At 49.8% G+C, this 69703-nt stretch overlaps 2 protein-coding genes across 3 annotated transcripts; both read right to left on the bottom strand.

Moving 5' to 3' along the window:
* Window positions 1-28745: 28745 nt before the first annotated feature.
* Window positions 28746-35876, bottom strand: SLC22A6 (solute carrier family 22 member 6). 2 transcript variants are annotated; one of them, XM_059403470.1, is made up of 10 exons: window positions 35238-35876; window positions 34772-34875; window positions 34360-34514; window positions 33212-33380; window positions 32601-32724; window positions 32334-32449; window positions 31059-31273; window positions 30850-30958; window positions 29297-29500; window positions 28746-29091 (listed from the first exon to the last, which is right to left on the bottom strand). In XM_059403470.1, the coding sequence occupies exons 1-10, from the start codon at window positions 35604-35606 to the stop codon at window positions 28941-28943; spliced, it is 1716 nt and encodes a 571-aa protein (XP_059259453.1). In that variant the 5' UTR covers window positions 35607-35876; the 3' UTR covers window positions 28746-28940. The 2 variants fall into 2 exon arrangements, with proteins under 2 accessions (XP_059259453.1, XP_059259463.1); XM_059403480.1 differs by having other exon boundaries at window positions 28746-29028; window positions 35238-35873.
* Window positions 35877-42702: 6826 nt separating this feature from the next.
* On the bottom strand, window positions 42703-60184 carry SLC22A8 (solute carrier family 22 member 8). Its single transcript, XM_059403457.1, has 11 exons — window positions 60065-60184; window positions 58988-59353; window positions 49509-49612; window positions 48802-48956; window positions 47960-48128; window positions 45854-45977; window positions 45545-45660; window positions 44398-44612; window positions 43584-43692; window positions 43236-43439; window positions 42703-43147 (listed from the first exon to the last, which is right to left on the bottom strand). Exons 2-11 carry the CDS (start codon window positions 59321-59323, stop codon window positions 43048-43050), a joined length of 1632 nt encoding a protein of 543 aa, XP_059259440.1. The 5' UTR covers window positions 59324-59353; window positions 60065-60184; the 3' UTR covers window positions 42703-43047.
* Between the last annotated feature and the right edge of the window lie 9519 nt (window positions 60185-69703).

The following is a 69703-nucleotide window of genomic DNA, read 5'->3' as shown; positions in this document are numbered from 1 at the left end:
GCCTGATGCAGGGCTCGATCCCAGGACCCTGGGATCATGATCTGAGTCAAAGGCAGAGGCTTTGACCCATTGAACCACCCATGCACCCCATTTTCATGTTTTTTAATGCCACTGAAAATGACACTGTTTTTTAAATTTTAATTTCCAGTTGTTAATTGCTAGTGCATAGAAGTGCAATTCTTTTTCTTTTCTTTTTATTTTTTTTAAAAGATTTTATTTATTTATTTGACAGAAAGAGAGAGAAAGTGCGAGAGGGAACACAAGCAGGGGGAGTGGGAGAGGGAGAAGCAGGCTTCCTATAGAGCAGGGAGCCTGATATGGGGCTTGATCCCAGGACCCCGGGATCATGACCTGAGCCGACGAAGGCAGACGCTTAATTGACTGAGCCACCCAGGTACCCCTAGAAGTGCAATTCTTTAAAAATATTGACCTATACCCCACAACCATGCTAAGCTCATGTTTTAGTTGTGGTCGCATTTGTGTAGATTCTATTGGATTTCCCGCATAGATGATCACTGCATGATTGACAGTTGGCTGATGTAGAGTGGCCACTGTGGGTGGGCCGGAGAGGAGCAATGGGAGAAGGTGGACATAGTTGCTTAAAAAAAAAAAAAGAAGTTAAAAAAAAAAAAAGATTTACCTATTTATTTAATCGAGAGAGACCGAGAGAGAGAGTGCGTGTGGGCTTGTGTGTCCATGAGAGCCGGGGGAGAGGCAGGGGGAGAGGGAGAAGGAGAGAAGCAGACTCCTTGTTGAGCGTGGAGCCCATCGCAGGGCTGGATCGAGGACCCTGAGATCATGACCTGAGCTGAAACCAAGAGCGGGCTGCTTAATGGGCAGAGCCACTCAGGTGTCTCTGGGCATAGTTACTTTTTTAATGAATGAAATGGGCTTAGGTGGGTCCAGCTAGGAGCAGGGATCCAGGGGAGGTGTTTCTCTGGAACCACAAGTCCAGAAGAGGTCCCTCCGGTCCTCCCCTGGCTGTCATTTCTCCAGCCCTCCTCTTGTGGTCCATATCCAGGAGATTCAAGGGCTCCTTCTTCTACTTGCTGCCCCTGTGCAGTCCTTGAGAGGCCTGGAGTGAGACCATCTGCTGCTCCTGTGCCTTCTGCCCCAATTCCCATTCCAAGCAGGGTTCAGGAGTAGCCCTGGGGGATTATTTTTAGGTGTCTGTACTCAGCTCTTCCCCTTTATGTCCAAACTGCCTACTGTTTCCAAGAGCCAAGAATCCCAGGAAGGAATCCAGGGGACTCACCCTGTGAGAGCAGGACCCCGGAGGCTCAGCAGGCAAGAGGCCTGGATTCTGACCTTGGCTCCACCAGAGTCCCCTTGAATGACCCAGGTAGCCTCTCCCAGGAGCCTGGATTTTTTTTGGTGAAACAGGGCTGGATCGAGGAGCTATGAGCCGCCTGTGGGTCTGAGGGCAGGGGAGGCTAGGGGAGGGTGCCGCCACCTTCTCCCCTCGTCCTGTGCCGTGTTGGGCAGTGGCTGGCCCAGAGTCTCTGGCAAGAGGACAGTGATGGGTCAGGCAGCCACAGGGTCTGCTCCACAAACAAGGAGAGGCAAGGAGGGGTAGAACTCAGCAGTCAGGCTCCCCAGCGGGCTCGGAATTCTGCCTGTGTCCTGCTGAGACCGCTCTGCCTATGGGGAGCAGGAACACCTTGGTGAGGCCACTGGGGCTTTCGGGTGCCCTAACTCTGCCTGCTAGCCTGCTCCCTCTTTTCGCATTCCCTGCAGGGCCAAATGCCTGCACTGGCCTTGGCTGAAAGGAAGGTGGGAAACAAATGGTTTGGGAACCAGGGAGCCTGGGATCTGGTCCCGATTTGCATCTGCTGTGTGACTGTAAACAACTTCCCAACCCATCTTTCCCCTGAGCACCAGACTGCACGTCCAACTTCCTACTCAAAGTTTTCATTTGGCTGTCTAAAAGGCCCTTCAACTGTTCGATGGTCAAGGGACTCTTGATTTCTATCTCCAATTCTGCTCATCTTCTAGGTCTCTCCATCCTGGCATGTGGTGTTTGGAACAAGCCAGTTGCTCAGGTGCAAGTGTCTCGATGCCTCCCAGTCCCTTCTTTCCCTACATCCAGAATATGAATCGGGATGCTCTTCGAAACACGTTCGGAGTCAGGCTCTCTCTGCATCTCCACAACCACTCTAGGCTCTTTCTACCTTTGCCGGTACCACTGCCGTCGATTCTGGTCTGGTCTTCCCATTTCTGCTCTTGTTCCTGGAACTCTGTACCCCGCCTATTCTCCACGAGGCAACCAAAGTGATTTTTAATTTTTTTTAATTATTCTTTTAAGTTTTTAATTCCGGTCAGTTAGCATACAGTGTTCTGTTAGTTTCGGGTGTAGGATATAGTGACTGAACACTTCCTATATCGCCTGGTGTTCATCACAACAATTACACTCCTTCAGTCCCTCCTAGCTTCCCCATTACCCCGCCCTAAAGTGATCATTTATTTATTTATTTATTTTAAAAAAAAAGATTTCTTTCTTTATTTATTTAAGAGAAAGAGAGAGTGCAAGCGCAAACACCGGGAGAAGGAGAAGCAAGCTCCCCTCTGAGCAGGGAGCCTGATGCAGGGCTTGATCCCAGGACCCTGGGATCATGACCTGAGCTGAAGGCAGATACTTAACCAGGTGAGCCACCCAGGCGCTTCCTCCCCCATCGAAGTGATCTTTTATTTATTTATTTTTTTTTATTTTTTTATTTATTTAAAGATTTTATTTATTTATTTGACAGAGAGAAACCACAAGTACACTGAGAGGCAGGCAGAGAGAGAGAGAAGGAAGCAGGCTCCCTGCTGAGCAGAGAGCCCGATGCGGGACTCGATCCCAGGACCCCGAGATCATGACCTGAGCCAAAGGCAGCGGCTTAACCCACTGAGCCACCCAGGCGCCCTCGAAGTGATCTTTTAAAGCCAAAACTCAGATCGTTTCACATTCTGTTTAAAACCACGCAGTGACATCTCACCATGCTAGAATACTATCTGACCTCCTTGCAAATCCCTACATGATTGGTCTCTGCTGTCCTCCCTGCTTCTCGTATGCCCTGTCCCTCATTCTCATCAGGGCCTTCGGGCTTACTGTTTACCTTTAATCTTTCCTGGGGAGATTTGCCTTATCACCCTGATCTTACCTAAAGCAGCTACCTAGTCATTCTCTTTTTCTCTACATTTTTTTGGGTCTCAAGTGCAAAGACACTTTCATTCACAACTCTATTATCATTTATCCTTGCAACGTTCCCTTATTTCATTATTAGTTGTTCATTATTCCTCTTTATCCCCATAACCCACTCCACCCAATGCCCTCCCTGCCAAAGTCAACTATTCTATTGTGTTTGATGTATATGCTTTCATTTAGATATGTTCTTGTAAAACATGTATATTTTGTCTGCACATAGTTTAATTGACCTCAGCGGTACAGGTAGCAGCTCTCGTTCGATTGCTCATCTCATGCATCGCTCTGTCTTGAAGAGATTTCCATGCTTTAGGTGTTTGCCCGCCGGTATCAGTCTATGGTTTACCTAAAACCTAGCTTGCCGCTACCACCCGTGACCTCATAGGACACTGCACTGAATGTCCTTTCACATGAAGCCTTAGGGACCCTTGTGAGAAGTGCTCAGAGATACAGCCCCAGGAAGGGAATTGCTGGGTCACTGTATGTGTGTGTATGTTGCCCTCCAGAATGGTGGCATAGCCTTCACTCCCACCAGTGTTATGTGTGGGCCATGTGGGGACGTAGGAGTCCTGTATTCCTGCATGGCCACAGCACTTGGCACTTTCCAGCTTTTTAATGTTGCTGGTTTAACTGTGCAAAGTGATGATCCCATTCTTCATGTGGTTAACGTTTTAGACTTTATTGTCTTTAAAATGCCTATTAACTCTTTTTTGCCTGTGTTTCTACTAGGGTTCTCCTTTTTTTCTTGTTGACTTGTAAGAGTTTCATGTATATTCCTTTTTTTTTTTTTACAATTTTAAAAAGATCTTTAAAAGAGATTTTATTTATTTATTCGAGGGAGAGAAAGCATGAGTGAGAGACAGCATGAGCAGTGGGGAGGGACAGAGGGAGAAGCAGACTCCCCACTGAGCAAGGAGCCTGACGTGGGTCTTGATCCTAGGACCCAATCCTAGGTCCCTGGGACCATGATCTGAGCCAAAGGCAGATGCTCAACTGACTGAGCCTCCCAGGCACCCCCTTAATATTTTTAATATTAGAACTTTGTCAGTGTTAAATGTTGCAAATATCTTCTTCCAATCTGTTGTTTATCTTTTAAATTTTTCATGTTCTTCAATAAGCAGAAGCCCATTTCAATATAATCAGATTACTATCATCGCCATATATCTCTGGCCCTGTCTCTGTTTTTCTCCTTCTCTGTCTGTGTCTCTAAGCCCTCTCTTCAATTCTGTTTCTTGCACCGTGAAGGCTGCATACAGACTACGGCTTTATTGTATGTCTTAGTAGGTGGTATAGTGAGTCTCTCCTTGATTTTCTATTTCCAAAATTCACTTAGCAATTATGGTCTTTTTTACTCTATACATTTTAGAGTATGTTTTTGGAGTTCCTAAAAAGTAATTGAACTGAAATTCTGATTAGATTCCATGAATTTCTAGAAATGAACTTGGGGAGGATGGATTTTTTTTTTTTAAGATTTTATTTATTTAACAGAGAGACACAGTGTGAGAGGGAACACAGGAGGGGAAGTGGGAGAGGGAGAATCTGGCTCCAGCAGGGAGCCCTATGTAGGCCTTGATCCCAGGACTCCCGGATCATAACCTGAGCCTAAGGCAGATGCTTAACGACTGAGCCACCCAGGTGCTGGAGGATGGCATCTTTATTACACTGTCATTTATTTTTTATTTTTATTTTTATTTTTATTTTATTTTTTAAAAAAGATTTTATTTATTTATTTGACAGATGGAGATCACAGAGCAGCAGGCAGAGAGAGAAGAGGAAGCAGGATCCCCACCGAGCAGAGAGCCCGATGCGGAGCTCGATCCCAGGACACTGGGATCATGACCTGAGCTGAAGGCAGAGGCTTTAACCCACTGAGCCACCTAGGCGCCCCTTATTTCTATTTTTAAAGATTTATTTATATGAGAGAGAGAGAGAGAGGGAACAGGGGAAGGGCAGAAGGAGAGGGAGAGAAGCAGACTCCATGCTGAACCTGGAGCCTGACATGGGGCTCGATTTTATAACCCAGAGATCCATACCTGAGCTGAAACTAAGACTGGATGCTCAACCAACTGAGCCACTCAGGTGCTCCCGCATTATGTCATTTATTTATCTTTTTTAAAAAAGATTTTTATTTATTTGACAGGCAGAGATCACAAATAGGCAGAGAGGCAGGCAGAGAGAGAGAGGAGGAAGCAGGCTCCCTGCTGAGCAGAGAGCCCGATGTGGGGCTCGATCCCAGGACCCTGAGACCATGACATGAGCTGAAGGCAGAGGCTTAACCCACTGAGCCACCCAGGCACCCCCACATTATGTCATTTAAAGAAGAGTGTGGGATCTCTCTCCTTTTACTAAGATAATCTTCATGATCTTAAAAGAGTTTAAAAAATTCTTGCCATGGAAGCTTTGGGTGTCAATTGCCTAGTGATACTTAGCTTTTGGCATTATTCAGAATGGTATCTTAATTTTCCAAGATTTTCTAGATTATTTCTATAGGTTATTGTTATTGATTTTCTGGTAATTTGATTTTGTATCCCACATCCTTGCTGAACTCTCTTCTCAGTTTTGTTTGTTGCTTTTATTGGTTTATTTGGGTACGTGATCATATTCTTTCTAAATAACGACATTTTAAACACTTCTCTTTTAAATTCCTTATTTCTCTTTCTCTCCTAGTAGATCTTTGTTGGCCAAGACCCCAAGTACTAAGGTACACAGTTGATTCAGAGGTCCAAGAGAATGCACATAACTTTCCCCATCATGTATATGTATAGTATTTGCCTTGATGCTTACCTCTCTGGGTCCCTGATTTCCCTTAGATGGTTGGCCTAGTTTTCTTTTAATCTTATTCCAGATCTCTGGTGCTTTTAAGGACATTTTAAAATACTTTAAACTTTTTTGGGGCTTATTTTCAATGTTATTTTGTTATTTTAATGGAAATAGAAATCCTTTTTCTGATTGATTTCAGAAGTTCGTTATAAATGCTGGATACAAATCCTTGCAAATACCTTCTTTTACTCTTTTCACATTATTTATAGTGAAACAGATGGCCAGAATTGAAAAAAAAAAACCTCAAAGCAGAAAAATTTAATCAATGTTCCTGTTTTGGTTAGTCCTTTTTATGTCTTAAGAAATCCCTTCCTCTTCAGAAGGAATTAATTTTTGTTTAAGATTGAAATATGAGTTGCACTTTATTTATTTTGCATATGGGTGAGTAGATGTCCTGATACTATTTATTGATTGGTCCATGTTTTATCCAGTCATCTGCAATGCTCCTCTACAGCTTTCTCCCGTGCGGGGGTCTGTTTCTAAGCTTGGTCTTCTTTCCCACGGGGCAATTTGTTTTTTCCTGATCCATCATCAACTGTCTTAATTACTACATTTTTATAATAAAAGTTTATGATATGCCTTGATTTCTGGTAGGGCAAATCCTTCTACTTCATTCTTTAAAAAAACCAAACAAACTACTATAGGGGTGCCTGGGTGGCTCAGTCCGTTAAGTGTCCAACTCTTTTTTTTTTTTTTTAAGATTTTATTTATTTATTTGATAGGCAGAGATCTCAAGTAGACAGAGAGAGAAAGGAGGAAGCAGGCTCCCTGCTGAGCAGAGAGCCCCATACGGGGCTCGATCCCAGGACTCTGAGATCATGACCTGAGCTGAAGGCAGAGACTTTAACCCACTGAGCCACCCAGGTGCCCCCAAGTATCCAACTCTTGATCTCAGCTCAGGTCTTGATCTCAGGGTCATGAGTTCAAGCCCTGTGATGGGATCCATACAGGGGGTGCAGCCTATTAAAAAAAAAAAAAAAAAAGGAAGAATTGGAGCACCTGGATGGCTAAGTTGGTTGAGTGCTAAGAGATAATGTTGCTTGTCATTCTTCTTCTCCCTCTCCCTCTGCCTCTCCCCTGGCTTGTGCTCTCTCTCTTTCTCTGAAATAAAGTCTTAAAAAAAAAACCAAAAAAACAGAACTATCTTAGTTATATGTGGCCCATTGCACTTTTTAAAAAAATCTTTTTTTTTCTAAAGATTTTATTTATTTATTTGACACAGAGAGAGAGATCACAAGCAGGCAGAGAGGCAGGCAGAAAGAGAGAGGAGGAATCAGGCTCCCAGCTGAGCAGAGAGCCCAATATGGGGTTGTATCCCAAGACCCTGAGCTGAAGGCAGAGGCCCAACCCACCGAGCCACCCAGGCGCCCCCCGTTGCACTTTTATATACATTTTACAATTTACTTTTTATAGTTTTTGGAAAACATCCATTGGAATTTTTAAGAAGATTTTATTTATTTATTTGAGAGAGAGAGAGATAGCATGAGTTGGGGGGATGGGCAGAGGGAGAGAGAGAAGCAGACTTCCCACTGGGCAGGGAACCCAACAGGGATGGGGTGAGGTGGTTGGGGTTCAATCCCAGGACGCCGAGATCATGACCTGAGTGGAAAGCAGATGCTTAACCAACTGAGCCACCCAGGTGTCCCTAGAATTTTTTTTTAAGATTTTCTTTTCTTTTTTTAAAGATTATTTATTAGACAGAGAGAGAGAGAGCAGACGTAGGCAGAACAGCAGGCAGAGGGAGAAGCAGACTCCCCACTGAGCAGGGTGTCCAATGCGGGGCTTGATGCCAGGACCCTGGCATCATGACCTGAGCCAAAGATAGGCACTTAACTGACTAGCCACCCAGGCACCCCTAAGATTTTGTTTTCTTTAAGTAATCTCCACACCCAATGTGGGCTTGAACTCACAACCCTGAGATCACATCCTGTAGCAGCTGAGCCAGCCAGATTCCCCTCCATTGGGATATTGATCAGAATTGCACTGAATTTATAAATCAGTATTGGAATGACTGACATTTTTGTATTATCTTATGTCAATTATGAGTTGACCTCAGATTTCTTATCCATGTATATAATATATTTATTTAAGTTTTTGAAATATCTTTCAGTATAATTTAAAAATTTTATCAATATAGGAATTAAAAAATTAAAATTTCTAACTACTTTTTACCAGAGCAGAGAATGCAATTGATTTTTTATTTATTGCCCTTGTATCCAGCCATTTTGCCAAACTTTACTATTTCTAATAATTTCAGATTTTTAAAGAGATAATTATATCTTCTGTAAATAGTACCAGTATTGATTTTTCCTTTCCAATCCTAGTTCTGTTATTTGTTATTGTTATCCTGAACACTGACCATACTTTCCAAGATTATACTGATTAGAGGAAGAGACAGCAGGCACACTGGCCTTTTCCCAAGTTTAAAGGAGATGCTTCTAATGTTTCACCACTAAGTATAATGTTTGCTGTGTATTTTTGGCAGATGTTCCACATCAAGTTAAGTTTCTTTCTATTATCTGCTTTATTAAGAATTTTTAATAAACATTAACTTTTATTAAAGATTTTTCTACTTTTATTAGGGTTATAATCTATTAATATGATGGTATTAATATATTTTCTCAGGTTAAACTACCCTTGATTTCCTGAGATTGACTCTTCATGGTCATAATGTATTATTATTATTGTTTTTTTTTTTTTAAAGATTTTATTTATTTACTTGACAGAGATCACAAGTAGGCAGAGAGACAGGCAGAGAGAGAGAGAGGGAAGCAGGATCCCTGCTAAGCAGAAAGCCAATGCGGGGCTCGATCCCAGGACCCTGGGATCATGACCTGAGCCGAAGGCAGAGACTTAACCCACTGAGCCACCCAGGTGCCCCAGTTTTATTTAGGATTTTGTATCTGTTTATAGTGATGTTGTTCATAATCTTTATTTCACAACAATATTCCTTCGGATTCAGTATCAACTGTTTTCAGAGAATGAATCTGAAATAATTTCATCTTTTTCTCTTTTTGGGGGAAGCATTGGTATAGTATTGGAGGAATGGTTTTTTAAAAGTGTGGTGGGGGGCACCTGGGTGGCTCAGTGGGTTAAGCCTCTGCCTTCGGCTCAGGTCATGATCCCAGGGTCTTGGGATCAAGCCCCGCATCGGGCTCTCTGCTCAGCAGGGAGCCTGCTTACCTTCCTCTCTCTCTGCCTGCTTCTCTGCCTACTTGTGATCTCTGTCTGTCAAATAAATAAATAAAATCTTAAAAAAAAAAGTGTGGTGGAACTCACCTGTGTTATTATTTGGGCCTAGTGTCTTCTTTGAGGCAAGATTTTAAGATTTCCTATTTAGACTTTTACACTTTATTCTAGAATTAGTTTTCCTATATTATCTCTTTTAAATTCATCAGCATAGACTTGTTTATGAATATTTTGTGTCTTTGTAAGTACTCTAAAGCTGTAGTTCAGTTTCTTTGTTTAGTCTTAATATTTGTTCATGTCTTCAGTCTGTTTATTTTATTTTTTGATTATTGTTACCAAAGATTTGTTCATTTCATTGAGATTTTCAAAGATGAATTTTTTTGTTTTGTTGACTCTCTTTTATATTTTTGTTTTCTATTTAATTTATTTCTGGTACTATTATTATTATTATTATTATTATTTAAAAGATTTTATTTATTTATTTGACAGAGAGAGATCACAAGTAGGCAGAAAGGCAGGCAGAGAGAGAGAGAGGAGGAAGCAGGCTCCCCGAGGAGCAGAGAGCCCGATGCGGGATTCGATCCCAGGACTCTGAGATTATGACCTGAGCCGAAGGCAGTGGCTTAACCCACAGAGCCACCCAGGTGCCCCTGGTACTATTATTATTATGTGTGTTTTTACAGGTAAGATAACCAAGCATTGGACCAGTTACTTTATATGCTGGAGCTATATTCTTTTTTTTTAAAAGGTTTGTTTATTTATTTAAGTGGGGGAGGGGAAGAGGGAGAGAGCGAATCCTGAAGCAGACTCCACATGAGAGTGGAGCCCAGTGGAGGGCTTGATTGGGGGGCCCTGAGAGCATGGCCTGAGCTGAAATTAAGAGTATGACGCTTAACTGACTGAGTCACCCAGGTGCCCGCAGAGACATATTCTTAACCATTGAACTTTCTTTGGTCTTAAAGTGTATTTTGACTCCTATCAGCATAGCTACCTAACTTCTTCTGTTCAATATTAGCTTGGTTTATATTTTTCCATTTCTTTTTTTTTTTAAAGAGTTAATTTATTTATTTGATAGAAGACACAGCGAGAGAGGGAACACAAGCAGGGGAGTGGGAGAGGGAGAAGCAGGCTTCCCGCTGAGCTGGGACCCTGATGCAGGGCTCCATCCCGGGAATCTGGGATCATGACCTGAGCAGAAGGCAGATGCTTAATGACTGAGTCACCCAGGTGCCCCTATTTTTTCATTTCTTTATATTTAACATTTTCATGTGCTAACATTTTAGATCGGTCCCTAAACTGCATGGAGTGGTAAATAAAATTAACTTGAAATATCTCTGCCTCTTAACCGGTAGGTTTAACCTATTTACATTTATTTTGGTGACTGATATAGTAGGAATCCGTGACACTTCTAACTTTCTGTCTTAAACTTGTCTTAATTTTTTAAAAAAGATTTTATTTTATTTATTTGACAGAGATCACAAATAGGTGGAGAGGCAGGAAGAGAGAGAGAGCCCAATGTGGGGCTTGATCCCAGGACTTTGGGATCATGACCTGAGCCAAAGGCAGAGGCTTTAACCTACTGAGCCACCCAGGCTAAGTGTCCTTTTCCACTTGCTGTGGGGACTCCCTCAGCCTCTCACCTTCTCAGCCTGTCCTGTCTTCTCAGTCTGTATCCATCCACCAGTTTTTCTGTCTCTTACCTGAAAAGGAATGGACCTACCACAGTGGCAGAGGCAGAGATGGTGAACAGCAGGGGAACACAATAGCTGCAAGACTGAGGGCTGGTCTAGGTCCTTGGTTAGATCCTTCCACAGACTCATCTGGGAAAGCTGCCTGGATAGATGAGGCTCAGGACCTGGGGTCCCCTAGGGATCCATATCCCTACTCCTTGCCCTGGAAACCACCAGATGTCTTAGGTTCTAGGGTGATGGTAAGGACAGGCAGAGTCTTGTGGGTTGTCACAGAAAGTCCCAGGTTCTCTCCTCCATACTCAGCTTGGCGTCCTCTTCCATCTTTCCATTGATCTTGGCCACTTTCTGCCCAGGGCCACTAGGGTGAGATTCAGCCTTCCCTAGAAGTAGCAGAGGGTGGACTCAATGAAGAACCTGTGGGTTGGGGCAGGAGGGAGCACCATTTTAGGCTGGGCTGATGAGTTGTTGTTATCCAAGAAGGGCATAGGACAGAGCTGGAAGACAACTTGGAGAGGTGGAAAGAATTCTGACCTGGGAGTTTGGAGCCCTGGGTTCTACTCTAAGGATTGCTACTATCTTCTCTGGAGACCTGACACAAGTCTTGCTCCTCTCTGGGCTGTGATCTTCCCCATCTATCAAACTGGGCATTGATTCTTTTTGATTTCACCTACTTTGGTACTAGGGGGGAAGAGAGGGAGTTCTAGGAAATGCTCTGCTCATCTTATTCACTTATTGTGAAACCTCTACCTTACCCTCAGGCCCCATGCACATGGAGTAGATGAAGACAAAGAAGGACAGAGAAACCAACAGTTGCAAGTGGTGCCAGTGGGGCAGAACTTAAGCTATGCCAGCCAAGAGGAACTGGCCATGGTTGGGTATAAATCCAATTAGGAGGTTCAGACCTGGTCAGGCATGGATGGCGAGCCACTCCAGGCCTGGGGAGAAGAGTGGAACTCAGATCAAAGTCAGGGTTTGTGCAGGTGTGTGTGCGTGTGTGGTGCTGTAGTCTCTTCCAGGTGGATATAAGGATCCTTACATTGGAGCAGAAGGACTACTCTCTTGAGCTCAGTCCTGCTTTGCACCTCTAGACCCCTCAGAGGATAAGGCAAGGGTGGTTTGATCAATGGCAAGGTTCTGTGTATGTGTGAAGCAAGGGATGGGCTGGAAGGGTTTGAATTCCCAGGCATACTCCAATGCAGCTTCTCCATCCCAAATATTCATATTTTCAGGCTTCCTCCAAACATTGTTTTTGCCCACAGCCACTCTTTCTGTACTTGCTTCAACCCAGTTTAATTCAACAAACAGGGCACCTGGGTGGCTCAGTGAGTTAAGCCGCTGCCTTTGGCTCGGGTCATGATCTCAGGGTCCTGGGATCGAGTCCCACATCGGGCTCTCTGCTCAGCAGGGGGCCTGCTTCCCTTCCTCTCTCTCTGCCTGCCTCTCTGCCTACTTGTGATCTCTGTCTGTCAAATGAATAAATAAAATCTTTAAAAAAATCATTCAACAAACATTTAGGGTTGCCACACTATGCCATGCCCTTTGCTTACCCTTGGAAATAGAGATGAATGAACCCTGCCCTCAGGGTATCCTACACAACTTTTATTTCCTCCAATTGATCTTACTTTCTGGCCTCATATATTCAGTTGTATATTCTATTCTTTATGCCTGGAACTCTGTTCCAGAAACTTATTCCCTTTCACTTTCTGCTTCAATTTTTGGTCAATTCTGAGCTTAGATGTCACTTCTTTGGGAGAAATTTTCCCAATTCTGAGGTCCCACATCACCCAAGATGGCTCCCATTACAACTTTAAGCACACTAATTTGTAACTGCTTGGCAGTCTTCCCCAGGAGACTGTTAACTCTTTGTGGTCATTGATAGTGTCCTCTTGTTCATTTTGTATCCCCAGTGCAGGGTATGACACAAACTGCCATCTGAAATTGTGTTCAGTTGGGCACCTGGGTGGCTCAGTTAGTTAAACATCTGCTTTCAGCTTAGGTCATGATCCCAGGTCCTGGGATTGAGTCCCGCATCAGGCTCCCGGCTCACTGGGGAGCCTGCTTCTCACGATGCCTGCTGCTCCCCATGCCTGTGCTCTCTCTCTCTCTCTCTCTGTCAAAGAAATAAATAAAATCTTAAAGAAAAAGAAATTATGTTCAATAAATGAGTGTTGAATTAAAGGCTCACGGTTTGATAGGCCTCTTTAAGGAACACCACTTAATTTCTATAAAGTCTTTACTCAGTTCATCTTTTCAGGGATCCCTAAGTATCTGGGATAGATTCCAGCCCTTAATGATCAGAACCACCAAAGAGGCTGTAATCTTAGTTTCTTTCTGCCCTGGGTGTTGCCTACTCCAAGAGAGGCTCTGATAGACGGGGATGCTGGGAGAGATGGGCTCTTTTAACTCAGAGAAGGAGCTAAGGTCTGAATTTGTCAGGTCTGCTGGTCCATTGAATCCCTGTGACTCAGGAGTCCCCATGAGACTGGCCCTTCCCAGACCCTTCTCATTCAATATCAGAGAGTTGCTCCTGAAGCCAGTCATAGCCATGCCCGAGAGAAAGAGGCAAGCACAAGGGGCTGGGAAGTTGGGTGTAAAGGCAGAAGACACTGGTAACTGCAGATGGGTTCAGATCAACCCTTCAGGCAGCCCAGCATGTGGCTGGGAGAGGAAACATGTATGGAGAGCACATGGCTTCCTCCTCTGGCCCATTTCCCTGGCTGTCGTGCCCTTGGTGCCTTGGGCAATCTAGCAGATGCATGTGAGGCTGCCCAGATGTGACATAGGTGGATGCAGAGATGGAAAGTAGAATACGATAAGGTGAGGGCTGTCATCTTAAGACCTTGAGTACGGGGAAGTGTGTTGTGTTGCTGCTGTCCAGGGTCCTGACACATCCCAGCGCACCTCCGTGGAGGGGCCCACACCCTCTTATCAGAATCATAGCGGTGTATTTATTTAAAAAAATTTTTTTTTAAAAAAGATTTTATTTATTTATTTGACAGAGAGACAGGGAACACAAGCAGGGGGAGTGGGAGAGGGAGAAGAAGCCTTCCCGCTGAGCAAGAGCCGGATGCAAGCTTCTACCCAGGACCCTGGGATTATGACCTGAGCATGAGGCTTAATGACTGAGCCCCCAGGCAACCCAGTGGTGTGTTTAAAACAACTCAGATGATGAGTCCCGGTCTAGTCCTGTAAGGTAAGCTAGAAACCTATTTTTTTAAAAAAAATATTTCATTTATTTATTAAAAAAAAAAAAAAAAAGAGTATGAGAGGGGAGAAGGTCAGAGGGAGAAGCAAATTCCCCATGCTGGGAGCCTGATGTGGGACTCAGTCCCCAGACTCCAGGATCATGACCTGAACCAAAGGCTGTCGCTTAACCAACTGAGCCACCCAGGCGCCCCTAGAAACCTAAGTTTTAACAAGTTTCCAAGGCTTGGAAACTGATGCTCTGAGGTGTGCTTGGTACTGTGGCTGTTGGTCTATAGTGACTCCTATTAGACGATTCCCAAAAGATAGTGATCTTTAATTAAAAAAAATTGCAATGTTTATGGTTTGGAAAATGAATATGGCTATGACTAATATTTTGTGAAGAATAAAGCTCATTTTGAGTACCTTTGATCTGCTATGACTTTTCTAATATTTGAAAATTTTATTTTTTAGGCCAACACCTCCATTTTATAGAAGGAAAAACCAAGTCTAAGAGAGGTTGTGTAACTTCCTCATGGACTCACAGTTAGCTGTAGATCTGAGTCAAGAAACCTAGATTCTTGTCCTTCTTTGTCGCTTTCTAGCTATGTGACTGTACTTTTTTCTTTTAAAAGAGCAAACATTAAATATTTACTTGTTACAGTCAGAAAATAACAAATTGTCACAAAAGCTAAAAAACATATTAATGAAAAGTGAAAACTTCTCTTCTTTCTGATTCCACTCCTTGGAATTCACAACTGACAGCTTTCTTGGGTTCCTTCTAGACAGTTTGGATATGTTATTTAATATCCTCGAACTTCAGTTTTCTCATTGGCAAAATGCAGATAATACTACCACTTGTACTGGCTTCACAAAGGTATTGTGAGAGGTAAATGAAATGAAGTGACACATGGGAAATGCTGATTGACTGTTGTGTGATTCCTACAGACATTCCAGACATGGTTAGACTTGGACGGATCAGTCATGTGTCCCTCCCTAGATCCTCAGGGATGCCAGTCTCCCTTCCATGTCCAGCCTAGAGAGCCCTTTGCTCCAGATCCAGCAAAAGCCTGTCTGCCAAGGTCCCAAACATCAAGCTTGCAATCAGCATTCCTGCCATGAAAATGGATTGCAAGGTCTTGTGTGTGCACACAAGGTCCAACTGTGAGGAAGGAAGAGCTGGGTCAAGGAGAGCTGGAGTGGCCTCAGGGAAGCCCCACTCTTCATCTCCTGGTGGGGATGAGGGTTCTGAATTGGGACCAGCACTTACAGAGTGCTTCCCTCTCCCTGCCACACAATCTTTCCCATCACCTTCTCCTGGCGAGATTGATTCAAATTATTTCAAAATATGTAAAAGTTGCCTTTTGGGATGCCAACTCAGACTGCTCCCCCTTCCCTGGGCTCTAACCCTTCACCCTCCTTTAGGGCTACTGAACCTGACCCTCTCTGGGCATAGCTGAAGAAAACTGACCCAGGAGCTGGATTAAGCTAATCAGAATATGTTTATTACAGATTTGGAAATGTGACTCAGAGAAGCAAAATTTATAAAGATACCTAAAATAGGGTAGGAGGGACAAGTTTGGCACAATGTAGAAATGGAATTGAAATATGAGAGAGTAGGAGAGAGAGCAGGAAGAGGGGAGAATGAAGTACTCTAGTCAGAGAGAAGTCACAGAGAGAGCTCAGTCAGCGCCAGAGAAAAAGGGATGAAGAGCTCCCTTCAGCTACCTGATCCCAGTTTCTCACAAGGCTGGGCTCAAGCTCTTGACCTTGGGTTCTCTGAAATACTTTTTCATCTTTCTATTAACTTTCCATAAGCAAATCGGAGAGGGTTGTGGTTATTTGCAGTCCTGAAATAACAGCAATTGGATACTGTAACTGGTAGTTTAAATTTTGTTGCTCTTTTTAATGACTATGAAGAAAAAATTGCCATTTTGAAAATAGTTCTATTCTAGGTGGAGTAAAACAGTTCTGGAGCCTGCAGAAAAATCATATTGCTGACAGATGTGCCATTAGAATTAAGTCAAAATAATAAATAGATGTGGTATTTCTTTTACAAGTAAGCCCTAATTTTTAGACACTTTTGAATGTATTTTAAAACTGTCGTTTCTTTTGTTAACAGAAATAAGAAAAGGGGGCTGGAATGACCAGGACAATTAGGGAATTCCCTCTAGATGTGTTAATATATATCCAAATGAATTCATCTTTCAAGTGTATTTACTTGATAATTTTGATTTGGTTGGAGAGAAATCCTTATTGGTGAATATAATTATTACTGTAGGACTTTTACCATAGATACACACATTCACATGTTGTAGAATTTGGGATGTCAACATTTGAATTCTTTCTCCTAAGAGCAATGGACTTTATTGCTGTTTTATTAAAATAACTATTATTTCAGGTCATGAAATCCATGATACAGAATACTCAGAAAGAATTTCTCTGCCTCTCGTTCACTCTAAGATGATCGTCACCTACAGAAATAACAGTTGCATGGGGCTTCTACCATCCTAGGGTTAGTACTGGCTTTTGCCATCTGTGTTCTCTTCATGTGTACCTGAAACCCCAGATATCAGACATTGCTGTGTGCTCCTGGGCTTCGTGTATACGTTATCACTAACAGGAAACAATCTCTTGGAAAAAATGATGTTGGGTTTAAGGGTGACTAAGAAAATTGCAGCCTTGGTTAGCTCTGGACTGCTAACTTGAGAGAGATTATGATAAATGACAGCTGCTGTGAGACTGATTCAGGAAAAAGAAAAGGAGAAAAAGAGAAAACAAAAAGGCAGTGGAACCAGGAAGCAGAAAGGTAAAGTGGTGGCTGTTCACATCTGCAGAACCGGACTGAACAAGGAGACTCAGGCTGGGTCATTCATAATAACTTATGCCCTCCCTCCCCTACAGTCACTGGACCAAGGGTAGGCACATGACTCAAGACAGCCAATAAGTCTTTCATAGAAGGTTTTAAAAGCTGGAGCTGAGAAACAGAAACCCTTTTTCTCCCTGGTGAGAAAGTCCTTAAGATTGAGCTCAGATGGGGCGCCTAGGTGGCTCAGTGGGTTAAAGCCTCTGCCTTCAGCTCAGGTCATGATCCCAGGGTCCTGGGATCGAGCCCTGCATCGGCTCTCTGTTCAGCAGGGAGTCTGCTTTCCCCTCTCTCTCTGCCTGCCTCTCTGCCTACTTGTGATCTCTGTCAAATAAATGAATGAAATCTTAAAAAAAAAAAAAAAAAAGATTGAGCCCAGAATCGCCAGTGGCCATCTTGTGAAGGTTTCTGTGCACAGTGGACATGCACAGCATGCAAAGAGAAGCACAGATGAGAGCTAGCAAGGATCCTGATGACATCCGTGGTCGTGGTTACTATTGTCCCTAGAGCCAGCTCCTCCTCTGCATAACTTGTGGTTGGGAGACTATATGGTCTTTTATTGCAAGATTAGCTTGATTTAAATTATAGCCATTAGTAAGAAAGGATTCTGACTAATATAGTTCAGATGGAAGCTGCTAGTTATTGCTCAGGACATTTTAATTGAGAAGACAGCAAGGAAAAGAGCTCAGGCAGGATTTTATTATAACCCATACACCTATAGCCAGGATCATTTTCTTGTTATATTTATTTATCTTCTGCTTTGCATTCAGAGTGCTGAAGCATCCCTTTGGGTTATTGGGTCATTCCAAGGGGCAGCCTGGGCCTTGTTTCTCTCAGGTGACCTGTGCTGTTGTACCTACCAGATACAGCCATGTGGCCTGGGTAGGGTGTCTTCACTAAAATCAGGCTTCTTGCTTAAGCCCTGTTAATTTGTGAGCCATTTCATTTGCTTCACAACTCAGAAGGTCCAACTTCACACTGGGTTATAAGTAAACTTCCTATTGTCCTAATGAAATATTCTCTGGTGCAGGCATAGGCTTTGACATTATTGGCTCAAGGAAGAGGTATCCTGGCTGTGCTAATGAAATAGGACTCATGCTTATGTGTGGTGGTGGATGATGGTTCCATCCACCATGACTGTTGGAAGAGGATTTGATTATCTTTGGCATCTCTATACATCTCAGGGATTGGGAGAACTATGTGCATCTGACTTTGTTGATCATCGACACCAAACATGATACATTACTTCCAAATCTCCATTTTGAAGGAGATCCAAGGTTCTCACCCAGATTCTTTGTCCTACATGGCAAGAAATAGGAAGATTGGATCAAACTGCCTGTTCTTGGGGCACCTGCATGGCTTAGTCGGTTAAGCGTCTGCCTTCAGCTCAGGTCATGATACCACAGTCCTGGGATCCAGCCCTGTGTTGGGCTCCCTGGCATAGGGGGAGAGTCTGCTTCTCCCCGTCCTTCTGCCTCTTACCCCACTTGTGCTCATTCTCTCTCTCTCTCTCACTTTCTCTCGCAAATAAATAAAATCTTAAAAAAAAAAAAAAAAACAACCAACCAACTGCCTGCTCTTTTGAACATATGAGCAAGCGCTAGGTTGATCAATCCTGTAGTATTGTCAACCTTGGAAAGCAGAATGTAGAGTATTTTTTTTTTTAAGATTTTATTTATTTATTTGACACAGAGAGAGAGATCACAAGTAGACAGAGAGGCAGGCAGAGACAGAGAGAGAAGGAGGCAGGCTCCCTGCCGAGGAGAGCGCCTGATGCGGGGCTCGATCCCAGGACCCTGAGATCATGACCTGAGTTGAGGGCAGAGGCTTTAACCCACTGAGCCACCCAGGCGCCCCCAGAATATAGAGTTTTAAGAAGGGAAATGGGGAAGCAGAATTGAAAGGACTGATAACATACAAATTAAGATGGGTGGACAAGGATGTCTTAGAACTTGGGTTGAGGCTGGTAAGTAATGAAGAAAGTCCCCCCAACTATGCATGGAGGGAGATGGCATGTGATGCCAGCTTCCCTCAGAGAGGGGAGGACTAGCCATGCTTAGTTACCTTCTGCTTCTTTGTGCTGGGGCTTCTAGTGGGAGTATGGCTTAACTCTGATCAATGCAGACAGATGCTGCATTAGCAAGTTTGGGGACTAAGCTCTACCATAGCCTTTTCTTAGGACATCTCTGCAAATTCCTGACCAGTAAGCAGTGGGCTACATAATTCCACTACATTGTGCCTTGGCATGATGAGTAGATGAAGGGTGGACTCCTGAGTCAGTTGCAGGGTAAGGGGAGGTGCATCAGTGTGCTTGCACTGAGCCAATCAGAGCCTTTTCTAAGAATTTGAGTTAAGATACACAGAAACATTCTGATTGGTAGTGGGCCCTAAATCCGAGAGAAAATGAAGCAGATCTGGGACTGGTGATCATGTTACAAGATGAACATGCAGACAAAACGGGCTGAGGAGGGACTTAACTGTATAGAGACGCCTCCGGTGCTCCAGTTCCCGGTTCCAGTTTCCACGAGGCCTGGACATACTTTGTTTCCCATCACTGGATTCCCTAAAATCTCTGAATCCTTACAAGAATTCCCCCATTTCTCATGAGCTGATTCAAGAGATCTCTTCCTTGCGACCAAAAGACCATTGCCTGAAACAGTTGTTAAGAGCATGATCATTGTGACAGCTATGAAGTGTGGAAGTGTAGAATTCGGCTGGATGAACCACTTTGCTAGGTTGACTCTGCTGGGTGTGTGTGTGTGTGTGTGTGTGTGTGTGTGTGTGTGTGTGTTTGAGGGGCATTAGATCACTAGAGATGAAAGGACACTCCGTAACTCTATTCTCTTTCCCATCTTAGTTCCTTGGCTGCTCTCCATGTCCTGGTCTCAGCTGCTGAAAGCTCTTTTTAGATGAAGTCAGAAAACTGTTTTTGTCTCTAGGACTCCTAGCCCCGATATTCCCTGCTCAGGAATAGTCCCTTTGCCCTCTACCACCCACACACCTCCTTTCCTGTGAGGGCTTCCATAATCTCCTATATCAGAAAGTTTGCAACTCCAACCACAGTTCTCTTACCACTCATTTTGGGCAAAGGTCCTCATATCTCCAGCACTTTCCCATATTTAGGCAAACTCGGGTTAGGGTAACACAGTCTGTGTCTGTGTGTGGGGATGGTAAGATGGAGATGCAGGGGTTGGAAGGGGATTAGGGGGCCCAGATACCCTCACCTTAGTCACAATGGTGGAAGGGAAGGTGCTGTTGTTGTAGATCTAGTCACTGATGCAGAGCTCTGTGGCCCCCATGCTGTTGGCCTCTGGGCTATTGGGAAAGGGTGGACCCTATTGGAGAATGGTGAAGGGGAGGCAGGACCTGGGCTGTCCCTGCCTGTCTTGCCCTTGTTGAGATTGGCATTGGCAGGTGGGCAACAGAGGTGCATGGGGATGGTGGCAGTGAAATTCTGTATAAAATTGGGCAAATATGTCCTCCCAGGGGGAGGACCACCATTGTGATCTGAATCTTCTGGAGGCAGCTGACACCCCCCATCTGTTGCAGGAGGTCGCTGAAGGCCATGGGCAGGACCTAGCAGAAGCAGCTGGGCTGAGGTATCCTGGTCCTTCTATCTGTTTTCTGTCTCTCCATGCAGAGGGAGGAGGAAGATTGCACTTTGTCTCTTCAGCTCATCAGTTCCTGGGTCTGCTGTAGCCCTAGGCTTCCTGATGACCAGCAGTAGCTTTTATAACTTCTTTAAGACTCCGGAGACAGAGAGAGAGAGAGCGAGCAGGGGGAGGAGCAGAGGGAGAGGGACAAGCAGACTCTGCACTGAGTGTGGATCCTGACACGGGACTTGATCTTATGACCCTGAGCCAAAGTCAAAAGTCAGATACTTAACCAGCTGAGCCACACATGTGCCTCTATAATATTATCAAATTTAATCCAATAATATATAAAAAGGATAATACATCTTGACAAAGTGGGGTTTATCCCAGGAATGCAAAATTGATTTAACTTTATTATTTAAATATTAAATTAAAATTAAATTAGTATTAAACATTAATATTAAATATTAAATAAATATTATTATTTTTTTGTTTCAAGTTTCTATTTAAATTCCAGTTAGTTAGTTAATATATAGTGTAATATTAGTTTCAGGTGTAGAATTTAGTGATTCATCACCTACATACAACACCTAGTGCTCATCACAGTGTCTTCCTTAATATCCATCACCCATTTTGCCCATCCCCCAGCCTACCTCCCCTCCAGCAACCCTCAGTTTGCTCTCTATAGTTAAGAGTCTGTTTTATGGTTTACCTCTCCCCCCCCATGTTTATCTGTTTTGTTTCTTAAATTCCACATACGAGTGAAATCATATGGTGTTTGTCTTTCTCTGACTGACTTATTTCACTCAGCATGATACACTCTAGTTCTATTCAGGTCATTGAAAATGGCAAGATTTCACTTTTTTGATGGCTGAGTAATATTCCATTGATTCTATCTATATATATACATATATGTATATACACATATATACACACATATACATATACATATACACATATACATATACATATATGTATGTGTATATATATATATCACAACTTCTTTATCCATTTATTAGTCAATGGCCATTTGGACTCTTTCCATAATTCGGCTATTGTTGATAATGCTGCTATAAACATGGGGGTGCATGTGCCCCTTCAAATCAGTATTTTTGTATTCTTTGGGTAAATTCCTAGTGGCGCAATTGCTGGATCATAAGATTTAACTTTAACTGTAAAATAATCAATGTAATTCATCATGATAGTAGATAAAAAACACTGTATGATCATTTTGATACATGCAGAATGAGCATTTAACAAAATTCAATAGCCACAGCACCTATGAAAAACATTTCAGCAAACTAGGTGTAACAAGGGACTTCTTCAAACTGATAAGGGACGTCCATGGAGAGACATCATACTTAATAGTGAAAGACAAAATGCTTTCCTTCCAAGTTCACTCTCACCAACATTGTTTTGGAATGTAATAATGTAAGTAAAATAAATGAAGGAATTCCAGAAAGGAAAGAAGATAGACATCTGCCTTTATTTGCAGACAATATGATTGTTTGAACAGAAAATCCTCAGGAATCTGCAAAAGAAGTTACCAGAATTAATGAGTGATTTTAGCAAATTTTCAGGATGCAAGGTATGTATACTAAAATCAAGTGTATTTCTATATAATAGCAATATTCAATTGGCACTTGAAATAAAAATATCATTAATATTTGCATAAAAATATGAAATGTTTAGGGATAAATTTGATAGAATATCTGTGAGACATATAAATTGAAAATTGTAAAACATTGCTGAGAGATATTAAAGAATATCTAAATAAATGGGGAAATATATCATGGATTGGAGCACTTAATATTATTAAGATGTCAGTTATTTTCAATATGCTCTATAGATTTTTTGTAATACAAACTTAAACTGTTCCAGCTATTTTTTAAAGATTTATTTATTTATTTATTTATTTGACAGAGAGAGAGAGATCACAAGTAGGCAGAGAGGCAGGCAGAGAGAGAGGAAGGGAAGCAGGCTCCCTGCTGAGCAGAGAGCCCGATGTGGGACTGGATCCCAAGACCCTGAGATTATGACCTGAGCCGAAGGCAGCGGCTTAACCCACTGAGCCACCCAGGTGCCCCTGTTCCAGTTTTTTTAGGTCAAAATTTACAAGTTCTTTTAAAATGATTTATTTATTTATTTATTTGTGTATTTATTTATGTATGTATTTATTTTTTATAGAGAGAGCAAGCATGAAGGGGGGAAGTAGCAGAGGGAGAGGGAGAGGTAGGATCTCAAGCAGGCTCCACACCCAGTGGGGAGCCCAATGCAGGGCTTATTCTCACGACCCTGAGATCGTGACCTGAGCCGAAATCAAGATTTGGCTTTCTAACCAACTAAGCCACCCAGCTGCCCCTGATTTTAAAATTTACACGAAAATGCAAAGGTTCTAGACTGGCCAAGACAACTTTGGAAAAGCTAAACAGTGTTAAAGAATCTACACTATCTGTGTTCAAGACTAATTATGAAATTACAATAATCAAGACAGTGTGGTGTTCATGCAAAGATAAATAGATCAGTGCTATGGGATGGAAAGCCCAAAAATAGAGCCACACACAGGGACATTTGATCTTTGACCAAGCTGTCTAGCCAATTAATTGATGAAAAAAAGTCTTTGAGCAAATGGTGTCGGTACAGTTGGATATCCATACGCAACCTCTTTCCTCACGTTATTTACAAAGATAACCTCAAAATAGAACACAGACCTAAATATAAGAGTTAAAACTGTAACATTTATATAAGAAAGCTTAAGAGAAAATTTTTGTGTCCTTTGGTTTGGCAAAGATTTTAAAAATAAGACACACAGTGCCTGGGTGTCTCAGTTGGCTGAACATTGGACTCTTAGTTTCTGCTCAGGTTGCAATCTCATGGGTCTTGGGGTGGAGCCCTGTGTCTGGCTCTCCACTCAGCAAGGAGTCTGCTTGAGATTCTTTCTTTCTCTTTCCCTCTGCCTCACCCCCACTCATGCATGCACGTACACTCTATCTTTAAGAAAAAATAAAATAAGACATAAAAAACATGAACTATAAAAGAAAAACCTAGTCAGTTGGTCTTCATCAAAATTTTAAAACTTTCCTATTCAATGGCTTTAAAAAAAAAGATTTTATTTATATATTTGAGGGACAGATCACAAGTAGGCAGAGAGGCAGGCAGAGAAAGAGGGGGAAGCAGGATCTCTGCTGAACAGAGACCCCCAGATGAGGGGCTCGATCCCAGGACCCTGAGATCATGACCTGAGCCAAAGGCAGAGGCTTAACCCACTGAGCCACCCAGGTGCCCCTATTCAATGACTTTTTAAAAAGATTATTTATTTTTATTTTTTATTTGAGAGAGGTAGAGAGAGAGAGTGCGCAAGCAGGGGGCAGGGACAGAGGGAGAAGAAGGAGAAGCAGACTCCATGCTGAGTGGAGAGCCCAATGCAGGCTTCCATCCCAGGACTCAGGATCATGACCTGAGCTGAAGGCAGTCTCTTAACTGCCTGAGTCATCCACGTGCCCCTAAACTTTTGCTATTCAAAAGTCACTGATATAAAAATGCGAAAGCAAGCTATAAACTTGGAGAAAATATTTGCAAAACACATATCTGGCAAAGGATTTGTCTCTAGAATACATTAAAAAAATTTCAACTCAATCATAAGAAATCGAACAATTAAATTAGAAATGTGCAAAAATTTTGACCAGATATTTTACCAAAGAAGAGATCTAAATGGAAATAAGCACATGAAAAGTTGTTTAACATCATTAGTCATTAGGAAAATGCACTTAAAACTATAATAATGTACTGCTACACATTCACTACGTTGGCTAAAATTTAAAGTATGGATCATACCAAGTGTTGGCAAAGATGCAGAGCAACTGGAACTCTCCTATATACTGCTGGTGGGAATGTGAAATGTTATAACCACTTTGGAAAACTGGCTGTTCTTAAAAACTTAAACAAATACCTTACCAAATATACTACCTAACCATTCCATTTCTTGGTATGGAAGCCTATGTCCACAAAGAAGGGGCCTGAGGAAACTTTTGGTGGTGATGGATAAGTTCATTTTCTTGATTGTGCTGATAGTTTCACAGATGCGTGCATCTGTTAAAACTCATTAAATTGTACACTGTAAGTATGAGCAAATAATTGTCTTTCGCATTTCAAGAAAGCTGGAGAAATATAGTAGTTAAGATGTCTTTAACTGCTGATCACAGAAAAATCAACTTACAGTGGCTTAAAGAGGAAGAAGAATTTAAGTTTAAATTCCCATGCTTTACAATTAGAGTAGAGGTTGGTGGCTACAGGATTGGTTAAATCAGAGGCTCAATGATGTCATCAAACCTCAGGTTAGTTCCACCCTTCTACTATGTCACTTTCAGTTGTCGTAATCCTTGCTCTGGTTTCCCTGTTGGGTCGCATGCAAGATGGCTGCCGCAGTTCCAGACATCCATCCAGACTCAGTATTGTTTACCACCTAAATCTAAAACTTGACCAATTCAAGTACTAATAGGCTGTTTGTGTTCTTCTGTGGGTGTGGCTCACGGAACTTGCTTCTGGGTGTAGGCTTCTCTCAGGGGAAAAGTTTAGAAGAAGCTGGAACAGACCTCACTAGAGCTGGTCAGGGAGACTGAGGCTCAATTTCATCTGGCTTACAACTCCAGCTTTTTGCAATAGAGTCAGCCACAGTTCTATGACTACAACATGAGCATGTGGAGACAGTCACATCTCAGAGAACATCATTAGATGGTTTTCTTGAGAGAAAAGGAACAATGGAGGAAGTGGGTTCCATCCAGAGCTTTTCTTTTGCTTCTTATCACACAATTTTTTAAATACATATGAAGGTAAGTTGGGGGTTTAACAGAGAGTAATTTAGGAGTTCCAAACTTTATGGCTGTAAGCACCATAAGATAACATAGATGTGTGAATCTGATCAGGTATAAGACAATATGGAGTGGTGAGGTCTATGGCGATCTAGACAGTAAAACCCTATCCCCACCAAAAAATAGAGCATGGAGAAACAAAACCCCTATGGGCCAGTTTGACACCCCTATAGGAGTTTGAGAATAAGGGATATACATTAGTTCCCGACTGCTGTTGCATCAAATTGTCCCAAACTTAGTGGCTTAACACAGCACAAATCAATTTTCTTATAGTTCTAGAGGTCAGAAGTCTAAAATCAATGTGTTGGTGGGAATTTGTTTCTTCTGGAGGCATCAGAGGTGAAGCCATTTCCTTGCCTTTTTCAGCTTGTGTTTCTTGGCTTTTTGTTCCTTCTTGTACCACTCCAAACTCTGATTTCTGTTGTCACATCTCTGATTACCTACTCTGGTCTCCTGCTTCTCTCCTCTGTTCACAAGAGGCCAACTTAGAATATCCAGGATAATCTTCCCACCTCAAGATCCCTAGCTTAATCTCATCTGCAAAGTCCATTTTACCATGTAAGTTAATATATTCACAGGTTCCAGGTATGAGACTGTGGACTTCTTTGGAGGTACCCATTATTCAGCCTCCATGTGATATGAAAGCTGAACTGATTGGACATCCATTCTCTAAGGGGTCATGAAAACTCTTGGGAAAGGAGGGAAGAGCCTAGTGAAGGGGCTTGGTGCGGACTAAAGCCTGCATTGTGGAGGTGGGTTCTGGGATACAACAGCAGAGCTCAGGAAGGGAGGTGACTTCTGGTGAGCACTCTACCAGGGCCAGGCATTTGAGAAACCTCCTGAGTGTGCCATCCTAGCCAGGATGTGCTCAGAGCCATAGGTAGAGAAACTGAGGGTGGCCACAAATGCCACCTACCAATCCTGGCTGAGGATAGGACTTTGTGGTTAAAACTGGGTAGAGCATCTGAAACCTCTGGAGCAAAGCATGACAGTATCAAAACTCAGGCTCAGGGCACCCAGGTGGCTCAGTGGGTTAAGCCTCTCCCTTCGGCTCAGGTCATGATCTCAGGGTCCTGGGATTGAGCCCCACATCAAGCTCTTTTCTCATCAGGGAGCCTGCTCCCTGCCCCACACCCCCGCCAGCCTCTCTGTCTACTTGTGATCTCTCTCTCTCTCTGTCAAATAAATAAATAAAATCTTAAAAACAAAAAAAACAAAACCAAAAAACCTCAGGCTCAGAGCCAGTGTGAAAGGATGGGATGCGAGCCAGTGTTCTGCAGATGGCTCCTTGGGGGAGATAGTCAGAAGTCACTTGCTGGTGACTTTAAAATGGGAGGAAAGTAGGGTTCCCTTTGGTCAAGGGCATGGGGTGAGCATAGGAAGTTCCTGGCCAGGAGCTGGGGAAATGGGTTCTGTGCAGATGGTGTGAGCTATCTGAGTCAACACCAGTAGTTGGGCCAGTTGGGGGTGTGTGCAGTAGGGGCAGGCCAGGGACTGTCTCTGGTGGAGGCAGGAGCAGATACCAGGTGATCTAAACACAGAAATGAGAGAGCCCCAGGAGTCACAGCATGCCTGTGTTTCTGGCAGGGTTTTGAGGCAGGGACAGGGCAAATCATTGATCCCCAGGCCTCCAGATCTACAGAAGCAGGGCTAGAAGCAGGTGACCTCCCTCCCAGTCGTGGTCCTGTCTCCCTGCTCAAGGCTGGTGAGGATGTCATTCTAGGTGCCCCTTGACAGCCATGAGGTCATGAGGTCAGTGCTTCCAGAGAAACAGCAGCATGGGGAGGGCTGGTGGCCCTTGAGCATCTATTGGATCCTCCAATGGCCTAAAAATTCTTAGGGAACATGGGGAGTATATGCACAAGGGAAACACCGAGTCCCCAGAGGTTCTAGGAGGTGGGATGGGTCATCATAATTTCAGCTCTGCCCACTTTGCCCTGGAAATCCTGCTGTCTGAGCTGCTGTGAGCTGTCCCAGGGCTTTGTGGCTTTTTCAGGGGAGCCATGGTCTCCCGATCCTCTCCAGGTAGCCTTGATTCAGCTAGAGCCCTAGGGTCCCACCTGGAAGACAATGTGTATGCCTCAGAGGTGTGGACTTTCCATGAAGGATGAGGGGCTGGGGAGCTGAGTCAGCTGCAGGGGAAAGAGTAATGAGGAGTGTACCAGGAGACAAGTGTGACCAAGCAAGCACAGCTACAGCAGGGCATGGCCAGTGCCCTGACTCCTCCACTTATGGATGCTAATAAGGCTATCTTTTCCATCCCCCTGGCTTCCTTGCAATGATCTCCCTTGCTAACCCAGTGATCGGAAGGATATGCTTGTCTCTTCCTGACTGTGACCCGTAAACTGCCTTCCATCCCTCCTCTCACATGGTTCCTACCAGGATTCTTTTTCTCTTCCCCCTTCACTCTCTCTCTTTTCAGGCCAGGAGGGAGGAGAAGAAGTCAGGCCTTGGGGGTTCCAGAGGCCGAAGTCTCAGAGCCTTACAACTCGGGGCAGAGGGGTCAGGTCCATGCATTCCGGAGCCAGATTGTCTGCATTCAAACCCCGACTCCCCAATTTACTGAACTTGGTGAATCTGGGCAAGTGACTTAACCACTCTGTGCCTTGATTTTCTGGGCTGCAAGATGGGGCTGACAATGGGACTTATCTCTAGAAGGTTACTGGGAAGATTAAACGAATCAGTGTATGCAAAGTGATTAGGACAGTGCCTGGCACCAAAGTAGCCCTCAGTGCTGGCGCTCTCTGGTTGGGTTCTACCCTCCCCTTTCCCTCCTCCCTTGTCTCCACTAGCCCCGGGGCCCTGGAGGAGGCAGAACAGCAAAGAATATCCACGGAGGCTGGTGGTGGGAAGGATTCGGGGAACGAGTGGGCGGAACATCCAGCAGAGGAGCTGGAATAGCAAACTGGTTTTGAGTTTGGACTCTGCAGGAGTCTAGGGGAGCTGGGGCCAGCCTCCTGACGTCATATCCTCTGTGGTGCTTGTTCTCCCGCTTTGCCGCTGGAGTTTCTCATTGGCCCTCGTGAGGGGGGAGGAGCCTGAGACAAAGCCTCTGATTGGCTGCTTTTATTCAGACACTTCTCAGTTTCCAGTCTGATAGGGAGGGGTGGAGCGTAAGATATTTAAAACTCACAGAAATATTTGAATGGGGTAGAGAAGAAAGGAGGGAGGGAAGAGGGTGGGAAGTAGGGGCGGGGGAGCGGTTCCAGGTAAAAGATTCTTGTCCAGTTCTCTGGGATGGTTTATAAAGTCCTGGGGGTTGAGGGCAGGGGACTGGACTGTATGAATTTTGGGCCGCTGGCTGATGTGGAGTGGCTATTATATTTGAGACGAGAGAGATAAAAAGAGATGTTGCACACAAACCTTTTAATGACGCGGTCTTGGTGGAGTCTGTTCAGGGCGGGGACCCCTGGGAGGTGCTTTCCTGAACCACAGTCTTGACCCGCCTTGGGCCGCCATTTCCCTCTTTCCCTTCCCGGAGTGGGTGGCTCAGGACCTGCAGGACCCTCACTCCCTTTCGGGCTCTGTGAGGCCCCGTGTCAGTGCTCAGAGTACATTCTCGCGTGCTGAAGCCTGGAGCGGGACCATCTGCTTCTGCTGCTCTTGTTCCTGCCGCCTTGGCTTTCCTCTTCTCCTGGAGGGCAGGAGAGCGGCGTCCTGGGTATGCAGCGTCCAGGCCAGGGCTAGGAGCTGGGGGCTACCAAGGGGCTCTCTACTCAGCCGCGCCCAACTGCCATTCTCTCTGCCCCATCTATTGCTCCCTGGGGCCAGGACCCCCAGGAAGGACTCAAGGAGACCCCAGCCAACTGGGGAAGTGGACAAAGAGCTCTGGCCTGAATGGGTTTGAGTCTCGGTGCCACCCCCGCCTGGGCGCCTGAACCGGGGTAAGTCCCTGCTCCCACCTGCTCTCCATGTCCTGCACCGTGTCTGGCAGTGGCTGGCCCAGGGTCTCTGGCAGGAGGGCAGTGACAGCGCTGGCAGCCACGGGGACCGCGCCGTAGATGAAGAGGGGCACGGAGGGGTAGAGCTCAGCAGTCATGCTCACCAGTGGGCTCACGATGCTGCCCACACGGGCCATGGTGCTGCCCATTCCCATGCCCGTCTGCCTGTGGGGCCCAAGGTGTGGTGGTGTCAGTCACTGCCCTAGCGTGAATGCTGAGGTCCCAGCTGAATTCAGGGTCAGGGCAGCTCAGGCTGAAGCCTCCCCCACCCCCCGCCCTTCTCCCCCACCCCTTTGATAGCAAGTGAGTTTGGCATTTGTTCCGGAGATTAAAAACAGACAAACAACAAAAACAGGCTGGGAAGGGCTGTGGCCAGAGAATCAGGAGACTGAATTTTGCCTCTGGCCTTAACTGGCCATGCGACCAGAGGAAGAGTCCCTTTTCCTCTCCAGCCCTCAGTTTCCTGAGCTGTCAAATGAGACAGTTAAGTCAGGCCAGTGGTTCTCAGATCTCCTAGGGGATTTTGAGTTAGAATTGTCCCAGCCCACACAGTCCTATTGGATTAGAATCCTCAGGGGACAGGACCCGGAAGCTGCATGTTGAGAGTATGTTAAGAACATTCTCTGAGGGAACCGAGGTTAAAAACCTTGACTCAGGAGACAGACGGTTTGGGTTCAAATCCAAGCTTCCTCCCTTACAAGCTGTGTGACATGGGGCAAGTCACTTGATCTTTCTGTGGCTCAGTTTTCTCAATGGTAAAATGGAAATAGTCACGGTACCTACCTTAAAGGTTTATCATGAGGATTCAATGACTTGATACTTATAAAAAGTTTAAGACGATGCCTGGTGTGTAGTGTTTTATACTGTTGTTCTTTCCCATTAAATCCTCTAAGGGCACAGGACAGCAGCCATGACCCTGCTGCGTCCCTAGGGAAGCCGGGCCATTCTTTGACATCTCATGGGAATTTTGCGACCCATTTTTTAACGTAGACACGTGTTTCTTGTTTCTCAATGCAAAAATGCTCCCCCCGCCTTTTGGCACTCCAAAAGCAATGCTGGGTTTATCTGTACAACCACCAAGCACAAGCAGTATTAAATGTGGCTTTTGTGAAAAGAAATTACTCTCCCTTTTGGTCTTTGGTTTCAGACATACTTTGGTTATAGACACACTTAGCTTATAGATGAAATTTAGGTTTGGTGGCTGCTTCTAACTTGTGGTTTAGATCAAGGTGGATGCGGGGTGGGGGACCTCAATGAATTGCCTCTGAGATGTGTCTTCTTGGCTCTCTACCCTGCCCCAGCTGGTGACTCCTTTTGAGATCTTTTCCTTGGATCAGGTAAGGGCTTAGCGGGCAGGTGTATCTGTGTTAGCCACGAAGTGTGTACTGAGCTTGCACAGTTGGGGGCTGAGAGGGGGCCTTGGGCTACGCATGCTGGGCGGTGTGCTCTGGGGTCTGACCTATGTGTGTGGGGATGTCTTGTCTGAAGTCTTCTCCCACAAGGCTCCTACTCACCGGATCACTGTGGGGTAGAGCTCCCCAGTATAGAGGAAGATGCAGTTGAAGGAGGCAGCCAGGCAGCCTTTTCCCAGCACAGCAAGGGAGGTTCGGACAATGGACTGATCTGCAGAGAAAGGAAGGGGTCAGTGGGAGTTTGGGAGTGGGGCACGAGAATCTGGGGATAGGGTTAAGGATGAAGGACCAAGATACTCGTGGGTGCTCACCCTGGGGTACCACCCCATTGACCAGGATGCAGATGCCTGCCAGCAGCAGTGAGGCCATCTGGGCAGGCCGGCGGCCCAGAGAGTTGATGACAAGGAAGCCCACCAGCTTGGCAGGCAGGTCCACAGCACCAAAAATCACCTGGATTAGGTAGATGTTCACGCCAAAGCCCTGCAGGTCCATGACCAGCCCGTAGTAGGCAAAACTAGTGGCAAACCTAGTGGGGGAGGGACGAGGGGTATGGAGTTGGTTAGGAAGGGTTAAAAGTGGGGGTGCTCATTCAACATAGGGGTGAGCTACACTGCGACCCTGCTTCAGAAGCTAGAATTTGCCTTGGCTAATCTGTCTTCAAGCATTTAGTCTAAGTGCAGGGTAGTCCTCCAAGACCCCAAATTTCTCACTCTTCTGATAACTAGTATCCCCCAATATATTAGGGGATTTTTCACTTAGTTGAATGTAAAATTCATCTAGTTTTGGTCTTTATCTTATCTATTGATGCCGGGCTGAGGGCAGGTGGATTTTCAAGGCACATCTTTAGAGTCAAGGTGTTAGGAAATGCCAAAGCTTTGCAGACCTAGGCCTGGTTCTGGGATGGTTGTGCTTCTTACGTTGTCCAGAGCCCACAGAATGAAGCTCAGGTTATTGGATAGGACCCAGAACCTGGAGTAAATCCCAAATTGGAACCAAAACACTCACTGGTAGAATTGTTGAATGTGCTTTTCCTAACTGTTGTGGCGTTATTCTGGTGATGGGCTCAGGAGGGAAGCACATCAGAAGGATTATGGGGAATGTTGCAACCAGAAAGGAACATTTTTGGCTGATACCAGCCTTGGTCAACGTGTCCTTTTGGAGATGAGTTCTAGGCATCTTATTGCCCGTGCTTGTGTTTCTGGCAGGCCCTGATCAGGTAAGATCAGGAAAGTCTCCAAATGTTTTGCAAGCCAGACTAGTCTCTGCCTTCAAGATGTAATTCTATTGACTTTGGGGCTGATCCCAATCCTGAGGAGGTGTTTCCATATTGCCACAGAGTGGATAAAAGGAGAAGGTGGAGAGACCGAAGCCCAGTGTGGCGATCGGAAGTGAACTGAGGGGAGGTCGTCTGGTTCTTCACGATCGTCCCTGGTGGAGGATTACAACCCCTCATGGCAGGTCCGCTGACTTTTCCTCCCTTCTGTCTGGCCTCTTCCACCCACTGCGTCCACTCTCTCCCCAACCAGCCTCCTGTCTCTTGGTCTGTCTCTGTCTATCTCTCTATGGCTCGGTCTCTCTGGGCCTACCACAGCATGGAGAGGCAGAGGAAGAGGTGGCGAAGGGCGGGGCAGCGCAGCAACTCCAAGGCGGAAGCCTGGCCTTTGCCCATGGTCAGCTCCTTTTGCAGACTGGCCCGGAGCACCTGCCAGGATGGGCAGGGCTCAGGGCCTGGACTCCTCCAGAAACTCCTCCCAGCCTAACCCCTTACTCAGGGAAGCCCTCTGAGACCTGGGTTCGGGGTTTGAGAGTAGAATCCTCATGGGGTGTCATGGGAGGCCTTGGGGGGGTCTCACCTCCATACTTAGCTTGGTGCCCTCTTCTCGCTTCCCATTGATCCAGGCCACTCTCTGCAGGGCCCTGAGGGTGAGGTCTAGCCTCCCGGAGGAGGAGTACCAGCGGGCTGACTCGATGAAGAACCTGGGAGCGGGAGGGTGGGGTAGGTATCTACATGGCTTCCGTTCCCTTTGGCTGGGCTGGGGGCAAAGGGTGGGCTTCCCAGGGGTCTGCAGTGGGATTGCATTTCAGGCTGGGAACGCAGGGGTTTTGCCAAATCCCCCTCTCTAGGACCATAAGACAGCGACCAGCTTGGTGATGACCCATTCCCAAATTCAGAAGCTCAGCTTTGGGGTCTTGGGTAAAGGCAGCAACACAAGCAGGTTGGAGAGCCAGGGGGGAGCTGAAGAACAATATCCCTGGGGTGGGGAGGGAGGGGGTAAATCCTTCCTCCCACAGCCTCAGTTCTCCCATCTGTCACACGGAGGCACTGGGCTGGGTTTGACCTTCTGGCCTTGACCTTCTCTGATTTTGTGTGTTGGAGTGTGCTGTGGGATCTGGGGGATGTCTTGTCCCTTGAAGCCCTCTGGGCAGCCCTTGGGCACTCCTGCCCACCCTGGGCCCCACACACCAGGAGTAGATGAAGAAGGCGAAAAAGGGCACGGAGACCAGGAGCTGCAGGTGGCGCCAGTGGGGCACGGCCAAGGCCACACCGGCCAGGAGAAACTGGCCCAGGCTGTAGACATAGCCAGTCAGGGTGCCCACACAAGCCCGCGTGTGGATGGGCATCCACTCCACATCTGGAAAGAAGGTGAGAACAGAGTGGTGCCGCTGACCGGGTTACCCAGCAGGTCGACACCCCTGGGTTGGGCAAAGACCCCTCTCTCCACCCAAACTTTGATCTGTCCGAGGGCTCAGTGGAAGACACGTCGAATGAGGATGCATGCCATGACGGGGGAAGTGGGGGACTTTCGGTGGAGGAAGGAAGGGGGAGATGGGTTTGGAATCTCTAAGAATTGTCCCCGCCACTCCCCCACTCTGTCTTGCTGCTCCCCAACCTACTGTCCTGGCGAGCGTCCCTTTACCCTTCGGAGCCTCTCTGACCACTCAGTGCTGGCTTTCCTCAGCATGGGCCGATTCGGTGGCCAGAGCAGCTGATGAACCATCCTGGTTCATCCCTGACCCCCAATCCATAGATTCCCTCCTGGACTTGAGGGACGACGTTGGGTAAATCCTTGCCCTTCTCCCCAGTCTCAGGTTCCTCCTCGAACAATGCACATTGATGGCTCCTGGACAGACCATGCTCAGGCCATAAGTGTCTTTGGTCTACATGATGCTGGCTTGCCCCATGTTAAAAACATGGAATTAATTTCCAACATTACAAAATTGGGCTATTTGACATTAATAAAGAGAAGAGGGTAAGATCGGACAGCCCTGACCCTTCTGGCTTGAGCAGCTGAGTGGTTGTGGCCCCTCTGGATGGGGCTGTGACCCTCCTTTGTCTAAAGTCCTCAGCGTTCCCTAATGCCTCCTGTACCCAGTCAGTTTCAGTCCTTTATGGGAACGGCCTGGCCCTAAAAATGGAGTTTGCAAGCATGCCTAAATGACAGGTCAGGATGGTATGAGTCAGGGGAAGAAGGCTGTTAGGTTGGCTGCCCAGACCAGGGCAGGCGGGACTCAGGTGGGGTTGGCTGGGAGAGGGAGCCGGAAAGAGGCTGCTGGGTTGGGGGTCAGAGAGGAGTGGGTAGGGGCCCGCCCTGCCCTCCCGGCCTCCCTCACTCAGTGTCATGCAGTTGAGAGCGATGCCAGCCAGCGACATGCCGGAGAGGAGCCGGAAGGCACAGTAGACTGGGAAGTTGGGAGCGAAGGCTGCGCAGGTTCCTGACACGGCCGTCTGCAGGTAGTTCAAGATCAGCAACTTGCGGCGGCCCAGCCTGGGGTGGGGGAGGGGGGAACAGCAGCAGGGATCCTGAGGGCTGACCGTGCCAGGACGGGTGGGGGAGAGGGGTGCCTGCCCTGGGGGAGGCTCTGGGCTGGGGGGTTCTTTTGAGGACCTGCGCTGTATCCTGAGGCTGGCCCTGTAGGTCCTCAGACCAGCCCCAGGGGTTCAAGGCCAACTTCCCACCTGGTTCCCATGAACCCAGCTGAGGCCCAGGCCCAGCCCGGCCCCGTGGCTCTGCCCAGGACTGACCTGTCTGCCAGGTAGCCGAACACCATGGCTCCGAGAAGCACCCCTACCATGTACAAGGACTGGGCCAGCTGGCGTAAGGCCCTGTTAGAGCACACGAGGTCCCACTGCGGGGAGAGGGGGCAAGGGTCAGGCAGAGATGAGCCTGGGCCGCGGGGCTCCCCTCCCCCTCCCTTGGGCTGGCCCTCTGAGACCTATGCCACCCTCTTCCCCTGACATTTCTCTTTGCTGTTTGCTTCCCCGGTCCCGGTAGCCGAGAGACTTTTCTTGACTCTAACATCCCCCTTTTCTGTAAAGGCCCCCATCTTGAGTCCCTTTCTTCATCTTTCCATCTTGGCCTCTGGAGAATCTAGGACAGTCTGTGTGTGTGTGTGTGTGTGTGTGTGTGTATGTGTGCATCTGTCTGCCTGTCTCAGAGGGGAAAGCAAGTCTGGCTGGCCTCTGGAGCTGGGGGCCCAGGTGTCCTCACCTCGGTCACGATGGTGGACGGGAAGGTGCTGTTGTCATAGATCCAGCCATTGGTGCACGGCTCTGTGGCCCCCGTGCCGTTGGTCTCTGTGTCGTTGGGAAAAGGCGGTCCCTGTCGGGGGACGGTGAGGAGGAGGCAGGACTCGAGCTGCCCCTGCCCGTCCCGGGGCAGCCAGGCCTCCAGGTCCCCGTCCTGGCTGAGGTTGGCGTCGGCAGGCGGGCGGCAGTGGTGGGTAGGGATGGCCGCGGTGAAGTTCTGCAGGGTGTTGTGGGAGGCCATCAGGAGCAGGGGGAGGACCACCAGCGTGACCTGGATCTGCTGGAAGCGGCCGACACCCCCCACCTGCTGCAGGAGGTCGTTGAAGGCCATGGGGCCGGGCCGGCCAAGCGGCTGGGGGCTGAGGACTTCTGTCTGGGTGTCCCTGAGCCTGCCGTCCTTAGCTGGAGCACAGAAGCAGCTGTTGCCTCCGCAGCTGAGTTGTTCCTAGAGCCGAATCGGAGCTGGCTCTGTGGGGGGACAGGAGCCTGGCTGGCTGCCCCTCCTTCCTTCTCTCTCTCCGTCTTCTGTCCCTCCCTTTCCCTTGAGCCCCCCCTCACTTGGGGGTGGGGTGCTCAGCTTTCAGGGTCTGCCGTAGCCCTGACCCCTGCATGGGCAGGATTTAATCCTTGGCCTGGAGGGAATGAGTTAAAGTGTGACTTGGTATCAGAAGGATTAACCCTCTGAGTGTCCTTGTGTCAGTGGAAATTCTCCAAGTGGGTATAAAGGGCAGGAGAGTGGACCGGAGTGGGGGTCCTGAGAGGGGATGTACTGAGAGGGCATGTCCGGACATCCGGGGGCAGGGGGAGCCAGGTGGGACCTTACTGTCTTCCTTTTACTGAGAAGACTGGGCTCTGGGAAGTGTGGTGGCCTCTTGAAGGGATTCTGTCCTTTTTAGTGGACAGGATCCAAGCAGTCTGTCTTTGAGAAGGGTTGCCAGAGAAAATACAGAACTCTCAGTGTCGGATCAACAAATACATTTTATTGTAGTGTAAGTATATCCCTAATATTACGCGGGACACGCTTATACTAAAAGAAAATCATTCACTGGTCTGAAATTCAGATTTAACTGGGCATCCTGTATTCTTATGTGCTAAAATTGGCAACCCCCGTCTCTGGTCTCCTGGGGGCAGCTCATATCTCATAGGACTACAGCTTTGTTCAGATGGAAGTAACTAAAGAGGTCGGAGGCTACTTTTGAAGGAGCAGGACCTAAGACCAACATTTGTACATGATATAGATCGATCCTTTCAGGGTCTCAGCTTTTTACCTTCTGGCTTTTTCTGTTTCCAAAATTTTCCCTGTGTCTTATCTCTGTCCATAATTTTTGTTTTAACTTTTTTCAGTTGAGCATGAACTTATTTTATTTGCAGCCACAACTCAAAGACAATCACTTATTTTCCTCCATTGATTTGGCTGCTGAGGCCCGATCACCCAAGATCAGGGCAGTGCCGAGTTCTGGTTGGGTGGGCTTCTGTGAGTTCTGATTGGCTGGATCATGGGTTGGGAATGCCAATAGAGCCAGTGGCTACTTCTTGCTTTTATTGAATTTAATTTTTTTTTTTTTTTCTAAAGTAGGTCCCATACCCAGTGCAGAGCCCAGTGAGGGGCTTGAACTTACAACCCTGAGATCAAGACCTGAGCTGAAATCAAGGTGCTTAATTGACTGAGCCACACAGACACCTCAACAACTTCTTGCTTTTAATTTGCATAGTGCATGGTATAGGAAACGTGGACTCTGAGTCAGTTTACGTGGGTCTAAATCCAACCAAAAAATGTCTCCAGACATTACCTTAAGAGACGTCTCAGACTTATTTTGAATGATGATCAATCCCATACCTGCTTGGCCAAGGATATTCCAGACATACAGATGACTTCTACCAAAATACTTCCAAGAGTGCACATGCTCTTATTGGAGTAGGGGAAAGGTTTGCAAGGTGAGGAGGAGAACTCCTCTTCCTCCACATTCTGCTGGACTACAGCAGAGTAGCTTGGACCCTGAAGCATGGCAACCCTTGCCCTTCCCAGGCGTACCTAGCCAGTTTTGCCATTGGAGGAGCCAAATCAGGACCCTGACCTTCCTGGGTCCAGGCCAACACTCTTCTACCATATTCTAACTCAATTGTTGATTTGAGGTTTCATGCCAGACTCTTCATTTTTTTTTTTTAAAGATGTATTTACTTATTTGACCGAGAGAGATCACAAGTAGACAGAGAGGCAGGCAGAGAGAGAGAGAGAGAGAGAGAGAGGGAGAGAGAAAGAGAGAGAAGCAGGCTCCCTACTGAGCAGAGAGCCCGATGCGGGACTCCATCCCAGGACCCTGAGATCATGACCTGAGCCGAAGGTAGCGGCTTAACCCACTGAGCCATCCAGGCGCCCCTCATGCCAGACTCTTCTTTGTGGGGTATTTCCATTTGGGGTCTCTGGTTGTCCCTCCCTCTTTCCTGCCTTCTATGGGCTGTCTGTTCATCCCACCTCACCAGGTTCTTTGGCATATGTCTGAACAGCATAGATGGTTAGAGTTCTGGAGTTTTGTGGGACATATCCAAGCCCCATACGAATTAGCTGATGCAAAGGGCCATGAAGAGAGCGGGTATTTCTCAGTTCTCCCAGGCATAAATCTCCAAGTCTTATTGTTGAGGGGAAGCAGTTTTATTTCTGACTTCTCCTGTAAGGACTCAGGATACCCTGCTATTGTTGTACAGTTTACGCAAGCTACAATCTCGTGGATGAAGTTGGGAGGGTGTTTACTATGCGCTGAGATACGTGAAGTCTTAGACTGCTTCAGACCTATTTTGTCTAACTTCAAAGACAGGTTATTTCCTGCAGGTTTAGAGGTGAGCAATGCCCGGCTAAAGACGTCTTAGAGCTCATCCAGTCTCATGTACAGAAAAGAATAGGGAGGCCCAGAGAGGGATGTAACTCAGCCCAGCCTCCCTCCCCCCACCCAGTGTTGGTTCTGGGCTGGGACCCAGTGGGTGTCCAGATGCCTGACAATGTTCTCCAGGCCAAGGTATATAAGAGCCTTGTGGCCTGGGGATGTGAAGACAGCTGGACAAACAGCTTGGGGGCTCTGGGGCCAATCTCCTGCCAGGACTTAGTGCCCTCGTGGGGGCGTGGGAGGAGTGTTGAGGGCAGTGGGGGAGATGGCGGTCCTACAAGCACCTTCCCTTTTTGAGCATGCGCCCAACCCTGCTTTGGAGAAGAACTCCCTCCCTAGGGCCTGACCAGCTCCAAGCCAAGCCGAGCCTGGAAAAGGCTCTGGAGACTCCAGGGACTCCATTGTGGTTGGCTCCTGGGATCATCTGTCTAGCAAGGAGACTTCCCACCAGCCCCCCAGCTCCTGGAGGGTTTCTGGAGGGAAGTGCTCCTGTGGCGAATGATTGGCAGAATGCGAAATATCCTTTAGGGACATTCTGAGTCATTAATCACTCAGAGTTGGACTCCCTGGACTGACTGGAATGTGGACTTCAGTTCTGGCCATGCTCACCCAGAAGGGGTCAAATCTGGGACTTCTGATTGGCCAAGCGCCACAGAACCACATACCATCAGAGACAAATGCTGTCGCTCACATGAAAACGTCTCATTGTACAGATAAGGAGACCAGGGCCCAGAGAAGGCGAGGGATTTGTCCTTGATCACACAGCAGACCCATCTAGATCTCAGCCCTCTTGATTCCATTGCTCTTTCTATCATGTTAACAGCCATCACATATCTCAGATTTTCTGAGACATCCAGTTTTTTTTTAAATAATTTTATTCTGTTAAATGAGATTTAAAGTGTGTCACTACATGCGATTTTGATTTTGGTTGTTTTGTGAGGTTTTTCAGATAAATGATTTGCAGGTCAGAGGAAATGCTCTTGCTCAAATCACAAGTCCTAAGTGTGGGTTTGAAATGAATGGCTTGGGGAGAAGTCAGGCAACTCCAAGTGCCTACACCAGGCACATGGCAACACTCTGAACAAGGAGCCGAACTGTGAATTGTATGTCTCATGGCCTGGTTACCCTGGCCAATGAATGGTGCAGAAATTAGAAATTCATCCCAAACTGCCACGGAAAGCCTGGACAGGAGGCGAGTAACCAATGCAGTGGCTCAGTGTGACGATTCTGCCCAAGAGAGGGGCTCCATATTGCATGACAAGTCCCTGAGCCAGTTGGAGGGTGAGTTCAGGGACTGAGAGCAGGGAGTAGGGAAAGCAGGAGGAGCCAGAGCTCTAGAGGAGCAGCAGAGATGGGAAAGGTGGAATCCAAGCTGGGGACTTGGGAACGGCCAGAAGAATGGGCCATGTGCATCCTGACCGGCATCCTGGTTCACCAGGTGTCCTGACCACGTGACTGCGAAGCACTTTCCCGGGCATCTTCTTTTCACCTTCCTGCGTGTCTTTGCAATAAATACCCTGAAACAGCTCAGAAATGGTTACGGCCAGGACATCCTGGGAGCCACCCTGAATTCTGGACGGCTGGAAGTTGGGGGGGTGCGGCGGCGGGGCTAGTGTTCCTACCTGAGCCCAGTTTTCCTCCCTTCAGGCTGAGCCCCAGCCAAGCCACCCCGGGGCCCACTGAGCCCCAGCCAAGTGCAGTGGGGGCTGGGTGGGAGCCTTCAAGGGCTGGGCGGGTACTAAAGGCAGGGGGTAGGGGGAGGCTGGTGCAGTCTGGGAACTGACAGGAGTGGAATGAGGCTGCATGGCAGGTGCGAGGGGGAAGGTATTGAAACTGAAGCCAGTCGAGGCAGGTTGGGGCCTGAGCCGGTTGGGCTCTGAGTGGGACCGGCCTTGTCACAAGAATGTAGACTTCATCCCACTGGGAAGTCACTGAAATGTTGAAGCAGGGGGGTGTAACACGCTCTCTCTCCTGTTTAGTAAGCTCTCTTCCAAACATCTAAATACAGATTTGAGAATAGTGGACTCTGCGGCTGGCGGTCGCGGCCCTGGAGTGTGTCTGAGTTGTCTGATTGGTGGCCGTGACCTGCTGCTGAGGGCTAGAGCTCAGCCAGTCCCAACGGAGATGTGCTAATAGGGTAAAACGCACCCCAGACTCTGAAGACTTACTATGAACTGAAAGCTGTAAAATACCTTTATCGATAACTTTTATATTGATTACATGTTGAAATGGTAATAGGTGGATATCTGGGGCTAAATAAAATATATTATTATTATCATATATATACACACTTAAAATTAATTTTACCTCTTTTTAAGAATGAGCTACTAGGAACTTCAAATCACATAAGTGGCCTGCATTCCATTTCCACCGGACCTCCCTGGCAAGGGATGACGGAGGAAGGGGTCTTAGGAAAGAATTCTGGGGAACGTCAGTGTTTAGGAGATGATAGAAGGAGAGGAGCTGCTTTTGGAATTGTTTGGTTTGGAAACATTTGAGTTTAGCTTAAACAAAACAAAAGCTATTCAGAGAATTCAGGATATTTTCTCGCGCTCAGTATATCCAGGGCCGAGGAGGACCTGGGGCCTGGACTCCGTTAGGAATCACTGTGAGGGGCGTCTGGGTGGCTCAGATGGTTAAGCGTCTGCCTTAGGCTCAGGTCATGATCTCCAGGTCCTGGGATTGAGCCCCACGTCCGGCTCCCAGCTCAGTGGGGAGCCTGTTTCTCTGTCTCCCACTCCCCCTTCCTGTGATTACATGTTGAAATGTAATCTTTCTCTCTCTCATATGAATAAATAAATAAAATCTTAAAAAAAAAATCAATGTGAATAGTCTCACCGAGTCTTTTTATCTGGGCCCTCGTGTCTGTGGTTCTCCTTTTCTCAGTGCCTTTCGCTTTGTTCTTTCTCAGCAGCCGGCTTTCTCTGACCCACCGGCGTCTGGGTCAGCCCACCCTCCTTCCCAGGACAACGACCACGGCAGGGACTAGAACCTCTGTGACTCAGACTCCCAGCCCAGGAGGGAACACGTGATGAATGAGACCTGGTTCAGGAGGGCCGCCTGGTCCAGACAGTCATGACCAAAGGTGGAGGTCATGGAACAGCTCAGTTGGCAGGTTCTGGGGGTGTTGACCTTTGAGGAAGGGGTAGGGGCAGGATGGGCGAAACTACATTTTGTAGCATTTGCAGGAGACCCTCCAGGAGAGTCTGAAGGAGCAGCCACAGTATGGGAGGGAGCTGCACACGCCACCCCCTCTGCTGCCGGCCCTTCTCCCCCGCCCCCTGCTCCCCACCCCACCGCATCTCAGAAACCAGGGGACCCAAGTCTGTTGAGAGGCCAAGTAACAGGCAGGATGAAGATGCCCTTTGGGTTCAGCTCAGCCCTGGGGGCACAGCTGTTTCGCTGAAGGGAGGAGGCTGGAGAGCAGTTTGAAGATGTACAAGGTTAGAAGGTACAAGCCTGAGAGGCATCCAACTTCTTTATAAAGTTTAGTTATGAAGGAGAGAAATTTTGAGACGGTGTGGCCCCTGCGGAGAGATACGGTTCCAGGGGGGGCTGGTTGGTTTGGTTCGTTTTTGTTAAGACAGGAGATGCGGGAGCTCATTTGACATATGCTGAGAAATGAGCCAGGAGAGAGTGAATGGGTGGAGGAGACCTGAGGGGCAAAACATCCAAAGGCGCTTTCCTTTGGACTGGGTGCACAGCCCCAGTGGGAGGATTGACTTCCTGCTGGGATTGGAGGGAACTCAGGGAACAGAGTGACAATGGTGGCCCTTGGTTATGGCTACGCTTTTCGCATGTACACACGACACAGAGCTGTCCAGGGGCCTGGGTCTGGGCCATGGATCAGAGACCTGGGGCAAGCAGATGGATTGGATGGGGACTGGAGCAGTGCTGGCTTCTGCCTGCAGCGGCTCTGGGCTTGTCTTGTCCTCTGCTCACACGCATGCTGGGACACGTACTTGCCCACAGGGTACTTCCAAGCACAGGACTTGCTATGGACAATATTGGGTCCTTGCTCAAATTTGCATGTTGATGCTCCAGCCTCCAGTGTGATGGTAATTGGAGGTGGGGGCTTCGGAAGGTAACTGGGGATAGATGAGGTCATGGGGGAGGGCATCATGGTGGGACTAGTGTTCTCAGAAGAAGAGACAGCAGAAACCTTGCTTCTCTCTCACTGTCCCCGCCAAGTGAGGACACAATAAGAAGGTGGACGTCTGCACGGCAGGAGGAGGGCTCCCACCGGAGACTGAGTCTGCTAGCGCCTTGATCTTGAACTTCCCAGTGTCTAGAACTGGAAGAAAGAAATGTTTGTTGTTTATGTGGTCTGCCTGTGGCGTATTGTTGCAACCTGAGCAGACCTGGTGTATATGCAGCTCTGTGCACTTGTACACGTGCACACGGGTTCCCATCAGCCCAGCCTCTCTGTACCCGTGTGCCCAACCCTGCATGTGACACATAAGTCCCAGTGGATGGTTATGTATTGCATGTGTCTGCGTGGCGGCCAGCTCCCTTCTCCCTGCTTCCCCCACTCCTGAGCATGGTGGCCTGAGTTCATTGCCATTTATTGAACGTTTCCAGCGAAGGAAGGGGTGGGGAGCAAGAAAGGGAAGCTGTCTTTGTTTAAGATTGAGCCAGGGAGCTGGAGGGGACTTCAGGGAAGGGGGCTGGGTCAGTGGGGGAAGGTGGCCTGTGGGGAAGGGCTGGACAGAAGAATGACATGGCCTCGGCTGAGGGAGGATGAGGACAAGGGTAGGGAATGGGAAGGGTTCCCTTTGGGCTGGAGCATGGACCTACTCAGGGCCTCCCAAGGTGCCCCCAGAGCCCAGAGGCAGGCGAAGACCTGGCTAGGATTCGTTTCGGAAGGGCAGGGAAAGGAGGGCTCTGCTGTCTTCAGCTGGGGTCCCGGCCCCGTCCACAAGGCTGCAGAGGGATCTTCTGGGATGCTTTCTCTGCTTCTGGTTCCTGCTTTGGTTTCTTTGCCTGCCAGGACCTAGGGAAAGAGAGCTCAGGAAAAGCTGCCGGTCGGGACCTGCTTCCCCAATGAGGAGTTCCAGTGGGACCAGAGGCAAGGGACTGACCAGTTTTCCACGTCTTCGATAGTCTCTGGCAAGGGCCGATTGAGGGTCTCAGGCAGGAAGTAGGCGGCACTGCCTCCAAGGAGGGTGACGGTCCCAAATATAACACTGGGGATGAAGGGCTGTAACTCCCCCGTGATTTTCACCAGTGGGGCCGACATGCTTCCCACACGGGTCCACATGTTGCTTACGCCCATACCTGTTTGCCTTGGGAGAATCCAGGGCACGGATTGGCAGCCTGTGTGGGTCTTAAAGGACAGCTGTGGGACCCCTGGGCAGGGGCGGGAGGATGCCACAATCCCACCTGACCCCATATCCTTTGGCTGGGTCAGCCCCAAGCCCAGCACCTACCGGATGACCGTGGGGTATAGCTCGGTCGTGTAGAGGAAGAGGCAGCTGAACGAGCTGGACAGGCAGCCCTTCCCAAACACAGCCAGGACTGTCCTCAGCGTTGGCAAGTCTACAGAGGGAAGAAAAGGTGACGGGTCTTTGCCTCAGAAGCACCCGAGTGCTTTCCCTCCTCGGCAGACTTTGTCTCCCTTTTTGCTTTGACTGTTGGAAAGCTCAGATCTAATTCAAATTTGAGTAAGAGCCCCTCTGCTGTTTCTAGTGCTTTGCGGGCTGTCCTGCTGCATCCATGTTTTCCCCGGCTCTGATTTCCTTCTCCCATATTTTGTTGTATATATGCTGGTCCTAAAATAGCTCACGTTCCTTTGGGAGGATATGGGTGTATCAACACACAAACGTCTATATAAACATGGCTTTTCCAAGGTCGTGGTGGGAGTAGTTTGTGGGGTCTCCCCTGAGCGCTGAGCTCCGTGGTTTTCACATGCCAGCTCGCCTTCCGCTTAGCGATGTCAGGCAGACCATGCTCCATCCCAGAGCGATCCCTCACACTGGCCAGACACCACCATACTTTGCCCAGGCTGGGTCAGATCTGGAAAGGAGCTTTGGTATCATCTAGCCCAAATGAGTCATTTTCTAGATGAGAAACGTGAGCCCCAGAGAGTTTCAGGGACCTGCTCAAGGTAACACAGAGAATTAGGGGCAGAGCCAGCAGAATTGGGATCCCAGGCAGCCCACTTTCCAGTCGGTGGCAGCCTGTGTTGCCCACAAACACGTTGGGCTGCTTTCAGAGGGCTCTGGCTTAGTCCTGGCTTCTCACCTGAGGGCACAAAGATGATAGCCAGGATGGCCCCTCCTGCCAGGAGTAGAGCACCCGCCTGGGTGATGTGTCGGCCCAGATGGTTCATGGAGAGGACGGTGATGAACTTGGCCGGGATGTCGACCCCACCAAAGATGAGCTGGAGGATGTAGAGATTGACTCCAAAATCTTCCACACTCATAGCCAGACTGTAGTAGCCAAAACCAGTGGAAAACCTGAGGGGAAGAGAGTGATTGGTTGGTGCCTGCCACTAGACTGGGGTCTCTCCCTACACTGGTCACGGGGTCATCGGGAAGATGAATAGTTTCATTTCTTATCCCAACCGCAGCTGATCGGTACAGGCTGCTCAGAGAGCTCTCTGAGATTGTGCAGGGCTCAGTGCTGGGATGGATTCGTTATGTCTGACAAGAGCACGGTCTAGGGTGTGGTGGCAAAGATTCATATAATTGACTCTAGAGAATATCAGGACTGGTGAGACTCTGGGAGACCAAAGGAGGTAGGAAATGGTCCCTCTTGGTTGTGTAATAGTTGAACATCTAGAATGGGAGAAGTGAGAGTCAAGCTGTGTGCCTGGGTCAGACGCTTCCTCTTTCCCTCTCACAATCGTGGGATCTCTTTTGAAGTCCTTGGACATATGGACCCTATTCATGTGGAGATAAAGGAGGGTCTCTGAACCAGGTCACGGAGAGGGCTTTGCAGGAGCTGTAGAATGTCAGATAGAAGAGATGACTCGGAGAAGCGTAATTTCTGTCTTCAGGCTGTGAGGGCCAGCCTTGCTTCGTGTGGTCCCAGAGGGCAGAGCTGGGCCAGTGGGGGCGGTGGTGGAAAGGCAGAGAATGGGGCAATGGACATAGCAGGGATGGGAGCTGTGAGTGGGGAAGGGGTTTGGAGTATTTGCCTTGTGGGTGGGGTGGGCATGACCTGACGGGGAAGCAGACACTGATGGCCGGGACTAGGTGTGTGGCTGGGACACAGGAGATTTATTTCCAGGGTTGGGGCTGGGCTGTGGCAGCCCAGGGAGGGGATCTCTTGACTCCTCTTGCAAGTACCCTAGGCCTTCCCCTTTGGAGAACCTGCTGGAAGCCTTGTTCATCGCTCCTGTTTGGCAGAGATGCGCGGGTGTGAGCAACGAGGTGTGGTACGTTACCAGGCCAGAGAAAGACAGAAGGTCACACGGCGCAGGTTGGGCGTCCGGAAGAGGTCAGCCATGCTGTACTTGGCCTTGGCCAAGGAGATCTCCTTCTGCATGCTGAATTTGAGATCCTTGGGGCAGAGGAAAGAGAGGGGTGCCATTAGTGATTGGCTGCTGGGCCAGAGGAAGGAGGGAGGGAGGTGCAGGCCTGGTGTCTCTAGAAGACTTTTCCTGGGGCATTGGATGTGATGTTGGCTTGGAATCAGGGAAACAGAGGCAAGAGGAGGGTTCCTGGTCCAGACTGTAATCCCTCTTGGCTCCTACCTCCACGCTGAGTTTTTCTCCTTCTTCCTTCTTGCCATTGAGGGCAGCCATCCACCGGAGTATTTTCAGGGCCTTTGAGAATTTTCCAGACAGGACCACCCAGCGTACAGACTCTGGTATCCACCTGGGTGCCAGAACCAAGTCACAGTGACTCCCCACCACGCCAGAGCCTTTTTGGTGGGGCCAGAAGAACACCAGCATCAACAGGGCCCAGGACAGGAGGTCCAGAAACCCAAGCTGTTGTACTGCAGATTTCATGGAATTTAAACTTGGCCAAGCTTTGCACCTGGGCTGCCTGCTGCCAGCACAAATTCTAGCATTCTCTTCTTCCCTTTCCAGAAGAGCCTTTCCTCTGCCCCCTACCTGGCTACTTGTTATCGTTGGGTATCTTCCTTAGCTAGGAGCCTTGGTCCTGGGCCAAGGCAGGTGGATCCTGGGGAATGGACGGCATGTTCAAAGCTAGACAGCTGGACGTTCCTGTATATCCTCCTCCCCAGCCCTTCTTGGGCCACCTCCCAGGGCGAAGAAGGGGCAGGGCTTCGGTCCTGGGGCAGCTTGAGAAGGTGGCTCAGGTTAGGGTTATGGCCTAGAGGACGGGTTTGAGGCAGAGGACCAATTCTGCTGGAGTAGGAGCACAGCATGAGGTCCTGGGATCGGCGAGTGGGAAGCCGACCTCACATTCCTCACCTCTAGGCTGTACTTTTGGGCTTGGTTCACCCTGAGCAGACCCTGAGTGTCACTAGGCAAAGAGAAATAGAGGAGAAGGAGGCGTGGGGAAGAAGGAATGATATTTTTAAAAAGCCCTGTCTGAGGGGTGTCAGCTGTGGCTGTGGCCACCATAGGCACCAAGGACCAGACTCCGTCCTCCTCTCCCCAACAAGAGGAACAGTGGCTCCCCATCAGTGAGCCTTCCTGTGGACCAGGCCCCCATGACCCTGGATGACAGGCGTTACTATCTTCATTTTGCCTAGGAAGATCTTGGAGCTCAGAGTGGGTGAGGCTTGTCCCAAGTCCCAGGGAGAAGGGGCCTGAGCTCTCGACTGTTCCCTGCTGACACTCTGCTGCTCTTTGGTCCCTGTCTTCTCTCATCCCAGGCTGTGAACATTCCCGGGCTCTACCCTGGACCCTTGGAGCACCTGTCCATCCCCTTCTATAAGAATCTACTCTCATTTTCAAATGGAGGTCTGTCCCTCTTCTATGTCTTTTTGTGTAACCCTGGGGGATGGCTTTACTTCTCTGAGCCTCTGTTCCCTCATCTGTCAAATGGGACAGTGATGCCTCCTTCATACAGAGAGGTCATGAGGATCCGGATGATTTAAGGGGACTCCTAGAACAGGGCCTTGCACACAGGAAGCGCTCAGTAAAGTGTCACTCTGTGTCAGTTAAACATCGGACCCTGGATCCCAGCTCATATCTTGATCTCAGGATCCTGAGGTCAAGCTCCACACCGGGCTCCATGCCCAGCATGGAGCCTACTTAAAAAACAGAAAACAAGTTACACTTTGGAGTTTTCCTATTTTCAACATGTCCTTAGCTTCGATGTGATGATAGTGAGCCCTTGACCTATTTGGGGTCTTTGATTCCAGATACTTCGATTCTCCCAGTTCCCCAGTTTGGGCTTTCCTCTCCTTTCTACCTCAAATCTAGAAGTCCCCAAATCCTGTGGATTTGTCCTTCAAAATGCCTCTCAGACTTGCTCCTGAGGCTCCTCCTGCCCACACAGTCATGTGTCTCCTTTAATCTCCACCCACTTGGGTCGGTCCTTGGGTCACAAACAGAAGCTCGGTCAGGCCTTTCGACACCACAGACACGTTCATTCTCTCTCCCTCCACACGAAGCTGAGGCTCCTTGGCTTTCTATTCTGTCCACAGCCTGACCCTGTGCCTCTCAACTTGGCCCCTTCGTCCACTGAGTGCCCCCCAGACACCTGGTCCTGCCGCACACCTTTGTGGATTAATTCCTCCTCCCTGGATTGCCCTTCCCAAATCCGGGACAGAGGTGTCCTGGGAGAGAGTCCACCAGCCTAGTCAGACACGGTCTCCCCCTGTTTGGCCCCCGCGGGCGTTAAGGAGGGAGAGGTAAGAGGTAGAGGAGAGGGCCACATACCAGGACAACAGGAAGAAGACGAAGAAGGGAATGGACACGGTTAACTGTAGCCAGCGCCACTGGGGGATGGCATAGGCCAGGCCAGGCAGAATGAACTGGCCACAGGTATAGAAGTAACCCATTAAAGTTGACATGATGGCCCGCATCTGGATGGAGACGCACTCGACATCTGCAGGAGGAGCCCAAGGACCAGATTAAGATTGTGTTGGGCCCTGGGCCACCTCCGGATGGAGGGGCACCAGCTCCTGCCCACCATCCCATCAGCTGCTTGACCTGACCTTGATCCTAAGGCTTCATCGCCCCCGTTTTACAGATGCTGTGACTAAGGCTCAGGAAGGTAGGACTCAAACTTAGGTCTTTCTGACTTCCAAGCCCACAGTCTTTTTTTTTTTTTTTTTAATTATTTTTAAGTAATCTCTATGCCCAACATGGGGCTCGAACTCACAACCCTGAAATCGAGTCACATGCTCTATCCGCTGAGCCAGCCAGGCACCCCCACCCCACCTCCAAGCCCACACTCTTGAGTGTCTCTCTAGAGGCAAACGACTTCCCTCATTTTGCTTCAATGTCCTTATCTGTAAAATCAGGACAACAGTGTGGCCTCCTTGTGTGTGTGGACGGAATGGGATGGCATCCCCCCAAGAGTGTCTGGCCCGGGGGTGGGGTGGGGTCCTCGTTGTGGATTGATGTTGTCCTTATGCTCAGAGGGGGCCTCTGAGATCCTGAGAGGGGCAGCACCTTAGGCGACCAAGGTCACAGCGAACCTGCGTTGAGCCAGGCCCTTGGCTTCAGGCTGGGGTCCCCCGACTCCTGCTCCCTTGCTCCTTCCCCCTGTGGCTTACTCAAGATGGTGGTACTCAGAACAATGCCCGAGATACTCCAGCCGCTCAGGAAGCGGAAGATGGTGTAGATGGAGAGGTTGGGGCTGAAGGCTGCGCCGGAACCGCTGGCCGCCAGCAGCAGGTAGCTACAGGTCAGGATGGGCTTCCGGCCAAACCTGGAGCTCAGACGAGTGGAAGGACCAAGTTAGCCCGGTGAGCTAGGTGAGACATGACTCTGCAGGCCTCAGGGCAAAGGGTCGGACCCCCCACCTCCCCAAGGGCTGGGCAGGGCATGTAATCCCCTCTTTAGACAGAGCCTGACTGGTAATTGCTATTTTGTTGAAGGCTGGCAGTTACAGTTTCAAGTTAATGAGTGATCGCCTCCCCGCCCCAGCTCAGTGACCTGAGCAGAGATCAAGGGACTTCCCACTTCCAAAGAGTCCATGCACCCGCCTCCACGGCCACACAGCCTCTATACCGTATCGGAAAACCTCGAGGCTTTCCCAGGGTCTGAGGAGGTGGGAAGACTCCGGTTGTGAGGGCTTTGGGGCAGAGGGAAGGCTGCACCCCAGCAGGATTGGGACATGCCCAAGGCCACAGACCAGGGACGGTCCTTCCTGCTTCCCCCAGTTCTTTGCCTCTTTGGGGGCAGTGCATAGGTGGTCAGAGTGAGGTGGGATGTCCCCGTAGGTTGTGCCGCCTCCCCTCCAGAGGCCCCCGTGTCTCACCTGTCCGACAGGTCTCCCAGCACGATCCCCCCAATCAGTATCCCCGCCATGAAGACAGACTGGGCCACCTCTTTCAGTCTTCTGGAGTCACACACCAAGTCCCACTGCGCAGGAGAAAGGTCGTGCCAGCCTGGCTCGGTCCAGACCGGCCCTCCCAGCCAAGCTCTGCCGGAGCCCCACGGTGCCGGCCCGCTCCTGGCGTCCTCACCAGACTTCCCTGAACCTGGACCCCCCTCCCAGGCGCCAGCTCTGTGTTCAGCCCAGCCCGGGGCCCCTTGGGTCTGCCTGTGGCTCTTTGGGTCCCTGACCCCTGGGGTGCAATGACAGTTCCTCTCCAGTGTATGTGGCCCGTCAGGGGCTTGTAGAGTCTGCTTAGCTGTCGCTTCCAGGTATGTTCTCAACTCCTGCGCTCGTCCCCTCCCAACTCGCCTGCACCCCGTGCTGCAAGGTCAGGGCCGGCCTGCAGCTTAGCTCTCTCCCTCTCCTCCATGCGGGCACGGCTCTGTGGCTGACACCTGGCTCCGTCCCACATCTGTCTGTGTCTCTGAGATCGCTCCTTCAGGTCCACATTCGCTTTCGGTTCCCCCTTCCCTTCAAAGCTGAATCTTTTGGAAGAGAAGCTAAACTTGCTCTCAGCCTGGCCTCATCTTCTGCTCATTGCTCTAGTCCGCCCCCACCACTCCACTGTCACTATGCTCACCAGAGTCGCCGTGAGGTCTTTTTCACTAAGCGCACTGGAACCTTCTATAGCTTGGCCTGCCCTGATGCTGCTGATGTTGACCTCTCCCTCCCTCTGGTCTCTCTCTCCCTATTTACCACTCCTCTTCCTCCATGGGCTCCTTTCTCTCTTAAAGATTCCCTAAGACTCTTTCTGGAGCTTTCTCTCTTTTTATCCATTTTCCTGAGTGGAGCATCACCTGCTCCTCTGGCTTCAGTGTCTATTTTATGAGGAAGACTCACTCCAACCCGTATCTTCAGCCCAACCTCTCTTCTGGCCCGGAGAACAGTCAGTTCAGCTGCCTTCTTGAAAATTCTACCTCGATGATGTCTCACGGTCACCTCAGAGTCATAAGACTTGTCACCCACGGTTCGCGGACTGGGAGCCTGTCCTTTGCCTCATCTTCTTCAGTGCATCCCCATGCCATCCTCCAGTTTCTAACTTTTGAATATTTCTGGAATCTGGATTCTTCTATCTCTACTAATATCTTAGTGCAAGATTAATAATAATGGCCGATTTTTATGGAAGGCTTACAATGCACCAGGCACTGCTGTAAGGAAACACTTCCCAAGCTTTAACTTCTTCAGTTCCCACAACAACCTCATGATGGGGCATGACGACCGTCATCATCCCCATTCTAGAGATAAAGAGACTGAGGCCTGCTGATGATCACTGTGGCGATCTTCGGACAGGTCTCCCAGCCTTCGATTTCAGTTCCTCCTGTCCTTGCTTCCCCTGCTAACCTGAATGGCTTCCTAAAACCCCTCTCAGGTCAGGTTCCTGTCTTGCCTAAAGGACTCCCTGGCTTCCTCCTGCCCTTTGGGTAAGGAGAAAGCTCTGTTAACACAGATTTAGAAAGCCCTCATGCTCTCGCCTCTGCCTACCTGTCTGGCCTAATCTCTGCTAATCCCCAACATGCACCCTTTGTCTAGCCGTCCTGAACTACTTGTGTAATGAAGTGGAGAATTTTATTCAGTAGAAATGCCTCACAAGAATGTTTTGGAAGTGAAACAGTGTGGGCGAGAAACCATACGTCCCAGGGAGCCCTGTCCACATTCCTCTGCTGGAAGTGAGGGGGATGGGGTGGATGAAGACTCCAGGTCAGCTATCTCCAGGCAGCCCAACATGGCCAGCAAACCCAATGGGCTCTTCTGGTTGAGAAGGGAGGCTTCAGGGTATGTGTGTGGCATGGTGGGAGGGCAAAGGGTGAAGGAGGAAGTGAGGGGTGTGAGGAGGAGTACACCAGAGGGTGCCTGGAGAAACTTCTGGTACATTGTGGCATGCTGTGGAAAACTGCTTTAGGAAAATCTGAAGTAAAGACCTAGCACCCGGCTAGTTTCATTCACACCCCACCCCTTCCACAGTAAGCACATTTCTCAGGTGACCCATTCTCTGAGTGGGGGCATGTTCTTGACAGTGCAATGGAGCGGAAGAAATGCTTATTACTTCCACCTCGTTTGATTAAGGGAGAAGCATTGGTCTGGACTTGATTGTCTCCCCTCTTCCTGTTGATGGGAATGGTGACAACTAGAATGACTCAGGAAGTCATGTGTTGAAGATGGCAAAACTGTTGTTAGTCTGGGTCCCTGAATGACCCTATGGGGCAGAGTCACCCATCGACCTGAAATTCCCACCTTAGAACTCTTGCATGAGAAAGAGAACCACGTCTATGACCTGCAAGCCATTGAATTATCATTGACCCTTTCGTTATGGCAGCATAGTCTATCCTGATACATCCCACCAGAAGTTGTAGATGGACACTTGATTCCCTCCCCCCCAACCTCCATGTTATTTAGTGTCTCAAGAACAAATCTTTCTGCTTGGATCCTGAGAGGGTCAATGTCAGGCCCATTTGGATTAGTTTAAGGCTGTTGCCCTTCTGTATGGTCTGAGACTAGATTGCCGCGTCTTGGTTTCTACCACACTACTTGCGGTGAGGTATGCATTAGAATAATGGTCACGAGCCAGTTTCTACTTGAAAGCTGAGCCGTGTAAGGAAACACCATTCCTAGAATGGGCTTTGACTCATGTTTAAAACAAGCCTGAATCCTTATAATGGCCCATAAATCGCTGCAGGATGAGCAGACTTATCCCTGTTCCCTCTCTGCTCTCATTGGCTACTACACGTCCTCCACAGACTCCACTGGTGTTGGTCTTCCTGCTGTTCCTCGGACATCTCAGGCACCTCAGAGTCTTGGCATATGGCATTTTCTCTGCCTGGAAAGTTCTCCCTTCAGAGAGCCACTTGACTTGCTTCTCCACCTCTCGCAGACCTTTGCGCAAACATCATCTTCTCAACGAGAGCCTCCTTGACCACCCTATTTAAAATCGTAACTCCCAGTCTACATTACTCCACCCCACTTTATTTTCTCGATAGCATTTGTACCATAAGCTATAACACACAGTTCCTTTTTGTGTGTTTATTTCTCCCTCAAGACCGTCATCTTGATGAGGGTACAGTGTTTCGTCTGTTTTGGTCACAACTGTACTTCCCTTGCTTAGGACGGTGCCTGGCACATAGTAGGCACTCAGTAAATATAGGTGGGATTGAAGGAGTGAGCATTCTACAGGAAGAACAGAGAGAGGGAGAACCTTAGTGGTTAAGATATGCTGATGTCGAAATGAGAGGTCATATGGTCCACATTCCAGATACCACCTGGAGGAGAGTTTTGCTTTGCCACAATGAGCATATGTCAGGATGGAGAGTGTCTAGGCTATAAACATAGGATGTATAATCCCGTGTCAGCAGGAAGGACTGAAAAACTTCACAATTAGGCTGGAAAAACGTCTATGGCAAACTGTCTACTAGGGAATGGTGAAATGAGGGTTTAAAGCTTAGAACATGAGCTTTGTGGTTAGACATTAAAAAAATCTTGGGTTTCAAATGCACACTTAGTTGTTCCCAGAGATTTCATGGTTAATAAAACTCATTGGAGTTGATGATAAAACTGTGGCCAGGGTTGCCCTGCAGATCAGCACAAATCCATGGGGCTCGGATCTGGAACGTGTAACTGCTATGGGTTGAATGGTGTCCCGTGAAAAGTTAGTCTGGAGTTCTAACCCCTAGTGCCTCAGCATGTGACCTTATTTGAAAATCGCATTGTGGCAGATATGATTAGTGAAGATGAGGCCGTCTTGGGGTAGGTCTGGGCCCTTAACCCTCTGTGACTGGTGTTCTTATAAGAAGAGAAGTTACAGACACATAGGGAGGACGTCTTGGACAATGGAAGCAGAGATTAGATAAGCCAAGGGACACCAAGCCTCACGGACAATCATCAGAAATTAGAAGATGCAAGAAAGGAATCCTCCCTAGAGCCTTGGGAGAGAGCATCCCTACACCTTGATTTTGGACTTCTGGTCTCCAGAGCTGTGAGACAATAGATTTCTGTTATTTTAAGCCACCCTATTTGTGGCACTTTGATATGGAAATTCTAGGAAACAGATACACTGTGTGGTTCCTGCATGTTTGAAGTACCTGTGGGCTTGGTAGGTGGTGATGGGAAGGGGATTGGGGATGGAAGAGTCTGGCCATGAGGGAACCAGAAATAGAGAGAACTGAAGAGATTTTTAAAGGCATCCTGGAATTCTGGGGGGGAGGGAAGATACCTAGAGACATTTGGGGCAAGCTTCTGTGTGGTTAGCTGTAGAAGACCCTTGAGAAGGCTGAAGGCTCGGTTAGTCTCAAAGGGGTTGAGGGTGTGTGGTTTATGTTCCTTTGACTTTGACTCCATGCACAGGCTGGGCCACATGTGGTCTGTGGTTTTAGTCGGGTTACACTGTGTGTGTTCCTCTCTGCCTTTGAGCTTGTCATCATGCCCTTTTCCTCGTCGTGTTGCCAGACCTACAGGCAGGTACTGGTGACAGAACAGGAAAGCTCAAGGCCCAGAGAGGAATCGGAGGGGCCCACTTGGACCCCCAGACTGAGCTGGGCACCCACAGGACCGAGGTTCAGTCGTGTGGGAGCTGCGGGCCACAGCTCCCCTCCAGGGAACCCAGAGCCCACAATCCATGCTCCCCACACTTGCCAGACTTGAAAGAAAGGCCTTTGTTTCCTCTTAATGTCCTGGTAAAGCTCTTTCTGAAAAATTCCAACCTTATCTCTGCGGAACTCAGAGAAAGGAATGTGTGGTCGCCTCTGCCAGGAAGGCTTAGGGGATCAGCGGGGGAGGGAGACTCCCTCCACTCTGGCTGGACCCTGCCCTGTGCTCACTCCCATCCTGGCCAACAGTCCTCCCCACCTGCGCCTCCTCCTCTGGGAGGGAAGTTCCTTGTTATCTTGTTATGCAGATGCAGGAACTGAGGCGGAGAGGGGGGCTGATGCCCCAAGTCATGGGCTGTGAGAGTGGAGTGGGGACCCACACTCAGGCTTGCTGTTTCCACGAGGGGAGGGCTCAGTGAAAGCCGTGGAGTGTGGCTAAGCTGCTCAGGGGAGCTGGGAAGTGCTGTGACAGCTGATTTCCCTTTTCCTGGAGGTTCCCCTGCTCTTCTGGTGGGGACATCCCCTCTAATCTCAGGACACCTCTATTAGCCATAATAGTGAGGGCAACAGCCACAGAGGCCACAGACATTATAGCTGAAGGCTCCACAGGGGCCTTGCGTGGTCTCCTGTCGGGCTCACCCTTGCTCTGTTCTTCCGTTTTATGGATGAGCAAACTGAGACTTCTGGCCTCATGAGATTCCTAGTACAGGGCAGAGTCAGGATATGAACTCTGTTGCTTGACCCTGGATCACGAGCACACGCGGTTGGTCAGGGGGGTGGCCCCTGGCCTCCGCTAACTAGGGTCACTGAGTCAGGTGCCACACACCCTTATTACCACCTTCCGTACCGGGGCTGGCACATCCAGACCCTGCCTCCGCTCCAGAGACCCACCTCTAGGTAAGGCCCCGCCACGGTTTTACCCCCGCCCCATGGGGAACTGAATCCTGCTCGCCCCACCGCAGGCAGGTGGAGGACGGATTTGCCCCAGATGGAGCGGCCAACAGAAAAATCACTGTGCTGGTAACCAGCAAATCGCTGGGTCTGGCCACGGACATTTTCCCAGCTGGGCAGGGACTCCTTGCTGAGTCAGGGAGCCAGGCCGACCCAGAAGAGGGTACAGTACCCTGAGGACTGGTGAACCCCTGCGTTTGTCGGGATGCAGATGCCCCTCCTTCCCCCCAAGGGCTGGAATGGTGTCTGGGCACTTGGCTGGCACAGACGTGAACGGATGCTTGACCAAGGACAAGACCTGCAACCTCTGTTCTTCGCCAGGCTCCCTGGAGGGGAAGCCACTTGCCAGCAGTCAGCAGGATCCGAGACCCCCTGAGGGCCTCTGCCAGGCATGGCCTTGGCCTTGGTTCAGCATCCGCTGAGCCCTTCCTGTGCTCCTGGCGCAGGGATGCAAAAGATGTTTGGAGGGGCGCCTAGGTGGCGCCCTGGGTTAAGCGTCTGAGTCTTGGTTTCTGTTCAGGTTGTCATCTCAGGGTTGTGAGATCCAACCCTGCGTTGGGCTCTGCGCTCAGCCTAGAGTCTGCTTGAGTTTCTCTTTCCTTCTCCCTCTGCCCCTCCCAATCATGCTCTCTCTCAAAATAAATAAGTCTTAAGGGGGGAAAAAACAAGATGGGTCGAGGACCTACATTCCCTGTCCAGGAGGAAGCCACCAGCCAGGGAGGGGGCTCTTGAACAGCAGCCCACTGGGGCCACAGGGTGCTCGGTCAGAGGGACCGACTGTGGGTGGGGTTATGCAGCCTTAAGGAGCCCCATTGCCTGCCCTGCTTCACGTCCCAGCTCCACCATTGATGGTGGTGCCTGTGCTTTTGTTTGCTCTGCTGTACTAACGGGACAATTAAGGTGCCAGCCTCAGGGTTGTTGTGAAGATTGAAGGGGTTAATAAAGGCCGGTCCTGAGGCATGGGGAAAGCCCACAGTCAGGTGTAGCGATGATGGTTATGTCACTGCTTCCTGCTTGATTGTTGTCCCTCCAGCTAGCTTCCGTGTTTTCAGAGGACAGACAGGGATGGTGGCTTTCACTCCTCCTCTCTGATTTCCTGGGGGCCAGCTGTACAGCAAGTCGCCCATACATTTGGAAATTTCATAGTATTGAGGCATCTTTGATGCCCTCCCTGCCCCTCACCTCCATGTCCGTTGCGTCCCCAAGTCCCATGGATTCTGACTCCCTAAACTCTCTGGTATCTATTCCCACTGTCCCTTCCACTGGTCCTCATTTCCCTGGATCCTTGTGGTGAACTGCGAACCGGTCTTCCTACTCCTAGACTAGAACTCTCCACCAGACACTCTCCGTCCTGCCGTCAGAGGGAAGGTGATCTGAACACACCCCTCTACTGCTCAACACCCTTCGAGGGCTCTCTGCTGTCTAGGGACAGAGGCTACACCCTCTCCTTAGCATCTAAGCCGGGCGGCCTCTTCTCCAGCCCCACGTCTGGTGGCCTCCACGCTCCACAGCTAGCGCCTCTAGCCTTCCCCTGTCTCTTGCCATCCTGACCGCTTTGTTCTTATCCTGCTCCTGTGACCAAGCGTTTGACCCCCCACACTGTTGCTTTGGCCTGGGACACGCTTGCCCACTTCAACCTGCCTGCTTCCTCTCTCCTGGTCACACCCAGCGGGGTGTCGCTGACTCCAACTGGCCCTCCTGGGCCCCCCTGCCCCCTCTGGGCCAGGCTCCGTTCTAGCTGCTGGGGATACAGGGAAGCAGCTGGAAATCTCTGTCCCAGGAAGCTTGCGTGTTGCACGCATGGCCAGGGGTCCTCGAGGGGTGGCTCTGTCTCTTGCTAGAGCTGAGTTCCTGGAGGGCAGGAGGGAGCAGGTGGACTGTGACTCTTTGTCCTCAGCAGTAGGCATATAGTTTTTAGTAAGTGTTTGTTTGCTGCATTTCAGGCACTGAGCTTGGCCCAGGGGAGAAAAGGCAACTATAATATGACCCAGGGTTATTAGAGTCAGCGGGTGTCATAGCTCAGAGCATGGCTCTGGGGAAGGGAGCCCGTGTTAGGATCCTGAATCTGCCCCTTTGCTCGTGGCGTGAACTTGAAGGAGCTCCTTAACCTCCAGGCTTCGTCTTTTCCATCCAATCTGAGAAATGAGCTTATAATACAAACTATCTTACAGTGCTGTCAACAAGACTAGAAGTGTTAATATCTCTGGGCACCTGGGTGGCTCAGTGGGTTAAAGCCTCTGCCTTCGGCTCCGGTCATGATCCCGGGGTCCTGGGATCGAACCCCGTATCGGGCTCTCTGCTTGCTTGCTTCCTCCTCTCTCTCTCTCTGCCTGCCTCTCTGCCTACTTGTGATCTGTCTGTCAAATAAATAAATAAAAATCTTAAAAAAAAAAAAAGAAGAATATTTCTCAAGTTAATAACTCTCAAGTGCTTGGAACAGGGCCTGGCATGTAGTAAGTGCTTTATGTATAAATAAATATTCACGGAACACGTGAAAAACAGTTATACAGACTAGGAAGTTAGAGAGTCTTGGGTTCAAATCCCACCTCTGCCAGGTCCTAAGCACAGGTATTCCAGGGAAAGTTGTGGATGAGGCTCCGTGTGCTGCCGCCTGGGATTCCGGGAGCCCTCACCTATAGCACGCTTAGTGCAGAACCGGCGCAGGGCAAACCGTTGGAAGTGCAGCTCTCAGATGAGGCAAAACAGCGGCCTCTCTGTTCAGGGCTCAGATGCCACGCCCCCTCCGGGAAGCCTCCAGGGAATCCCGCTAGAATCCTGCAGTTCCTCCCTCCTTCCTCCTTCCTCCTTCCAAGCACCGTGGGCCCCTACCCCCCTCTGTGCCTCTTAGGGGCGAGCGTTTGCCTTCAATCCAGTCCCCAAGACCGACCAGCTGTGTGATACTGGACCCTCACTTCCCTTCTCTGAGTTTTGGTCTTTCTGATCTGTAGAAGGAGCAAAAATCACGTTCGACAAGATATCGCGGTGAGAATCACAACTGTCTGCAAAGCACCAAAATGTGCCAGGCGGTTTGTGGATCCTTCCCAAAATGCCCGTTCCTGGTTCTTCTCCCCGACTCCCCGCACCACGGTCTCCTGACTAGCCTGTCAGTTCATCTGAGGGCGGAGGGCCGGACGTACCTCTGTATCTCTGTCGTTCCCCGGACGGCAGGTCATAGAATCAGGAAAGAAGTTAAGGGTTGAATGCATGGGAGGTGAACCCAGGCATAACTCATGGCGGGAGAGGGCGGTTGGGAGGTCTGGGCAACCCTGTCACCTTGGGCCCTGCTCCCTCCTCCACACACACTCCCATCTCTAGACCTTCACACAAGATGCAATTTCCTTCCTTTTCATTGTTGCCTGGTGAACTTTTGAAGGACATTAGCTCAGCTTGAGGGTCACTTCTTCAGGGAACTGTTCCCCCCAGGACTGCCCCCCCACATCCTCACGTCACCGCCCCTCCCTGCCCCCATGTCCAGCCCTAGGCAGCCCTAGTCTAAGGTCACAGCCCTAAGTACTCTGAAGTTGTAAATTTACATTTCTTTATGGGGTCCTTTCCTCGGGTGATGTCCTGCAGGGCTGAGGACCCTGGGTAGCAAAGACAGTGCACTTCTGTATCCTCAGAGCTCAGCACTGGGTTTGTCCTAGAAATGGGCTGGCGACTCTCTGAACGTGAAGAAACCGAACTTTCTGGTTCGTCGGCATCTGCACCCAGGTCCTTCCTCTCTGCCTGCCCAGCGACCCGGCCTCTGGTCCCAGTCCCAGGGAGACTAGAGCCCAGACTGTTGTCCCGTCCCCGAGCGAGTGGAGGAAGAAGGGCCCCCTCTGTGCGTACCTCAGTCACAATGGAGTCCATGGTGTGGAGGTCATAGACCCAGCCGTCCAGGCATGGCTCCGTGGCCCCCTGGGTGTTGTTGGGCAGGCTGGTGTTGGGCGGATATATGAAACGGAGGCACGTCTCAGGCTTCCCATCCAGGCCCTTGGGGAGCCCCCAGGGCCCGGCGGAGGTGTTGGGGGGCAGGCGACAGTGGTGGGGCGGCGTAGCCGCTGTGAAGATCTGCAGCAGGTAGTGGTTGGCCAGGCCCAGGACTGGGAGGCCCAGCAAGACCATGTTCAGGTACTGGAAGGTACCTTTGCTGCCCACTCGGTCCATGAGCTCAGAGAAGGCCATGGTGGATGAAAAAGAGCTGCAGGAAGGCACCTGGCGAGGGAGAGGGGAGTATGCACTTGAATTTGGTGTGCCTATGCGGACAGGTGTGGGAGCACCGTGGGACAGTGGGCCAGGTACACGGAACAGCATGCATATAAACATGTACAGATGTGGGGCTCAGGTGTGTGTGTCCACACGTGGATACGTGAGCACATACCCAGCGGTGTGTCCAGGCACAGGACCGCAGGTGCGGCGTGTGTCCAGGTGTGTGTGTTCATGGGGTGTCTGCTGTGATGTGTGTCTTGAGGCTGGAGTGGAAGGTGCAGCTGTGGGAGCTTGGGCGTGTGGCTGGGTGTGTAAGTTTACCTGTGCTCCACGAGGCTGCTCACACAGGCCACGTGCACATGTGGCACAGGACAGCTGGGACCCCAGGGCCCTGGCCATGGACATTGGCAACAGGGGCCAGATGGTGGTGGTGGGGGGGGAGGTGGGGAGGTCCCTGCTCACCCTGAGCGGACACAGGCTTGGAAGAGCCCAGGTCGCCTGCTGTGAAAGTCTCCCCAAGCCCCAAGCCTTCTGGCTCTCGGCTGTCCTCTGGGCCGGGGTCCGCCAGACTGGGGCAGTGGAAGGAGTCCCAGGCAGGTCCCAGAGGGCGTAAGGGGCTCGGCCAGTCGCAGAAAGGAAGCCAGGCCAGAAGCCCTGGGGGCTTCTCAGGGGCCTACATGGGCCTGGGCTTGGGCGGGGGTCCCCATTCCTCCTTACCTGGTAGCTGGTGGGGGCCCAGTTCCTTCCGCTGGGGCCGGCGGTGGAATGTGGCCGAATCCCAGGGTCCGGCAGCAGCTGCTGCACTTGGGGCAGCTCAGCTCCAAGGAGATGTTTTTGTGCCTGCCCCCAGGGGGACTTATATAAGGCATAAGTTCCTCAGGCTAATGTTTGACTTTCTTCTGAGTATTAATGGTGCTGGCATGGGAGGGCGCTGTGGACACACCGAGCCCTGCGGTCTTCAGAGGGCTGCCTCAGCAAAGGCTGGCCGGTGGTGTGGCTGAGCCCAGAGGGGGTGCTGGCCAGACTGAGGGGCAGGTGATTAGGGCAGGCTGGTCTGAGGATAGTCTGGGTGGGGTCTGGTCTGAGTCCTGAGAGCCCTGGGTCATCTCTGTGCAGAGGGTCTGTGGGATAGCTCTGAGAGGGGTGTTGTGTGTGTGGGCAGAAGACATTCTGCCGGGCATCACTTCCCCTGCCTGGTGCCTCCCGAGAACGGGCCTGGAGACTTGTCCCCTGGGAAATGGTGAGGCGGGTCCAGCAGAAAGTGGCACGGCTGTCTGTCCCTGAGGGCTCCAGCTGTGATTTGCTGGGCTCCTTGGCAGCCAGGGCTCCCTTGCCTGGGTCCCAGGCTCAGGGGAACAGCTTCTCTTCTGATCAGCTGTGTCCCTTTGGGGACAAATCGTGGTCCCTGGTGTTTTGTTCTTTTCTCTGAATTATTTTAACTCTCTAATAATGTTTTTCTTGCATAAAACATGGGGAACACAAATAGGCCAAACAAAACAAAATACCCAGCCTCACCTGAGAGCCAACCCCGTGTGCTTTCTGATGTATGTTCTTCCAGACCTTTCTTCCTCAGGGACTGTGGTCTGACCCTCATTCTTCTGCAGCCAGCAGGAGGCTCAGGTAACCTCATGGCCTCATTACTACTCCAAGCATTGTAAATTAGGAGACTAAGAAACAGAGAGGTTAAGTAACTTGCTCACGGTCTCCCAGCCGGGGAGGACAGGGACAGTGTGGACCCAACATCTGCAGAGTCCGTGGGCTCTCTCAGAAGCATCACCTTGGCTGACTTTCAGTGTCCCTCCTGCGTGCTTTTGCCCTCTGGTTCTACCTGCAGGGACTTTGGGGAGCAGCCCTGTCCTATCTGCTCTGGGGGATTGGGGGGCCCACCTAGGGCTCCCCTTCTTGGCTGGGGAGGACTCGGTCCCCTTCTCCACCCAGGCAACACCCAGCTCCCTGGCTCAGGCTGGCCTCAGCCCCTGAAGTCTCTCCTAGCCCCTCACCACCGCCCCCTCCGGGGTGGGGTCAGCCGCTGGGGCTCTGCTCCCCACCTGGACCCAGCAGTAATTGATGTTTTCAGAGTGGCCTGAGGCAGGGCGAGATCCGGAGTCATCAAAGGAAGATTCAATTATGCTCCGAAGCAGCCAAGGGGTTGTTTTAGGAAGGTTTTCGACTGCGAAGCTTGCAGAGAGCTGAGCCGCCGCTCGAGCCCCCCTGTTCCAGGCGTTCGGCCCCCCACCCCCCCGTGAGATTTGCTGGTGCCTAATTGGGCCTGCGTTATCCGTCTGTTCCTGTCCTAGCGGAATGTTGTCTAAAGGAGCCTGGTGACTTCCCGTGGAGGCTGCTGGAGGTGAGCCAGAGTACAGATGTGCAAGCCCAGCTGCGGGGGGGGGGGGAGGGGGACCCGAGCCCCCAGGGAACGTGCCTGGATTCACGTATCTGGACTGAGGCATTCTCTTAGGCCCCCAGGGACTGCGTCATGAACCTGCTGGGTGACCTTGGGCAAGTCACCTCCCTCTGGGCCTCTCATTGCTCCTCATTAGTTAAGTGGCTTACACAACCTCTCCAGAAATCTTTTATTCAGATAGTATATTGGGTTTGTAGGATCAATGCATAAGGCAGCGGTGAGAGGAGGGAAGGCGGATAGAAAGCGGCCCCTCCATCCCCCGCGCCTGCCCCGGCTCACCCTTTCCTTTGGCATCTTCGGACCCCGGCCGGCTCTGCCCGAAGCCGCTCCAGTTACATTACAGGATCCTTCACTCACTCTGGCCTTGCTGTGATACTAAATCGAATAGGTTGAAATTAACTTTTTTTTTTCTTTAAAGAAATGATGCATCTGGGAAATCTCACATGCTAAATGCATTTTTAGCTTGGGATGTGGAAATGCGGTTTTCTTCCTCCTTCCTTCCCTCTCCCTTTCACCCCTTCGTCTCTAGTCGGAACCCATCCCGCTGTCCTTTGAGCCGCACGGGGCTCAGTCAGTGGCCCCCGTCCCTGCTGGGTCCCAGCACAGGCATGTGTCTTCAGCTGGAGGGGCCCAAAGAGTCCTCAAGTTCAAGTCCAACGTCCTCACCTTACACGCACAGAGACCAAGGTTCAGCGAAGGTTCAGCGTACTTCTCCGCATGGTGCCGCCGTCTTTCTAAATCTTCAGTTCAGGGAAGCAGAGGACACGCCATGACAAGTGAAAACAGGGAAATCTTACTCTGCGGGGAATAGTGGGGAGTCTAGGTGTTCTGGCCAATTATGGGGACCACAGTGAACTTTCTGGGGGCCATCTACTCTTACCCACTCACCTGTTCATTTGTTTGTTCATCTCACCATCCATCCGTCTGTCCGTCTGTCCATCTGTCCCTCCATCTGTCTGTCCACCCACCCCTCCAACCTTCCAATGTACTTTATGCTGTGTATGTATGAGGCCCCATGCTAGGAGATAGGTGCCTGCTCTACCCTCCTGTTTGCTGTCAGAGAAAACAGCAGCCCAGAAACAATGACAGCATGCAGGGGATTGGCCTCAATGCCACAGGAGAGGTCCATGGGGTTCTAGTCCTTTCCAGAGAGGGAAAGAGTGATTAGGTTTGATGGATTGGATTACCGTGGATTGTCTGGAGAAGGTGGTGGTTTTTACACTGGGTTTGGACAATGGGGAGGTAGAATCAGGGAGACACCAGCAGACCCAGGGGTATGAGTGCAGGCATGTTTGGGGAAATGGGAGGTGAGTTGGATAAGCAGCGTGGACAGAAGCCTTTTTCCCACCTCAGTGGTGGCCTTGGTTCCAGGGGCTGGGACAGAGCTGTGATCGTCTCAGAGGGGCGGATGATTCTCTTGGCTTCTCTGTCCTGTGCAGGCGGAGGTGGGGAAGATCTTGAGGCTTGTGGGTCACCAATGGAGTCATGTTCAGTGGTGCCTAAATTCACTGTGTGGAGTCTGGGCCTCTTGGCCCTCATAAAGTTCCCATCCGGTTGGGTGGGTCATTCGAGCCTTTTAGGTGAGGGGGCCTCCTGGCCCCTCATGTGTTCTTGAACCCATCACGGGTTCAAGAAGTCAGAAGCTGCAGCATGTTTGGGGCCTGTCTCGCTGCTCAGACTGTGGCCCTAGGCAGGGATGGAGAGATGTTCACTAAATTCTCAAGGGCCAAGAGCTACTCTTAAGGCTTCATCACTGGCTTACATGCCCCAGATTCAGTCCCTGTCCTTGGGTGGCTCTTAACAGACTAGGTGTCCGGTATGGACCTGAACAAAGGATTGTCCTCTGCCCTCAAACCCTAACCAATCCCTCCTTCCCCTCCATTTATTCTAAAATTTCCTTCACTAGGAGCAAGGCCATTCAGGAAAGAGGGGTCTTACATGCTTGAATTGGAATCTTGCTAGTTCCGTGGCCTTGGGGGGTTGTGTCACCTGGTTAAGCTTTAGTTTTCCCACCTGTAAAATGGGGATTAATTCTTACCTTATAGGATTGTGGGGATTTTAAATAAAGTATATAAAACCCTGAACACAGTGCCAAGCACGCAGTATATAAAACCCTGAATTTGAGGGTCAGTCCCAAGGAAAGGGGGGCTTCGGGAAGCCTGAGCGGTCCCAGAAGAAGAGGAGGGAGGGAAGTGGTTGCTAGGAGAAGGGAGCCTGGCAGGGGTGCCCTTTGGCCCTGGGGGTCGCAGGTTGGAGGGGCTTCCAGGAGGCAGGGGGAAGGTGGGGGCTCCTGAGGCTGTCCTTGGGCACCTGGAGTATATCCTGGCCCAGCCAGTCACAGCCGAGCCCGTCATGTTGCCAGGCAGGCTGGGCCTCAGCTGTTACCCCAAGTAGGAAAGGTCAGGGACACAGCTGCCAGGATGGTGGAGGGACTCTGCGCCCAGAGCCCCCAGCCCAGGGCAGGCCAGCAGTGGCGCTCCCTGCTGGTGCCTATCAGGAACTGCATCTCTCACCTCCAGGGCGTGGCCAAGGAGTTCCGGAGCCCACCTGCCCGTTGAACCCAGCACAGAGCACGGATTTCTGCGGATCTGGAAACCTCCACACTGGACGACTGCTCTAAGAACCTGAGGGAGGGGAACCCCTGATTACAGGCTGATTCAGCAGACGTCTCAGTCCCCATGTCCCCAGCACTGCTTTCTGCTCGTGAAATGCCTTAAACCAGAGCTGGCCGACGCAGATGCCCACGGGGCCAGGTGATGTGGATGAGCAGGGTGGGCTAGGTGTGGGCCACGGCGAGTGGCCCCGTGCACCCGAAGGTGCAGAGCGCATGTCCAGTCTCAAGGGGGCAGCGGTGCTCAGCACCAGCTGGTGTTGCCATGGGAATAGGCAGGCTTGGGGTTGCCAGAGCTTCAGATATTTTAAAAATAGCTTGAAATCTGGACTTTGTGAAATTTTCCAATTGTGTAGGCGACCCCTCCTCCCACCTTCTGGAATCCCTTTGTCTTTTCTGCCTCTACCACCTCTCGGAGTCACAGACTCCATCCAGTGATTCCTTGTAGAACAAGGTAGGATTTCCTCGGGGGCTGTCCTCACATGTGCTCCCTGCCGGACCTCAGGGTTTGGTGAGAAGGGCCGTCGGGTGTTGGTTCATCCGGCAAACACGTATCGAGCACCTGCTTGGCGCTGGGTCTGGCGCAGAAACGTGCGGAGGACGCGAGAAGTGCAAAAGACACAGAGCGTGGCCTGGGAGGGCCACAGAGCGCTGGAAGGAGAGCGGAGGGGACAGGTGTCTGTGGAGCCCGTGCCAGGGGCCAGGCACCCTGAGGACACTGTCCCACGTGCTTCCCCACCAAGGCCTCGTATCAGAGCGGTGGTTCCCTGTCTGCAGGCAGCCATGACGGGGGTGGGCGGCTTTGGCTCCACGCTGCGTTCATGTTCTTTCATCATCTTTACACTCGCTGTTCCCAAGGCCAGCTCTTCCTCTGCTCTCAGATGTCCCCTCCTCACAGAGGCCTTCCAGGATGGTCGAGAAGGGCCCCCAGCTCTAGGAACACCTTCTCTAACAGGCTCCATGCGTCACTGCCCGGAACTGCGTAGTCGCTTGCATCTGCCTCTCCTGCCCCCCAACCAGGAGGCCGTGAGGGCAGGAGGGCCTGGCTCTGACCTGTTCGCTGCCAGAGTGCGCTTATGGTAGGAGCTCGCTGAGTTCAAGCACAGCAGGTTCCGCTCTGTCCACAAGCACCCCCCCCCCCAACGGCCATCTCTTTTCAGGAAGCAGTGTCTGCGGGGCGGTTCTCAGCCCTGGACCCCATCCGCCTGGCCCTAGTGCCTTCACTTGCAAAATGGGCAGATGGATACTAGTTCTAATGTTATGGGGCTGGGAGAAGGCCAGGTGTGCGTGGTCCTGTGAGGTCGAGGTCTGAATCCTGTGTGTGTGTGGGGGGGTGGGTGGCCCTGGGTCCTGGCGGGTGGGTGGCCCTGGGAGCTTGGAGCCCATCTCACAACCCCCCCTCCCCAGCAGCACAGCGCATTTTTCCACTTGCCTTGTTTCCTGCCACAGGCCTGCTCCGCCGTTGACCTCCCTGCACTTGGCAGAGACGCTGAGGGAAAAAGATGGGCTGAGGCTCCCGGAGCAGCCAGTGCGGGAGAGAAGAAGCCACAGATGCAAGGGTGGGGGGGGGGGGTGTTCAGAGCCTGAGAAATCCCAAAGCCACTGCCTACTCTTGGTCCCTGGGCTTCCAGTCTCCCCCTGGGGGGATGAATCTTCACCATGGTGTGGGCAAGGGCTCCTGCCCATAACGGGAGGGGTCTTGGGGACCGGTGTGTTGGTCAGAGAGGCCAACAAGCAGACATGTAGCCGCCTGGACAGGGGAGGCAGCCTGGAGCTGGAGGCTGTACTGGGGTGCGGGGAAAACAGTCCTGTGGTTTCCAGTCAGGTGCCTTGTATCTGCTGATTGTACAGGGCGTGGGACCATAGACGGCTGTCTGCCTGGGGTACGGGGGCCGTGGTGGCCTACCCCGGGGTCGGTAGGGTAGTGTCACCAGTGCTATTGACGAAATGCAGCTGGGTAAGTTTCTCAGACTCGTGGAGAACTCGACGCTGAGATTTACGGTATCTAAGTAGGAGAACGGAATCAGAATCCAAAGGGATTGGAGGGGTTGAGTGCTGGGCCTGCCGCTTTCTAGGTATGCCCCTTCAGTCAAGTCGCATCAACTTTTGGAACACTGGCTTCCCCATCTACAAAATGGGGGCAATGTCGCCTCTCCGCCGGTGCCGTGAGGGTCGGTGAGATGACCTGTGTGCGGCAGCCAGCTCGCGCTGGGGTACAGGATGGCTGCGGCTTTGTCTAGTGGCAGCGGGAGCTCCTTGGGGCCAGGGGACTTGTCTTTCAGTGCTGTGTCCCCAGTGCCTGGTACGGCGTGGGCACCGAACAAATGTTTGTCAGATGAACGAACAAGATGAAATTTGACAGGGATAAATGTCAGTTCCTGGACTCGGATCCAAAGACCCAGCTGCACAGAGATGCGGTGGGGGGACGGGGGGTGGGGAGAAATGGCTCAGCCATCAACAGCACATGCGAGAAAAGTCGAAGGATTCAAGCGGGCAGAGATATTGGTCAGCATGAGGTGGCCTGCCAAAAAACCAGGAAGGGCGAACTCGGGTGGCATCACAAGAGGCTCAGGGCTCAGAAGGAGGGAGGCCATCGTGGTCAGACCAGCCTCTAGAGCCCCATACCATTCTGCGTTCCCCCTGTGGTGTGCTTGCAGGAATCAGGGCACTGAGCTTGGACAAGGGAAGTGTCCAGGGTTACAGGGTGACGCTCAGAGCTTGCCTGTTCTACCTGCATGGGCCACCAGCACGTGGCTCCAAGCCTCAGTTTCCTTGTTGGAAAGTGTGCCTGCCACAGGCTGGAGCTCACTTGGCTGCTGGGGAACAGCAGGAATGGGGGTCTGAGTCTCGCTGGACTCACTCCCCCACGTCTGCCCCGCTGATCTCCTCAGCACCAGGGTTGTTCACACGGGAGGACAATGGGCAGGCAAGCTTTGGGCGCCGGCACCTGTCTCTTGTGCCCTTGGAGAGTATTACAGGACGGCCCCTCCCACCCTGACCTCCTCACTTTCCTCCTTTTGAGGCTGATCCTGGAGTCCAGCCACTTTACCCGCAGCCAGCTTCTTTCTCGTCAGCATGTTTTGGGTGTAGGACTGTGTGTGCAAAAAGCCTGGGCTCCGCGTTCCTCCTCCACCCACCAACCGCGCTGTGCGCCTGCCGCGAGCCTGCCTGGGGGCCCGGTGCGCCCTCTGGTGGCCACAAGGGGGCACTGCGCGGGGCTCTGCGGGAGGTCTTGGAGCGGAGCCCACCGGAACCACGCTGCAACTCAGACAACCTGGTAATAATCCTGGACGCCATCAACAGATGAATGGATAAATACAATGTGGTGTATACACACAACGGAACATTATTCAGCCTTAAAAAGGAATGGAATTCTGATACATGCTGGAACATGAGTGAGCCCTGAAAACATGCTTAGTGAAAATCAGACACAAAACAACAAATATTGTATGAGTCCACGTATAGGAGAGATCTAGAACAGGCAGATTCATACGGATAAAAAGTAGAGTAGAGGTAACCAGGGACTGGGTAGGGGGAATGGGGAGCTATTGTTAACGGGTCCGGAGTTTCTGTGTGCGATTATGAGAAAATTTTGGAAATGAATGGTGGTGATGGTCACACAACATTGAGAAGGTACTTAATGCCACTGAATTATACACCTAAAAATGGTTATAATGGTAAATTTATGTTATATCTATTTTATCACAATTTAAAAAGTTCCGAGAAAAAACCTGGACATGCCACTTAAAAGCTGCATGACCTTAGTTAAGTCACTTCACTTCTCTGAGCCTCCGTGTCCCCATCAATACTACCTACGCCATGGCCACCACCCTGGTGCAAGCCAGCCCTTCCCTCGCCTGGAGGATTACGAACAGCCTTCGTGATGGTTTCCAGGTTTCCCTCTTGGGCTTCTTACCCAAGTCTTTTTCTTTTTTTCTTTTTTAAAAAAATTTTATTTATTTATTTGACACAAAGAGAGACACATAGAGAGAGGGATCACAAGCAGGAGGAGTGGGAGAGGGAGAAGCAGGCTTCCCACTGAGCAGGGAGTCCAATGCGGGGCTCGATCCCAGGACCCTGGGATCATGACCCCAGCTGAAGGCTGACGCTTAACGACTGTGTCACCCAGGTGCCCCATCCTACCCAAGACTTTTTTCCAACTAAGCTGCAGAATATCTAAAACTATAAACCAGATCAAGTCACTTGCCTGCTTAAAATTCTCCCCAGACTCCTCCCGTTGGCTGACAGATCTGGGTGGTGACCCCTCTCCTCTCTCAGCACTTCCTGTCCCCCCTTGTTCCGGAGCTGTCACTCCGTGCTCCTTCCTGCCCCCAGGCCTCTGGCCTTGCTGGTTACTTTGCCTTGAACACGGATCTCCAGATTGTCTTGTTTAGCTGACTGCTTGTCACTGGGGTCTCAGCTCATACGTGGCATCGCTCTGTACCACCCACTCCAGTGTTGCCTCGTCTCCCAGTCTTATCGCGTGTATCCTGCTTTATTTCCTTTCTCTGTAACAGCAGCCATTATCTGAAATTGTCTTATCTTCTTTATGGAGCTTGTTTATTCAACTGGCTGGATTTCGTAGGGTGCAAGCGGGAAATAGTTCAATTTTTCTCACCCCACTGCCTTAGCACATGGTTTGTCTCTTCTCTCTTCCCCCTCCTTGAAAATATTTCAGGGGTGCCTGGCTGGCTTGGTCGGTAGAGCGTAGGACTCCTGATCTTGGAGTTGTGAGTTCAAGCCCTACATTGGGTGGAGAGATTACTTAAAACTAAAATCTGTAAAAAAAAAAAAAAAAAAAAAAAAAAGAGAGAGAGAGAGAGAGAGAGAAAGAGAGAAAGAAAACATTTCAATTAAGTGTAGTTTTATCCATTTCTTTCTGATATTAGAACAGTTTCAGTTTCTGGCATCAAAAATTCTGATTCTTTTAGGAGATACACGTTGAAGGATTTAGGAATGTGCTGTGATGGCTGAGGCTTGCTTTCAAATGGTTCAGCCAAACCATGAACGTGTGTGTGCACACACACACACACACACACACACACACACACACACACATACCCGTCAACAATTTTTGGGTGAGCATATGGGTGTTTATTGCACTATTCTTTCAACTTTTCTGTGTGTTTGAAAATTCTTGTAAAAAGTTGGGCAAAAAAGAAACTATTTTTGCCAAGTTAAAAAATAAGGCTCGTCCTCTCTCAATAGATATATTTATCCTCCATTCAGTATCAGCTTCTCCAATGCAAGCCGACCGGGTTCTCAGCAGCTGGGAAGGAGGGTGGTGGGTGTGTGGTCACAGAGGGTCGGCTCTCTGAGATTCACCTCCTTCCTCTGGGGA

Source organism: Mustela nigripes, chromosome 1 (genome assembly GCF_022355385.1).
Source record: "Mustela nigripes isolate SB6536 chromosome 1, MUSNIG.SB6536, whole genome shotgun sequence".
Taxonomy (NCBI): domain Eukaryota; kingdom Metazoa; phylum Chordata; class Mammalia; order Carnivora; family Mustelidae; genus Mustela; species Mustela nigripes.
This window is presented reverse-complemented; position numbering and strand designations above follow the sequence as displayed.

What these genes read in the sequence shown, in the direction of transcription:
- SLC22A6 (XM_059403470.1), bottom strand. Translation starts at nt 35,606, where the DNA reads ATGGCCTTCAACGACCTCCTGCAGCAGGTGGGGGGTGTCGGCCGCTTC. An exon ending in CGTCCACCATCGTGACCGAG is followed by an intron (nt 34,876 to 35,237) that starts GTGAGGACACCT and finishes CTCTCCCCGCAG; the next exon opens with TGGGACCTCGTGTGCTCTAA. An exon ending in GCCTTCTTCATCTACTCCTG is followed by an intron (nt 32,725 to 33,211) that starts GTGTGTGGGGCC and finishes TCCCGCTCCCAG; the next exon opens with GTTCTTCATCGAGTCAGCCC.
- SLC22A8 (XM_059403457.1), bottom strand. Translation starts at nt 59,323, where the DNA reads ATGGCCTTCTCTGAGCTCATGGACCGAGTGGGCAGCAAAGGTACCTTC. An exon ending in CTGGGAGACCTGTCGGACAG is followed by an intron (nt 48,957 to 49,508) that starts GTGAGACACGGG and finishes TCTGAGCTCCAG; the next exon opens with GTTTGGCCGGAAGCCCATCC. An exon ending in CTATACCCCACGGTCATCCG is followed by an intron (nt 43,440 to 43,583) that starts GTAGGTGCTGGG and finishes GATTCTCCCAAG; the next exon opens with GCAAACAGGTATGGGCGTAA.